This window comes from Eucalyptus grandis, chromosome 3, assembly GCF_016545825.1.
Source record: "Eucalyptus grandis isolate ANBG69807.140 chromosome 3, ASM1654582v1, whole genome shotgun sequence".
In the NCBI taxonomy this organism is placed as follows: Eukaryota; Viridiplantae; Streptophyta; class Magnoliopsida; order Myrtales; family Myrtaceae; genus Eucalyptus; species Eucalyptus grandis.
The window spans coordinates 33822763-33894851 of record NC_052614.1 but is presented as its reverse complement, the minus strand read 5'-3'; the positions used below and the strand labels follow the sequence as shown (position 1 = coordinate 33894851).

Sequence of the window (72089 nt, the reverse complement as noted above, 5' to 3'; positions counted from 1 at the left end):
TTGGGAGGAGAAGAACCTCAATAAATGGGCTTCAGATAGGATTCAGGTTAGTTTGCTGCTTGCAACTTTTGAATTCCCATTTTTTAGCTGAGATGTCAAATATTTTTCTTGGAATGAGCTTCCGGGGGATCGGAATGTTGGTGGGTTAGTACTTATTCCCATCTTTTTGGATAAGCAAATTCTTTTAAGAGCCAGCCTAAGCATTATAACAAATCTGAAAAGTTCAAGAGAGAGTGTATCTTAAGGGCAAGGACCGACTGACTGCAATGCCGATTTCTTTCCATGCAAATCCCATGTATTTGGTCACACCATTTATCGTGGTTCCATTGCAGGAGCTGCTCACATCGATCGGCTCACTGGAATTCAATGGTGGCTGTGCAGAGATATCAGAAGTGTCAAACTGCAGTGGTGATGTGAGTTTTTGATGGCTTCATTCATGGAATTAAACTTTCATTGGATGGGCTTGGAGATCTTGCAAAAGCATCTTGGTCTTTACAGTTTACTGTAGTTGGTGGATAAATTTATATCTAGAATTTGTGTGGATGATTCTATGTTTAGCTTGCTGACAGTTATGATCTCTCATTCTGTTCCCATTGTTATAAAATTTATGGAAGCTTCTTGCCAATATGTCAAGGTTCTTCCAAAAAAAAACTGTATGATGTGGTTCTTGAGGTTTGAACTGGGTAAATATGCTAGTTAGTCATCAGAGGTGAAGCCAAGCCCATGAAAATGCATTCTTTCCTGGGCTTGATATCATACATATTAGAAAGGATGTAATATTTTTTAATATAGGTAATGTGTGATGCCACCAATGAATTGGTGAACAGTGAAACGTTACATTCATTATGTGAACATGTATGGAATGCACTAAAAATGAAAGGCATCTTTACTAGAGTACATTATGGTACGCATTTTATAAGTGTATGAATCGTCTTACTACAAGAAAATAGTACTTTGTGCAAAGATGAGAAAGCGTGCAAGTTTTAGAAGCTTTAGTGAAATGTGTAGGCACATATAATTCATATAAAAGTGTGGGTATTTTAATAACAGTGTACTTAACAATTGTACTATTGTTTTTGTCTGACTGATCAGGCATTCCTGGTGACTGTGCGGAACAAGAAAAGGGTTGGTTACACTTATGAGCTGAAGTTAAGAATCAAAGGTTGGTGTGCATCTCTCTCTCTCTCTCTCTCTCACACACACACACACACACACACACCCCAACCACACACATGCACACGTGCACTGTCACCCCCCCATACCCACTCACACCTGCACATGCATGCATGTATGCACACACATTTTGTGTGCAAACAGACAAATGTCAATGACATTGACTGGGTGTTTGTGTCTATTTAAGGAGAGTGGACTATCAAGGAGGAGAAAAAGAAAGTCAAAGGTCATTTGGAGATCCCTGAGTTTTCATTTGGTGAGCTAGATGACCTGCAGGTACATTCTTTGATGATATCGAGATCTTTTACTTTGTACAGGTGAATATTAATGCTTGCATGACTAGAAATCTCTGGATATGGCTAAAACTAAAGAAATGCACATTTGCTGTGGACAATAAAATGACGATGGGTTTATATCAGAAAAATGTATTGGCAACTTCTCTAAGGATGAGTTGAGCGTGAGAGATGTGTAACATTGAGAGGTCGCGGTGCCTAGCTGGGTAGCAGTGCTTGTAAGTCATTGGCCATATTATGGTCTTTATTGACAATCCAGCAATCTGGTAGAACAAGATCTTTGATTTTACTCATCTCTTTGGCGTTCTTGTCCATTTTTGTCTATAGGTATGTCTGTTTTCAAGTCCCAGTGTTTGAATAATTTGACTAGTTGATTTCTTCTTTGGTTGAACAATTTGGTCATTTGCATGGGTAGTCTGATTTATCTATTCTTTTTTTGGGTCGGAGGAGTGATTAATCTATTTATTGGCATTACAATACTTGTAGATGGATGTCGGACTAAGTGAGGAAAAGGATCTTCTGCAACAAGATAAGCAGCAGATCTGTAAGGATTTGAAACAATTTTTGCATCCAGTTCGGGAGAAACTGCGTCAATTCGAGGAGGAATTGAAAGATAGGTAGTCTTATGCTACTCACAATAAGATAGGTAGTGTCACGGTAATTCGACATTGTCTGGAAGCCTTTATTTTGGCTGACAGTCAACTGCAAAACTGCTTCTCAGTATTTATGATAATTCGGATTTAATGTCACCAACTCAATGCCTTTGGACGCATCCAGTGTGCGGAAGGCTCTTGTAATGCTTAAATGTACTGTAATTGTTCAACAGCCGTGGGTCGGAGGACTTAATTTTAGTTGTTTTAAGCTGTTCTGTCCCCTTTCATCAACTTATCCTACTATGGTATCTTCCATAACTGTTGGTGAAATCAATTGCTCAAATACAGCTTTTGACCGAGTTGTCGCATCCTCTTGTGCATTTTACTCTGTCGTCAGCTTGAATTGGTTCGCGAAGAATCTTCCGCCTAGGCTGTGGAACTACGCGGGAGGGTTCTGTTGACTTCGTTCTCGTTTTACAACAAGAATTATGAAATGATTCCTCGAGCAGATTTTGGATGTCAGGCCTGTATGTATGACGTCATTTTCTTTGAGTTTTGATCCTTTGATGAGAACAAGCACTGTGGTCATCATTCATGGCTCTCGCCAATTGCCAGAGCAGAAATGCCCGATGAGGCGAGAGGTCTCCACGGTTTCTGGTATGACAAGAAATCATTGTTTTTGGCTTGTTCCTCGTGGTGTTGGATTTGAGGAGCCGTTCAGGCAACGGTGGCGACACCATGTCCGATTCACCAACAAACTTGAATTTACGAAGTTGTCATTGTCCTTTTCATGATACCCTTGTCAGTTTTTCTTGACCCCGTCCTTCCATTTAGAAAAACCTTAAACCCATTCCTTAGACATTACTGATGCTGATATACCCTGGTCATCGCGGCCCCCCTGTCTCCGCCGTGCGTCCCCTAGCTGTCTTGCTCTCTCTCTCTCTCTCTCTCTCTCTCTATTGTGCTGGGTGTCTTTTCAATAATTAGACCTGCGAAATGGTCGACTATGGTTCTGCTGTTCTTTGCTTTGTTTTCTATTTCCTCGTGTCCTAATAGAAAACAGGGCCTAGGTTATCTCTTCGGTGGCTTCCTTGATGCTTGTCATATGTCGCCGCATTGAGATATGAATCAATTGCAGTATTAAGAAAATGCAAAAGTGTCCAAAGGGTTTTATATTTACAGATGTCAATTTAGTCATAAATCTTTCAATTGTATGCAATGCGTTTGGGAACTTATTTGTGAATGGGCTTTGAACACTAAAGTCCTTTGGGCTAAACATGAAGTGTTTGTGAAAATTTTTACAAGTCCCATTAACCAAAAGCTAGCCTTCTCAAGGTTGAAAGCCAAGGCTAGTCTTGGGGTGCCTTGGGCTACCAGCCTTCTACACATGTAAAAATTACTGTTTATTATCTTCGACGTTCACTGCTCATCTTTTTCGTTGAGGGCGGTCGGCAGGGTTGCGCAAGGTTGCAAGGGGCCGGCAACCGGCTAGAGGGAGGCTGGTGACCCAGGCGCCCGTCACCAAGGTGTCATGGTGACCTCCACACCATCTAGGTCGTGGCGGCCTCCGTGGGGGGCCGTGCGATTTGCATCTCGGCGACCTTGCTAGGGTCGTGTTCAGGCGAGGGTCGAGTGGCCCCAGCGGGTCACGCGACCATCGGCGAGGTCGCGTGACCCAAGTGCGGCCCTCGCCAAGGTCCCCCGACCTCAGGCAAGGGTTGTGTAGCCTTGGTGACGGCCAATTAGGGTCACGCAACTGCTGGCAAGGTCGCGCAACCCAAGCACGGCCCTCGCCGAGGTCGCGTGACCTAGGCGCGGCCCTCGCCGAGGCCCCCTGACCTTAGGCGAGGGTCTCACCAGGGGTCGCACGACCCCTGCCGACGGTCGCTTGACCTTGGGCAACCCTCACCGATGGTTTTTAGGGGCCACTTGAGGTTTAGCGACCTCAGATGATGGCCGCTATTGGCGATCCCATATCGCCGGCAGCCGCTGCCCTTATCGGCCAAATATTTTTTTCTTTTTTAATAATAAAGGTGCTTTGTAAATATAAGTCTTCCAAATACTATTTTGCTCAAAAATACTTCGTAATGGACTTTCCGATTATAATTTTCCAAATGCAATTTGCATTTTGAAAAACTCCATTCACTTAAAGTCCTTTGTATTTTCCTAAAGATTTTCCCCAAAAGTCTAATAAAACGCACCTTAATTTGGTCTTAAACCTTTCGACGATTTTCTCATATTGTCCTTTTGGCCAAATATTCAAATAGTAGTTTAGGACTAAATTGGCGTAATAAAATGTATATGACTAAATTGGCAAGTTGTCAAAAGATTTAGAATTTAATTGATACAATTAAAAGACTTAAAACTTAATTAGTCATTATTTATTCGTTGGATTATATATCCTAAACTTGAAATGATGAAAGGATCACATTGGATATTTTTATATAATTAAGGAACTGGATTGAATATTCGCGAAATGTTCAGATATCACATTGAATAGATTAGAATTTTAGGGATGACATAAAATGTTAGGTTCAAGAATCACATTAAACAAGTTAAAAGTTCATGTACGAATTGCACATTTGACTAAAGTTCCGAGACCATCTATAAAATTATCCCTTTTTTATTTTTTCATGGGCGAGCTTGCAATACTTGGGTTGGTAAGGCATAAACAACTCGGTTTGGACTTGGAGCAAATTCATATGGTCCGGGCGAATCATATCATGTCAATAAAGAACTGGCAGAAAATGGCGAACCTCATCGCAAGACAGTCTATTCAAGAACATTCAATCTCACTTTTTATTTTCTTTTTCTTTCTTTCTTTCTTTATTTTTTATTTTTGGCCGTTTTTTCCCTTTTATTTGCTTAGTCTATTAAAGAATATTCAATCTTGCTCTTTCTTTTCTTTTTCTTTCCCTTTTTTTTTTGCCATTTTTTGCCATTCGTTTCCTTCCATGTTTAACTGTTTTGCCCCAATAACATCAGCACCGAGGCTCCACAACACAAGTTCCTATATCTAGTAGTATTATTTGGCAAGAAATCCACACTTAATTCAAATTAAATATTTGGTAGTATGAATAGAAAATTCATTAATTGAGTTCCCCAAATAGGTGAGATTACGAGCCCCAATATATATTTAGACACATGTAAATTAGATAAATGTCTTTTAGGATTATCCAGTTCATAACTGGCAAGTTACCTATTCGAATAACAGGCAACAAATTAATGGCACATACACTTATAAGTATACAAATCTAATTGAGTATGTATCATTTAAGTGCATTTTATTTAATACTGGTCGAGATCTCCATCAAGCTGGCTTTAATTGTAGTCCTTATCCAACATCTAATTATGTATGTATCTCCATTTATGTCACAGTATTTACCATTTCTAAACAACATCCTCATCCTCGTGAAATACAATTTGAGGGTGTCTGATAACCCAATTAAGTGTTGAAGTTGAAAATTCGACTTTCAATGATATTAAACTTGATGATAACAGGCAACAAATTAATGGCACATACACTTATAAGTATACAAATCTAATTAAGTATGTATCATTTATGTGCATTTTATTTAATACTGGTCGAGATCTCCATCAAGCTGGCTTTAATTGTAGTCCTTATCCAACATCTAATTATGTATGTATCTCCATTTATGTCACAGTATTTACCATTTCTAAACAACATCCTCATCCTCGTGAAATACAATTTGAGGGTGTCTGATAACCCAATTAAGTGTTGAAGTTGAAAATTCGACTTTTAATGATATTAAACTTGATGGATAACCTTGATTGGTATTGACTCAAAAGACTCATTTAAGTCAGTAATTCACTTAATATGATAAGTAAGAGAGTGTTACTTAATTTATTAAACTGGGAAAAATAATTGATGGGAACTTAGGTAGTATATTGCTTAACCCGGATAATAGTAATTGTCATTCTATATTTGCTAAGAAATCGATCGTATTCAGCTATCCAGTTCCAATTGTCATCGAACAACTTTTTTGGTTATCAACACTTTCAAATTCAGCAGTTCAATTTTCAGAGCTTACTTTTCAATTTTTACCAAGCAAAGAAACTATGAAAATAAAGATGAACTTCTTTTGGCGCAACACAAAGAAAAATGTCACCTTGATGCACATATACATAACATGAACTTCAATTTATCTGAAGATGTAAAGAGATCAGCAAGAGATAAACATTGTATTTTTCAAGATGACTATACCTCGCATTGGACGGTTAGGAAAAATAAAATAAAAAATCTTGCGTGGCCAAGTGAAGAAGAATTTGACAATGTAAATGAAGCCCAGGAGTACGTAATTTTGTACGGCTCATATGATATTAGATGATCAACGCATCAAGAGTAACATCTATCTAAACTTTTGGGCACTCGATTATAGAGATTTTGCAACAAAATAAAGCGGTGAAGATAAGGCTATATCGCAAAAATCACGACATAATCAAGAGGACTTGGCAAAGTATCGAATGTGAATCTATCGTAGGCCACGAAATCGAACAATTTTAGAGCCTGTCAGCAAGAGCAAAATCCAATCCATGCAGACTTCAGATGCATCAATAGTTCTTATGATGATCAAGAAGATAACATTGTTCAGCAAAGCCTTCGATACATTATCACAACAAAGGAAATTGTTACAGCATCTCCCCACCCCCCCAAATCCCAAACACATCACCATAGTTACATTTATTCTCACTAAACATAAGACTCATAGACGAAGGCTGGTCACTAATCATGGCGGTGAACCCATTGCCCGATCACGTCGGTGACCAAAACGGGAGCGATATCCAAAGGCGGTTCGTCATTCCAGTGAACCAACTCCTCAAGTCGCCTCCCTTTAGCCGCAAGAACATTTGCAGCCTCATTGGACAGGTGGTGTATGCGCCTCACCATCACCTTGCGAAATCCATCCAACAGATCGAAGCATCGGTCGAGAAGGATTGCCATTCCAGGCGTTGATGGCATAAAAGTACGTTGGATCATCCGGATCACGTCCGGATGCTCGCCCTCTACTTCGAGATAGTCGACTCCAAGCCTCATAGCAACGTCTAGGCCTTGTTCTAGCGCCATCAGATGGGCCATAGTCGGGGTGCCACACTTGTTCACCGGCCCGGCGCAAGCAGCCACAAAGACGCCGTTTTCATCTCGAAGAATGCAGCCGGTGCCGGCGACCATGTCCTCATCTATGAAATAGCCGGCGAAGTTGAGCTTCCACGCATCGGACTCTACCGGAGGTATCCACGAAACATGGCGGACCCACATGCTGGTTTCTACGCTTGCCATCGCTTTGGACGCGCTCCTAGACCGCTTCACCGCCGTACGGGAGCCGCTCAGCGATCTCGAGATGGCGAGCCCCAATTGTGCATTCAAACATACTTATAGGCCGCACACCGGGCACGATTTAACCTAGTCGCGCCCATTTGGCAAATTTGAGATGAAAAATTACTTAAATCTATAGACGGTAGTGACATTATGCCGTTAATAGTCCAAAGAAATAAAACAAGCCTAAACAAGGCAAATACAACATGTATAACGGCTAGAAAATTTACTACCCGAATAAATTTGTGATTGATGCTGGATTATATTCAACTTTTAGGGGATACTGAATTTATTGTAGCAGTATTTCATACCTACTACCCGGTATTTGCGCGAATTTGGTTCAACTTTTATTCTCAAGACTCAAACCATTTTCCCCCCTAACCCCCTTTGAAATTGAGTGATCATCAATACGACGGCATGTAATTAGTGTTTGCGGTGAAAATGTGCGACCAAAGCTTAGAATTTGGATGGAGAAAAGGGATCCGAAAGAAGTTAATGTCGCTTAACAAGCAAGTCCCACTAGTCTCTCCCAAAATAATTCGAGAGGTATAGAAAGTTTTTCCTAGCTAAACAATATAATTAGCTAGCAAGATCCTATCAATATCATTTTAAGAAACTATAAAAAAGAGAGCACTATGGATGCAAAAGCACCACTTCATTCGAGCAGAGCAAAGCAAAATCTTACCCCGATACCTGACCTTTCTCGCAGTAATCATAAACTGCCAGAGCTCTCCAGTGAATGCTTTTTTAGGCCCTTATTCGTCTATCAGCGTGTGCATATAAATGGGCCTTGAATGAGAAACAATCACCTCTTGAAAGACAACGAGCTGACTAGAAAGGGATAGCAACCAGACATTGAAAGAGGTTGAAACGCGACAGGAGACAATTTGGGTAAAGAGATTGTCGCATAATTCTCATTTGGTTTATACTCCCCTTGCAATCCCCTTTTATTTTTGTGAAGTCCAATTATTGATATACTACTCGAATCAATTACAAACTTATTGAATGAATACTCATTCAGTCCTATATTTTTCGATTTTATCAATATAATCCTTCTGGCCGATTGTCGCTAAAAATCGTTGACATGGCCAACTCTTAAAACTTTTGCACGACATTCTAATGCTGTCCTTCTAGCCAATTGCTATCATCATAGCACTGCCTGGTCTCGAATTATTGCCAATCATCCTACGTGGTATGCTAGTGTGGACAACTTCAACAATTTTGGCAACAATTGACCGAAAGGACTACATTGACAAAATTGAAAAATTTAGGACTCTATTCATACAATAAGTTTAGAACTAAATTATGTATGAAGTTTAGAACTAAATTAGTAATTTTCCCTACACAAGTATGTCCTTTGTTTAATGATGCTTTGCCTAATCCGCTGTCGATTAACACTACCTATGTGGATGCTTCAAAAGTTCAGTTTCAGATCAAACCAAATTGAGCAAAATATGTTTGGGAAGACTTATGCTCCCAAGGATACAAAGGATTCCAACTCCGGTTCAGATCCGACCAGTCCGCATCAAGATACATCAGGATTAGTGCAAAGTAATTCAACTTTCGAACATCAGACCGTGTCTTGACACGGAAGCTATAGCCAAATGAGCAGGATAAATCAATTCTCCCTACAAAAGAAAGTAAAAGTCACTTTGAGGAAAAAAATGCAGAACAAAGTACATGTCATTAGAGGCTTTTTCTTTAAGGTTCACCACAGTGGAACCATCAATCTTCGTACCGAACTGAAAGAACCATTTGACACCATGCTTCAATTCTTTGACAACTCTCCTATACGTTTAAATTGGAGAAAACAACATATGGTCTTTTACTGATGAACCAAAGTCAAGAGTACTCACAGTCAAAAAAGGATTACCAAGAGAGCCCCAACTAAAAGCGCTAAAATGAACTCATCCTTGATCTAATCCTGCTTTAAGCCTTACCTGTTTGAGGAAATCTGACAGCCTCGATACATTATAGATCACCCCAGTAGAGCAGCTTACTCGAAGCACCAAATTTGCAGATTATCTTTTTCTTTTAAGCGACTTGGCAAGAGATGCTTTACTATTCGCCCAGTCTCGTAGAGAAGCTTCACTTCTCATAAAACGGCATTCTTGATCCACTCTAATGACTGACTGATTTGGAACTGAAATTTGTCTTTCCTCAGTCAATGAAGCAGCAGCAGCTTTATTGCTGTTTTGAACAGTAAGCGAACTTGAGTTCAAAGTCCCTTCCGAACCTTCCAGTTGCGGAAGATTCTGCTCCATAACTTGGGAAGCCTTGCTCGAGTCAAAAGCAGCACTTGAAGATTCCTCCATTTCACCTCTCAAGCCATGGGAACCATCTTGTACAGATTCATCATGCTGCTTGCTCTTAGCAATATTATCAGCTGGAGGCCCATGTTCAGAATTTAGAGCTGGCTTAATCACCGATATACTGAATGACTTACTTTTATTGTCCGTGACCAGTTGTGTCCATGAAGATTTGTGGAGCCATGATTTGCCCCTTCCTGTCTTCACTGAGGATTTATTTTGTATTGCAAACTCACTTTCAGTGGTATCTTCTAATTTCGCTGATTCATTAGTCTTGTCTTCTGCATGTTCATGCTGATCATCGCCATGCTGATTTTTTTGGTCCACACTGTTGAGCACATTCGAGTAATCAGAAAGCAGTTGCTCATCCCCCGGAGTGCCAACTGTCTTTGCTGAGGATTTATTTTGTATCACAGACTCACTTTCAGTTGTATCTTCCAATTTCGCTGATTCATTGGTCTTGTCTTCTGCATGTTCAGGCTGCTCATCGCCATGCTGATTTTTGCAGTCCACACTGAGCACATTTGAGTTATCGGAAAGCAGTTGCTCATCCCCTGGAGTGCCACCACCTGACAGTACATGTGACACAGAAAAGGCAAATTCATTTCTCTCCCCGAGAAGTTTTTTCCAAGAGGACTTCTGGGACCATAAGGGATGCTTCTTCATATTTTGGGTCCTTGATTCTGAAACTACAGGTTTCAGTTTCCGACTGTTTCTTGATATTTCAGAATCAACAGGCAAACTATCATTTTGCCCGTTGGAAGACGAAAATGACTCCTTTCTCGCACCATGTCCATGAGAAAGTGATTTATCTTCCTTATTTGGCAATGTGCCGTCCCTTTTCTTTATAGGAAGCCTATTTTGTGCCGGTCCATCTCCAGAAGTTTTTTTGTGAGCTTTTGATTCCTGCAAATAAAAGATAAAAAAGACGTGCCGCATATTAACACAGACAAGCTATAGCAGTTTCAGTCAGTGGACATAAGACCCATCAAACTCACCTGATTCGTAAAGAAATTGCCAATATGGCCCCCAGTAATTCCATCTCCCACTCCTGTAACCATATTAATCACGAGGTTGTCATCATCGTCGTCATGATCTACCATGTCCTCTTCCAGTTGTGGTTCCAGAAACCCTGCTGAAGAAATCTTTTCCTCCTTGATTAGTTCATTCCCACTGCGTGCTGGGATTGATTCTGCTTCTCTTTGAAATAACTTGTTCATCACTGAATTCATCATATCAAGCTCTTCAGCATTTACGCCACCATCACCTTGAGAGTCAAGTTCATGAGTCTTTTTCACTTGTAAGGAATGAGATAGATTAGAATGCTCTTCACAGTCACAGAAAAGCTTTGGCAGGGGAGGAACCTCAACCCTCTGAAAGCTGTACTTATGCTTGCCAGTTCCTCGAAATGGCAAAGATTTCACCTGAGAAGCAACTCAAGGATGAGAGGATGACAGCTAGTCCTGTTAAATAATACTAAAACAATCTAATCGTATCGGTCAGGATGCATGCCCCGTGGTTAATTGATCTAGTGAAAATTCAAAACAGGACATTATACCCCCACCTCAAATACTGAACAAGGAGACAGAAAAGGAACAACTTTGGGTAATCAATGAGAAAGAGCAATGCAACTCTGGAAACTTTATACAGCTCACCTTCTTCAATCTAGGGAAGAAAATTTGAAGATGCTTCTCTTTATCAAGAAAGTTCTTGGCCTTCACTGGAGCTGCTGGGTCTTTCTTCGCATCAAGAGCATCAGAAGGTGTGATGTTCTGTTCAGCATCTTCCTCCCATTCTCGTTTCAGTCGAATAAGGTAATGTTCTTTTGCCTTCTCAAGCCTTAGCCTACCCCCTTTCCACACACAGCCATTATACTGCAGTTCCAATTCATGAAAACATGTAGAATAAGCAATCATCCCTGCTAAAATGTAAGCAGAACTATCCAAAACAGCCTGCATATGAGAAGAGTGGATGGGCCTATGCAAAGGCAACATGAAAAGCAATGCATATACATGTGCTGGGTTTTCCTATGCTCTCTTTTTCTCTTAGCAGCAGAATGGATATACTATACATCCGCACAAAGCAACTCACCTAGGACAAAAGAATATTGGGGGGACAGTTACAATTATGAAAAAGAATTCGGCCTTCAATTTATTTCTAGAGAAAACACAATCTGGAGCAAAATTGGATGCTTTTGGATCAGGACTGTTCCTGCAATATGTTCTTGCAGGTAAAGGAGCCTCCTGTATCACCTAGGGAAATAGGAACACGATACAAAATGCAAGAAACTAGGATGGTGCAGAATATTCGATATCAACATTCCAGTATCTACACTTGTAGTAGGACAGCGCTAGTACCTTTCAGACTGTAAAACCAGCGACAAAGTACAGCAGCATTATACACCTATTTAAAAGCAAAGACATTGTCATGTGGACAATGCACGAAAAAGGCAACCTCTCTCTCAAGGGAGGTGCCTTTTTTTCCAGGAAAGAAACGCACCGTTTAATCAGGACAAAATGTTAAATAAATAGCTTTTCCATATACAATCACATATTCTTTCAGTCTTTCATTCTTCATTACATTCTGCTATTGTTGTACACAAAGCAAATATGAAACTCAATAGATATACCAGCTCTTGTGGACTGGCTGGTTCTTGATGGGTGAAAAAACATGTTCACTTAGCCATCCTATCTGAACTCCATGTACAAAAAAAAAAATTAAAAAATTAAAAAATTAAAAAATTAAAAAATTAAAAAATTAAAAAATTAAAAAAAAAAATTAAAAGGAGCTTGATGCCAGTGGTATCATATGGGCCTATGACAGTGATTACAGAGGCAAGAAAACATTTACTGGAGAAAGCCTAACTTCAGTGAGCATTGATATACAAGGGTACTGCTAGTCAATAGAAGGAAAGGGACAAAAGAACAAATCTGAAACCTATCTAATCACGTGGTGTAAATGCAAAATTGACGTAGCTTGATAAAAGTCTCCTTCTCAGCAGATGAGAGGAAAAAATAAGAGGAAATATACATATATACTCCATAACTCAGCTTGACTTGAAGGTTAGCCTATGATCTCTACAACAATTAAATTCTTGTCAGAGCGCTAGTTTTGGCGTGAAAGAATCAAGAGTTAATTTGTGAACTGAGACATTTATCTGTGAATTGTATCAATCCAAGAGACTTTGCTTGAAATTAAAAGTCAGGCTAGACTCTAAAAAACTGCAAAGAAGGAGAAACTGGACAGCAGAGAGAAATGCTGAATCTTCTCAAAGAAAGACAATTTTATTGATTTTCCAGAAAGTGACTCTGATGGGATGTCTATGAAGATGAGAGAGGTCGCTTCAAAATATAAAAACACGCCAGTCGAATCTCCACAGTCTGCTGTACAAACAAATTTAACAAAGGATATAGAAACTTAAATACAAGATAAATTGCATCCAATTTCCTCATAACCAAATAGCAATAAGAAATGACTATGTAGAGTTAATAGGAGCAGAAAACACCATTGCCATTTATGAAGGGTTGCGCAAAATTGTTTCTTATGACAAAAGCACTTTTTCATGCTACACCTCTACAGTAGTTTCAACAAGTAATCATTGAAAAATCCGATATTTAGTACCTAAAGGTAATGGTCTCACACATGCCTCGATCAAGTGAGAACAACCAGAGAAAGCACTTCAAAAGGGTGTTGCTAGAACAATATTTGTAAGCATCGTTATAGCTTTTAAGATACAGAGTACTTTCCAAAGGCTCTTCTCTGAAACCGGTAGTGACTGAAATGTGGAGCAGGGCCTTAGAAATCCCAAATTTCACCACAAAAGGCAAGAGTTCCTTTCAGCAGGACTCTTACCATGGTCCCACCCTCTCTTCCTGCTAAAAATTCCTATCTATATCCGTATATAAACAAATTTCTCCTACTACATCTTTTTTTATGTGATTATAGATTTTCCCTTTAGCAACATTTCTCTTTACCCAACAATTCCTCCATATGTTCAATTCAAGGTTGTTGTCCACAATTCCGCTCATCAACACATGCTAACAACATCCTCTCACCCCACTTAAGAGGATCTGACACGGGATATCACACCATTAAATTGGGTCAGACAAAATCCAAAGTACCACTAGCATGACAAGCCAAGACCAGACCTTCTTGTGAGCACAACCCACTATTGAATTCCATCATTCTGCATCCCCAAAATATCAAAGCACAAGAACAATAAAATGGGTATACCACTGGCCCTCAACGTCATGCAAAAACCAATTCTTTCCACATCGAATGTAGTTCAGACATAAGCGACATCAGAAGGAGAATCATCAACTAAGGAATAAAAAAACAGCCAGGAAAAGCATTCGCAGCAAAGAGAGGGGGACCTTGCTGAAGAGCTTGTTGAGGGAATTCTGGGTCGCCGGCACGAAATCGAAGTAGGCGAAGCTGCGCCCTTTGTTCCGGACGATTTCCACGGCGCCTATCGTCCCCAGAGCCCCGAAAATCTTGCGCAAGTCGTCCTCCCCGACGCTCCCCCCCACCCCTCCGACGTACACCCTCGTCGCCGCCGCTTCCGGCGCCTCCGTCGCCGTCGCCGCCGCCGTGTTCATCTTCGCATTCCCCCGCTTTCCAGTTTTGCAGAAACTCCGGTCGTATATGACCTGCGAAGATGTTCTGCTTGCGACGGGGCGTTTGTCGACGGTCTCCATGTCTTGTCAAAGCCCAATATAGTGGGCTTGGGCTTAGGCTTGGGCTTTATATGGTGAATTTGTCTTGCCTCTATAAATAGGATTTTTCATGAATATATTTCTATTTAGCGCCAAAAAAAAAAAAAAAAAAAGGTTAGTACGACGAAAAATCTCAAACTTTACATTCGACATAAATTTATCTCAAATTAATTTTTTGATTACCTAAAATCTCAAAACTAGTATACTTGTAACAAATTTATCGCAAATGATCATAAAAAACCTTAAATTAGTGCATTTATGATAAATTAATTCCAAAATAATTTTTTGATAGCCAAAAACTCCACATTGATATATTTCTAACAAATATATCCTTTGTTAAATTGGATTAATATCACAAAATTGGTAATACTATGATAAATGGAGAGTAAAATCTCAAATTGGTAGACTAGTCAATAGTCATGTGTCAATTAACTTGATTTTTTTACAATAAAATTAAATGGAAACTAATAGAGAATAAATTTGTCATAAATGTACCATTCGAGTAAATTTGTTAAAGGCATATTGGTTTGAAGTTTTTCGTGATATTAATTCAAAAAAAGAAAGAAAGAAAGAAAGAGAGGAACAATGCCCTAGTCCAAAGCCACGAAGAATCGAAGATGATGAGATTGTATTATAATTTTCTATTGCATATCATGGCGTGACACAAACACGTGCACGCCTGTCCCCGCACTTGTGAACCACAAAGCCGCATTTGTTTGCGTAACAATTTATAAGCCTCTTAGAATAGCATATCAGAGACTAATCTCTTGTGTGTATATATATATATAATCAATTCGAAATTTTTGTCTAAAATTCCACAAATGGCACATCTCTTTTGTTAAGAATTTGAACTCACTATACTAATGAAATACAGTTGTCTTTCTTTCTTTCTTTCTTTTTTAATGGTGGAGATTGTATTCTCCTGAAAACAACAAAGAAAGCCCCATGTGGAGGTACAGACAAATCGTAAACCCTTCTTTCGCCTGAAATCCATAGATCCCGAGCCAATCTGCTGGCTTGTTGCCTTCCCAAAGCACGTGTTTGAGCTTGACTTTTTGCTCGAAGTGTACCATATCGAGAAAAATTGTCCAAACATCATAAATTTACTGTACGACAACCAATTCAATTCTAAAATTTTCAATTTAGCCAATTTAGTTTTAAAACTTCTAACAATTTGTCAATATAGTCTTTCCGGCCAATTTTAGTCGGAAATCACTACTGTGGCAATCATGTCACGTAAAACGGTCAACAACCACGTCGGAGATTTTGGAGAATTCTAGCCAAATAACTATATTGACAAATCGTTAAAATATTTAGGATTAAATTAGCTAAATTGAAAAGCTTATAACTAAATTGGCCGCCGAACAATATGAACAATCATCCCTACCAGGCGGTGAATATCCTTTTGGATGTGGGGCACCATCCCTTCTTTACAAACTGCAACCTTTTGAGTTCAGCTCAATGATAACATGCTTAACCGAAATTATGAGAAATGGTTTTCATTTCTTTGGGTTCCAAGCTACAATTTAAATCCATTTTTCGTCAAATGGTACTCACGTTGTTTATACCAGTTTGATGACTAAACTGGACGAATAAAAATCGTCCCGCACTCACCCTTTTTTCCTTTCTCGTCGGTAAAACTTCACTGTAGTTCATTAAGGAATAACATCTGGAGATAATGGCCAAACTCCACGACACAGTAAATCTCATAAGGCTTGTAGGGGATAGGAGACTTAATTATGGAGAAGAGCTTTTCGTCTGTGTTTATTTAATTTAGTCTGCTATTCTACTGTACTCTCTTGGGTAGTGGGCTATTTGGAGGTCGAAAACTTGATAAGTAAATCCTTGCATTTCTTGATAAGTGCACTCCCATCCCAAGGATTTCCAGGCATGCGAGGGTTTATGCTTGAAAGTCGGAGCTCACTCCCAGAGATCGAGCAAATCTAGCAGTAAGTTCAGAGGTAAGTTACTTGGATGAATTTGGGTTGGGGCACGAGCTTGTTAATCAGTACTTTTTCGGTATGGTGAACAGTAGACATGATGCTGATAAGTAAATTATTTATTTTGGGGAGGCATTATGATATACGGAACAAAGCAATTGGTGACTATACAATACTTGTATCCGCTACCTACATTGGAATAGAAACAAGAACAGATAACCAAACCAGAACCTGACACCCATAGGAATGACCACCGACGTTTATACTCAGAACTTTACCCCAGGAAGTCCAAGGAAAGATGTTTCACTCTTACTATTGACTCGACAGAATCAATGGGTGGCTGCGCATATGCTTCTTGAATCCATGTTTTTTAGGACACAATTTGTGGGATAGATTATGCTTTCACAAGCCATAACTTAACCAAAAAAAAGACAGAACGTGGTCAGGCCTGTCATGGAATTAGATGTGTCTCTGTGTATCTCCCCCCTCAGCGATTTTAAATGCCTAACCAACTGGTCAAACCCATCAGGCTGATGTGGTAGGCTGTTAACTCTTTTTCTCTCGTGGTTTTCTTTCTTCATTTCTGCACTTTTTCGTTTCGTGGCTAACCAGCGATCTGAAAGCAGCAATCATGATATTCCCCGCCTTAATTGACATTAAGATAGATGTGGAATAGCCCCATACTGTAGGGCACCAGATGCCCCCAACCTGAAAGATTAAAAAAGGGTTTCTCTCAGGCAAGGAGAGAGGAGCAAGAAGATGCTACTCGAACTAGGGTTCCCATCAATGGCTGTCGTGTCACGACACAAAACATAGAATCCACATGTCTCACTGCTAACAACATGGACAACAAAGAACAATAATATCGCTCTCCTCCTTAATAAAGCCCAACCCTCCTGAAATGAAAAAAAAAAAAAAAAAAAAACTAAAAATAGAACCCTGAGAAAAGAGAGAAAACCTTATTTTAAATTCACCTCCCCCATCTCCACCTTCACTTTCAGACCCTCATCAAAAAACACTCCCTTTCTTTGCTTTATCCCCGTCTCCTTAGCCTCCTCTCCTGGGCATCTTTTCTCTCTCTCTCTCTCTCTCTCTCTCTCTTCATGATCTTTATGTCCCTCATTCTCTTAACAATTTGTTTTCTTCCGAACAAGCAGAAGCAGCAACAGCAACAGCGACAGAGCCGAGAAGAAGCCAATTTTGCATGAACCCTTAAAGTATATCCCCCCCCACACCAGACGGTTTCGAAAGGAGGGTTTCGAAGGGGGCGAAAAGAGGTGGACTAAAGAAAGTGACCCAAGACGAGAGAAGGGTTGCACTCGAGAAATTCTGATTCAACCGAAAGCGGGTTGAAGCGAGCAGCTGAAAAAGACAAAAAAGAAAGCCCAGCAACAGAGAGACACAGAGAGAGAGAGAGAGAGAGAGAGAGGGGAGGGAGGGAGGGAGGGAGGTAGGGGTGTGAAAAAGCTTCAAGGCCTGGGGAGATCCAACTATCCGCACGGGTCAACGTGAGCTTAGGGAGAGAAAGAAGGCAAAGAAACGAGAAGTTGGAGAAATAAAAAGGTTTGACTGTTGAGCCATGGCACATGCCGTGATATCCTTTTTCTACTGCTGTAGTCTTCGCCTCTGGTTTTCTTCCTTCCTCGTGCACCACTTTCCCTCTTCTCTTTTCAGGAAAAAGAAAAAGGAAAGAAGAGACTGCGTGTGCCCGTGTGTTCGTGTTGACTAGTTAAGATCCCCAAGCCAAACGGGAAATAATGGAATTATTACAGATCGGTGTGATCCTCCATCCCGAGATAAAAAGTTTAAAAAAAAAGAAAAAAAATGAAAGCCGCACGGTCCAAATCACATCGAGCTGGTTTCTCCATCAATCCCTTTTCGTCAAATCATTTCCATTTGCCTCTTTTACTCGCTCATTTATCTATTTATTCTTCATGTAGTAACGCGTTTAAATGATGGTCTTGCTTTGTGCGTTCCTTTCATCGATCCCACCCTTCAACTGCGTGTGCGTAGAACTCCGGAAGGCTCGTCTTTTGGAGAAGACAGTGTGCTCGAGTCATTTTAATAAGAGCTCGGAGCAAGATCTGCTACGAAAACTCTCTCTCTCTCTCTCTCTCTCGAAAGAAGCGAGATTGCAAAAAGTGCCTTGCTTCACAAGATCCAATTTTCAAACCTCCCCACACCTCCCCCCCATCAAAAGTCCAAAACCCAATTAACATATCATTATTTTTCTCCTCTTCCCACTTCTTGTTCTTGGCTCTCACCCTTCTCTTTTCAGCAGCTTTTACGATCGAAATCTCTTGCCCAGGTACTCTATTTTGTTTTTTATTTTTTGGTTTTCAATTCTTGTTTCGTTTTCTCTCTTCATTACTGACAATTTTCCAAAGGGGGACATAGAAAGAGATGGGTGTTTGCATCATCACCGTCTCTATAAAGCCCAGACTGGTTTTTCATCTTGAGCTGCTGACAATTTATTTTTTCTTTTTTGCCCTTCTGGCGAGTATGTGGAGGTGGGCAGACGAAGCCTTTCCTTTTGCTTCTCGCTAGATCTGCCCAGCTCGAGGAAAGCGAGGAGATCCTTTTTCTCTTTTGATTGATTCCTTAAAAATTGCATTTTTGTAAGAGGATCAGAAATGAAATCCATGTAATCATTCAGCGGATCCTGATAGGTCTTTTTTTTTCTTTTCTTTCTTCTCTTTTCTGGTCGAAATATAAAGAGACTATCCCGCCGGGATATTATCACTTCATACATTTATGTTCTTCGGAAGTTTAAAATAGAAATGAAGATTTTCCCTTCTTCTTGCATGAATAATTCCTCTTATTTATCGTTTTAGTATAGCAAAAACCTAATTCATTCGAAGTCCTTCGTAGACTGGTGTACTCTGATCTCTTTGTAAAAACACCATCCTATGCATTTCTCTTGTATTACAGCACTTATCTATTTTTCCCACATAGTTACTCGCTCATAATCGATTTTACTTCTTTATTCTCCACCTCTTACAATTGAATTTTGTGTTTACAAGACGATAAACACAGGATCCGGAGTTTCGCAAGTTTGCACGCAGCCATCGTTCCAGGTAATTGGGTAGATGAACCTCTCTACATGTGTAAAGTAATGATGTAATTGTGTTTCTTAAAGTGAAAGCAAGGAAGAAGAAGAAGAAGAAGAAGATTAATGAGTAGATGCACTGATTGTCTTTGGTCTCTATTTCCCTCTCAGCATTTACCGGGAGAATTTCGGGAACGAGTTAGGATGGCGTCGTCATCCACGTCCCCGTGCGCCGCCTGCAAGTTCCTCCGCCGCAAGTGCCAGCCCGAGTGCGTGTTTGCGCCCTACTTCCCACCAGACCAGCCACAGAAGTTTGCCAATGTCCACAAGGTTTTCGGGGCAAGCAACGTGACGAAGCTTCTCAACGAGCTCCACCCCCACCAGCGTGAGGATGCGGTCAATTCACTCGCCTACGAGGCCGACATGCGCCTGCGGGATCCGGTCTATGGCTGCGTTGGGGTCATCTCCCTCCTCCAGCACCAGCTCCGCCAGCTCCAGATGGACCTCACCTGCGCCAAGTCTGAGCTCTCCAAGTACCAGAGCCTTGGCCTCGCCGCTGGCCACGGCCTCATCGCCGCTGCCGCGGCCGCGGCCACCACCCACAACCACCCCCAGAACCTCGGCATCAACCTCCTCGGCCCTGCCAGCTCGCGGGACCACCATCATTACCACCACCAGTTCTTTCCCCGTGACCACCAGCACCAGATGATCCGGGGCTTCGACGCGGGCTCCAACTACGACGCAAGCCTTCTCGCCATGAACGTCTCCGCGAGCATCGGCCAATTGGGCCAGTTCCACCAGCCCAGGGCTGCCGCCGGAGACGATCGCCGGAACATCGACCCTTCTTAGAGTACGGAGTTACATTATTCTCCTCCCTTTCTCAAGAAGCCTGTCGATGGTTCTTGATAAATCATCGGCAATAGGTTCAAAGAAAACATACCTGATTTTGTTTACTGGTGGCAAGGTTTTGTGTGCGAGATTTGCATAAGATCTTTCCTCCTCCTCCTCCTCCTCCTCCTCCTCCTCCTCTATCTCTCTCTTTCTCTCTGTGGTCTCTCTCGTTGACCTTGCTATTGATGCTGTTGACACCTCAGTCGATATATCTAGGGTTTCAAAGAATTATGTAATTTTGGTACCCTAATTACTTTCGGCGGACTTCTTGTTACATCTTAATGTTCCTAGTTTATTTTATTTGGACCATAGAGTGTAATCTATAGACGTGGCATTTTGAAGATGTTGAATTCTTTTCTTATAAGCCGGGGGTTGCCGTACGCTTTTGTTGGGAATCGGTTGACTAATGACGGTATTCATGGAGTACTAATGATAATATTTTCAACGCTTCCCGGGATTTCTTCATTAGCACCATCACGTGGGACACTAGTCTTCGTTTATTTGATGTGCATTTTACGTGATTTTTTTCCTAAATCACGTGCAATATTAAAGTAATGATCATTATGTCCGTGGTTTTTGCCAGCAGTATTATCAAAACCCTAAATTAGATTAGATAGTCTCCTAATCAAACACGTACGCCTGCAGTCGCAAGACTATATGGTATAAAAACTAGGTAATTGTAAATTTAGTAGACTAAGAATAAGAACTTAACAAAAAGAATAACAATGAGATGGACTTATTACATATATCTCTTTTAAGCTTTTTCTTCAGGTACATTTCGGGTGGACAGTAGCATATTTTGATTTATTACAGTCATCATGAACGATGAATATCTCTCGGACAAATTTAATTGAGAGTATGACCAAGAAATCAAAAAAAAAAAAAAAATGCATTCTCGTAGTGAAAATTAAATTAAATTTAAAAAAAATAAATTGGTGATTTCCAAAGATCATATACTCACAAGAAACAAGGATCTTCATTAAAATTACCAAGTTTAGGGCTTCAAGAATAATTCATGTTGTTGCTATTTTAACTTCTTTTTCCTTTCATTTGATCGAGTGGAGGTGTTGTAAGAAAACGCAAATTTATGCCCAATGCAAGTATGTTGCGAGCCCCTAAATGAGCAAATAAGCATAAAAACAAATACAAGATAACCCCAAAAAAAAAAGAGAGCCAGAGAGAGAACTTTAGATCATCGGCAAGGCTTTTGACCCAAGTTCAACGTAAATGAAGCTTAAATAGCATAATCATACGAAAATAAAAATAAAAATTGGGGGGTTAAGAATTTCCATTTTCAATTATTACTTGCCTTTAATGCGAATAGTAAAGTGGGTTCATACTCGCTTTTTGGTCTTTATCTGTTGTCCAAAAAAGTTCTTTTATGGACATGTCCAAAAAAAAGTTCTATTATGGTCAAATTTGTTATTTAAATAATGTAGTGGGGTCTACCGGCCTAGTCCTACAAAATAACGAGGTTAAATCAATATATACCGACGTAACTTATAGTATTGGTGCTTGGCAGTTCGCATATTACATTTGTTTTTTAGTTAGAAGCATACTGTCAGTTAATTACCAAGAATTATAAGGTAATTGTCACAGATCCGGAATGTTTTATTCTTGAAAGAGGATAATTGATAGATATATTTTCATGGGACAAAATCTAGGTCTATTTTATTTGAGAGGGATGGGCATTCAATTCATCCAAAAGACCAAAAAATAATAAGTAAATTATCTTGGGTAAATCTTCATGTTTTCGACGTGAATGACCTTCTTTTGATCAAACTAAAAGGACTTAGTGTGATATGACCCCCAAAAGGATCACCATTAAGTCTATTTTCAGATTTCGGACTTAGATGGACTAAAACAAAATCTTTAAATATAGTATCAAAATAGGATTCTTTCGAGTAAATTGGAATCTCAAAGATGATTAGAACAAGAACTAATATGAACCTGTCGCAATTCGGTTCAAAGATGAAGGGGAGTGATCGCGAGGATGGAGGATTAGGATGAGGACATGTCCAAGTAAGTGGCAACTGAACTATGTTGATATACTCCACATCGGTTTGGTATTGTTGTGCAATTTCCGCTATAATCCGCCAAACTAATGTAGGTTTTGGGCCAGTGATTGCTACGTTTTGAATTGATGTTGTGATCTAGATCTACTAAATGTGCTTAGGACTTAGAAGTGAATTACTATGTAAAGTGACATGATTGTTTGAAGTAATTGGATCTATTATTAAGGATTTGTTTGTTTTGCAAAAAGTAAATAATTTCTAAAGTATTTTCTTAAAAAATGATTGTTTGTATCACTTCAAATAATTAATTAAATAAAAAATACTTTTCATGTCGAAAACAATCAAAGTCTAAGCATTTTTATGGACGATAGAAATATTTTTCGTTCATTTATCTTTGTAAATGAAATAGGCGATCATCTTAAGGAATATCTTTTCCAAATAATTTATTTTAAAAAATGAATTTTAAATTAAAAATACTTTTACATTTGAAATTTAGAATAGGGGTTACTGTTTTATTTTTCTTTTAAGCATCTTGCAAAATATTGGTTAAAAATTGTTGTAAATTTCTTAGACTAGAAATGCTTCGCAAATAAGTTTTGATGGAGAAATTGTCCAATTAGTTCTAAATCCACCGTATGGAGGTTAATTCGATCTTAAATTTTTCAATTTCGCTAATTCAATTCTAAAATTTTACGTGAAATTTCAATGTAGTCCTTCTAATTTTTTGTCCAAAATCATTGATGTGGTGGTCAATAAATTTCATGTAAAAATTTAGGATTAAATTGATAAAATTCAAAAAATTAGAATTTAATTAATATTCACGTAATAGTTTACACTTAATTGGATAGTTTTTTCGCAATTCAATTATAAGTTTACAACCACCGGGATTCGCCCTAGGTGGCCACCCTTCCAACATGGAAGGGGAGGTGAAGGTTCAAATCCCCACATTCTCGGGGAGGATGGGGGGGGGGACGAGTAAGTTTCGGGAGTGGGTTTCGACTCCCACGCCCGAAGAGGAGGACAAAAGCCTCGAGAATGAGTGTAAAGTAAGCATAGAGTAGTACTGACAAAAAAAAAATTATAAGTTTGCAACCAATTAGCGTCGCGAGTTTGACAAGACATGTAATTGGACAAAAATGACCAATGGGGTCCACTCAAATTATTGTTTTTTAGATGTAGCGGATGAGTACACAACATTGGTTTGCTCAAAAAAAAAACTAAAAATCAATAAACCGAACCTGAAGGAGTCGCATGTCCTGATTAATGGGGTGGTGGATTTTGTCTCTCATTTTGAAAATATGTACACCGAGAAACATGGTTGATTGTACATCATAATGGATGAGAAGTGTCAGAGAGGATTTCCTTATAAATTTGTCTTCACATAAAATGTACACAAATATATTAATTTTGAGTGAAACAACGCAAATTGGAATTCTACCGAACTCTTTCACATGTCAACCATTTTATTAGTAGCAAAGCTAGAAATTTGATGGGGGCGATATTTTCATTATAATAAGTTTAATAATGTATTTAAATATTGCAACTAAAGGGTATGCCATAAGTCAACTTAATAAATCAGTAAAAATGCAAGAAAAGAAATCGCCAAAGTAGAATATTTAATTAACACAACTTTTTGGCGAATCTTCTAAGTCTTGGTTTGAACATCCTAATGCTTCCTTTGATCGATCTGGCCTCGCGTAAAACAACTCTTTCAGAACACAAAAAGCTATATTCGAAAGAAAAGACTGTGATGCAAAATGTCCAAACTGACGGTGTATTTGTTTCAAGAAAAATAAATGATTGGAAAAATATCTTTCTAAAAATAATTGTATGTATTGCTCAAGAAATTGAATGAATACAAATTTTTTTTGTCAATAATGAAACAATCTCATTGACTAATAACTAATCATTGTTAGAAAAATATTTTTTAAATTATTTATTTTTCATAGAATAAGTAGAGCTTAATAAAAAAATTTGCGTCCCTCAAGAAATAGGTGTAAGACAATTAAACAACCTTTTCGCAATGAAACACAGTTCTTGCATGCGTATACAAAAGTACATGATCAATGTTTGGCGTTGGCTTCATGCCTATTTTGGCCTGTTGTTTGCTATGGATTGGAGTCATCCATTTGTCTAATTTGCTTGGAATGCCTTGCATATTTGCTACGACAAACCACACATGGCATGATGGAGTCAGAGTCATCGTGCACCTCATGATGTGGCGATTTCACCTAAGGGCCGGTGCCAAATTTTTCAGTTTTCAGAATCCAGTAGACAACTATATGTATATTAGAATTAGGAAAATCCCATGATATTTCATGGCAGCACTTATCCAAGGAATGCGATATCGAAAGGGCGACATGGAGATTCTAACCCTTCCCTGCATGTAACCAAAATCCTAATCCTAGATATTTAGTTTGTCTTAAACCAATTGACCCCTAGGTAATTCGTCGACTATACCTAACGCTTCATAGTTTAGGATCGCAATCAACCTAAAAAGTTGTTGGCAGCGACTTCTTAAATGTTACAAGATTTGAATTGCAACAGCGTACCTCCACCTAAGGAAGGAAAGACTCTAGGCCATAAATCATGGGATGGATTTTTGAAATCGCATGAGTCTTTTCATCTTTCGACATTGATCTTCGACTGTAAGCAAAGTTACAAGTTTTCGAAAAATGCCCGGATCGCGAGGTGGAGAGGCAAAGGCGCTACCGACGAAAATCATATTTCATCCTTTATGGTTTTCTGGTGATCCCAAAATAGCTTACTACAGTGCACCTTTCTTTCTCTCTGCACTTTTCCATTAGGTCCCTCAAGTCTGTGAATTAGTCTCACTAATTCTTTAGGATTAATTCTTTGTTTATCAATTATAAATCACAATGGATCTTATCAGTCTTCTGATTTACGATGTCTAGGATGATTAATCAAAAGGATTAATTTGAGACTAGGGCTAACTTTTTAGGGTTTTATTTTTCAACTCGATTTTCCCTCCATTTTGCTTGGAATTTTAGTTTTATTTTCCAATTGATCATATTAATTAAGTCATATGCTCGATGTTCCGCGAAATCCACATATACTTTTATTGTAATTTTTCCAAAGATATAGAAAAGAGAGTCCATGCTTGACATACTTCTTATGGTTATAGTAGGGTTATAGCAGTTGATATCGGTTTACCAAAGCTACCTCATTTAGATTTAATGCATTTCAACTTTAAAATTTTTATGACTAAAATAGGTAATACCACAAAAATCTCAAACTAATACATTTGTGACAAATTTACTTCAAACTAATTTTTTTGCTACAAAAATCTCCAAAGGGATACACTTGTAATAATTTTACCCTCTATTAGTTTTCATTAAATTTTATCATTCAATTGCTAAGTTGGATGATACATGGTAGTTGATTTACGTGTGAGTTTCAGATTTTACCTTCTATTTGTCACAAGTGTACCAATTTATGATTTTTCGTGGTAGTAATCCAATTTAATGGAAATTAACAAAGAGTAAATTTATCACAAAAATATTGGTTTACGGTTTTCCATTGTCAAAAAATTAATTTTAGCTAAATTTATCACATGTGTACTAGTTTGAGGGTTTTTGTAGTGAAAATTTTAGTTTATGATAAATTTGTCACAAATGTATTCGTAAAATATACATGTTACGTTACTTTACCATGGAATTATGCACCATGTTTTCGCCATCGACATAGTGAGATAAAGGCCTGTAGTTTTACACGCTCAACATCAATAAAGATATATATTTGAGAAAAATTATAGGCCGTGAAGTTTCCAGATAGGGTTTTAAATTCAATCAAAACGTTAAGTTTGAAGAAAAGATTGACTAAAGAATTCGTAATTCCCCAGCTAGTAAATTGTCCGGACAAGTTAGGTGCTTGTTGGTGGCGGAAATGGTTCGTTGCTGAACTTAGTTGATGGTGAGGTGAGTAAAAGCCCCATGCTTAATAAATTGCTCCCAAAAAAACTAGTGATCTCACTACCAAGTCTATCCCTATCTTTCTATATAATTTTACAAATTCTAAAGATGATTCAACCTCAAACATTTCCTCATCAATTCATCAATTTTATACAATACCTATAATCAATTATTGATAACGGTATAATAACAAACGACGGACAAAATCGTAACGTGCGAGTAAATTGAATCTTTAATGCTTGATATCACGATTCCTTAAATCTCTAAAACTTTCCAAACTTAACTTGAAATTGTTTCATAACTTTGGTAATTTTTCTTTACTTTTTTTGCTTAAACCATACCTTTGGTAAGTTGATATCAGATATTTTTTGTTTAAAGATTTATTTTCGTTTAATTGTTTTATTGTCACACGCTACGCAGGTACGCCCTTTTGCTACTATATAGAAAGAGCAGATCCATTTTAGTTTCAACCTCAATTTTTTTTCAACAAATTCCGTTAAAACCCATATTAGTTTAATTAAGATGGATTATATTAGATATTTTTGCAATGGGCAAAGATGTAAGTTGATAAGACAGGAGACCCATGAGATCTCTCAAATACAATAAAAGATGTTATCTCATCCTTAAAATAAAAGTGAGATGTTTAGATTATCTTTCTCCAAATTTAAGCGAAAATTTTGTTTGTTTCTTGCTTTTTCCCCCCGAAGGAGGGGTGAATGATCTCTTTTCTAGTATATAAGGTTAAAATAGAATTAACAAAAATACGGATTGGTTTAGAGATAATTAGAAACTATAAGAAGGATACAAATTAAATAGTGAACTCAAATTATATTGGTCATAGCTTATTAAAGGTATCATGTAACACGAAATTTTCTTATATATCACATTATTTATATTGAAGAATCTCATTTTAGTTTCTTTATGATCTCTACCCATCATTTTCTATTGTATACAAGATTTCGTTAGTTAGTGTCTTGGAGATACTTGTTAAGCAACCAATTGAAGAAATTTGACACTTCTTAATGCATCGGCCGCCATCGTGTTATGCACAAAATTATCTCAAGGAAAGTCTACCAAGAAAATATCTCGGGAGACCTCATTAACCGACATCTTTTTATAAATCTCAAGATTGGAGCTCAAAGATTGACGGCCATAAGAAAGTCCAATGTGACCACCTCATTCGTTCTTCTCCTTTATTTTATATTTTATTTCTGGGCAACTGACATGATTTTTAATAATGCAATGCTGGGGGGCTGCCCGTATCCCGGAAAAGACCCATGCAAAAAGCGAGGCGGAACAAAGCATGAAGCATCGTCGGGTGCTACATATTCCCTTCCGGGGCCATGCATGCAGACGAAAGAGGGTTTCAGCTGTGAACAGTGCTGGAGACGACAGACAGCTTGGTTGGACTTAGGAGAGAAAGGATCCAAAACAGAAACAGAACTCGAATTGTTCTTTCTCTCTTTTGCTGATTTTCGGCCATTTTTTTCTTCCCTTTCTTTTGCTAATCGAACAGACGACAACCTAAAAAGACAAAGCGAATGGAACGTGCTAGCTAAGGTGGTGGGTGAGAATAATTAAAGTCCCTGGCCACGACCCCCAATGTTCACTCTCTCCTCTTCAGACAGAGAGAGAGAGAGAGAGAGACATTTAATGGGATCACTGTGCTGCAAATATTCTCAAAATCCGATGCATAGACGGGGGGAGAGAGCACAGAAAATGTGGGAGAGAAAAAGAGAATTATTTTGCTGGCGAATGCTACCGACCCGGACACTTCTTAACATACTTAATAAAATCTGACCAAAAAAAAAAAAAAAAAAAAAAACCATACTTAATAAAAAAAATATTTTCACTTTTAATGTGCTGATTACATATAACACGATAAAGACGGTGTATCATTGAGGTGTCTGAGAAGAGCCTTGAAAACACATGCTAACAAAATTCGAAAAAAATATCTATTACATAGCACATGGAAGTTCAATTTATTAACCCTGAAATAACATGGTTGGTTGAGGCATTAGGGTTTGTCAGGTAGGAACTGAAGGTGTTGAAACGCCATTAATTACATAAGACTATTATGAGTCAAAGCCATCTACATATGTCAAAGGAACATAAGACGTTGCTTAACTATGAGTTCATATCCTTTATATATATACATGTGATCTCCCTTTACTTATCAGTTTAAATTTTTAGGTTGGCCTCTCTAACAAGATTTATGGGGTGTTTCAAAGTCTTTTAGATTATACTCATGTTATTGAATTATTACCAAAAAAAGAAAAAAGAAAAGAAAGAAGTTCGATTTATACAAACCATCTAGGTGCAAGTTAGGCTTGTAGTTAAGTTTGAGAATCACCTTATTCCGATAACTTCGGAGAAGCATATGCTCATTTTCTCTCGCAATGGAAACGCCCATCTTAACCAAGCGGATCTTGGAATTATGAAAGTCGACTAGGTAGATCAAACAACTAAGTTGTAGGTGTACATTGAAGCATCATTGCATGTACATTGAAGTTAAACCTATAAAAACTGTCTTAGTGTGTAGGTTACAGGTAAATACTCTACAAAGTATTGACAACTTATTAAAAGATTTATATTATTGGAGTCACATTTTTGCCCGCCCGTGATTGGAGAAAACTTCCTTCAGCCACTCTAATGAATAATGGATGGCGAATGTATACACCAGCCTATATCTATATACATTCAAGATCTTTTACTCATATGCAATGTCCATCAGTTATAACCTCTTGATTACAAGTGTGGTCCGGATAAATATCTCAAATCCCTAATATAGGAAAAATATAATCCATTCTCTTTTATGATGGAAAGATTCGAATTTATGAAATCTTCCGATAATCTTTTGAATCTACGGAATATCACAACGTTTTGAGGATTGAATTACTTGATATTAAGTAAACAAATTCCTTTGAAAATGAAAATGGCATTAGTGTGCAGCTGGTGAGGAGCTGCGAGATGTCCTCTGTAAATTCAACGGCAGACAAAAAGGAATTTGCATTTCAAAGAGGGAAGAGAGAGAAAGAGAGAGAGAGAGAGAGAGAGAGAGATGGCATTTAGCATTTAGCACGACAATGATGACGTACTTGGGTAATGATGCTGGGGCCTTAAATGCGGTGGCAGAGTCCCTTACACTGTTCAGGATCAGCTCCTCTGCGCACGCGGTACCCTTCATCTACGCCATCCCCCTCCCCCATAAAACTCTCTCTCTCTCTCTCTCTCTCTCTCTACAGCTACGGAGCAACTGGCACAATCCATGTTCATTCCCTTCGGGTCATTTTACACAATACAGTCACTCCTAATCTCAAGAGAGAGAAGCTAGGTTAAGGAGGTAAGACTTAAGGACCTCAATTTTCACGCGACTGAATTTCCCGCGCCTCTCACTCATTGAAATCTAATATTTTCAGGTCATATATGTCATTTTGTGAGCAGAACCTAAGTCCTGTCCTGTGCAGGTGGAAGGGATGGCTCACGTGGATCCGTGAGGATTAGTACAGACCGATCCAAGCAAGACATGATTGCTTCACCAAATAACAAGCAAAAATAAGCTTGCCTTCAAATTATTGTTGTCCAATATTAGGGTTTGGATGATGCCTTTGCTCGTAGAGAATGTAAACACTGTACGTGTTATGGTGAAATGCATTTTAACTTTTAAAGTTTCAAGAAAATCACATATTCATGGAGATCACATGTACTTACTTAAGGTAGATTAGGGACCCCCGAATTTTCCATTTTTTCATATGGAAATAGATTAATTCTTTATTCCATGAAGAGGGAATTATTATAACTTCTTTTCATAATTAGTTGGATAAAGGTTAAATCCAAGGATTATTGTGCATCACTAGCTTGATATTAGTATTCTAGAGATGTGACTGGCGGATCACATCAAGTTACCTTATAGGGATAGATTCAATATTGGAATGTTGAATCATTCCGCTTCATACGAAAAAAGGGGCAAAATATATAAAAGAAAAAAAGAAGTGTTACTCAAATATTAAAATTATGAAAAGGCCAAATACCATAAAAAGAAATTTTAAACTATATCTAGTGTGATAAAAATGTTCTAAACTTTTTTATATCACAAATTTTTTAAATTAAACCCACAGTGATATAAATATTTCCAGCTTTTTTGGGTCATGAAAAAATCCAAGTTTATATATATATATATATATATATATATATGTGATATATATTCATTAAGTATATTTGTCAAGAAAACTTAAGTATTTACATTATAATGGATAAGTTTTAGGATTTCCAATAATATAAAATAAAATTTGGAGCATCTGTGTTATAGTAACATAATTTGAAGATTTTTGTGGTATTAAATCTTTTGAAAAATTAATTGACAAGTCATGGGAAATATTGACAAATTAGTTATCACGTGAGAATGTCTTTTCTTCTCATGGCAGGATGGATTTTCTTTTTCCCTATTCATTTTGGCCAAAACAGCGCTTTGCGATCAGCTTTGATTTTGAATAGACCGGGCAACCGGAGAACCATGATTGGTCTATGAAGAGTCACTCTTCCTAATCTAGAAAATAGCACATTGCCCCAAAGTCAATCGTGGACTTTTCGTAGCTGGTACTTTCGACCCAGAGATTTTTTTAAAAAAAATCTTTTTTGAGATATTCGACCCAAAAGGTTTTGATTATTAAATGATCTGCATCATGTCCTTGAGCCTTGGGAATCTGGCCTTGAGTTCTTGGCAAGGCATGAGGGTTTTCTTGATTAGGGGTGATTAGAATCTACTCTTTTGGAATTAGTTCCCATTTTAAACTTGAAATATACCATATTTGCCCTGTAACTCACCCTATTTATCGAGTATGATCCTGGTTCCTATCTGGAAATCGGTTTCTTTCTTTTCTTCTTTTTGTTTAATTTTTTAAAAATCAAAACAAATAGTTATTACAACAACATGATATGCGCAACAACACGACTCAAAAGTAAAATATCCATGCAAAGCAAATAGAAGTAAAAATCAATAGAAAAGTTAAGCTCATTTAAAATCAATAGAGAAGTTAAGCTCATTTACCATATGGATGAATGGGTTTAGCACTTAGATACTAAAACTTACCTGCACGATACCGATTCAAAAAATTTGAAATATTTGAACTTCTTTTCATGGCCGGTTTGTTCTAGTGCTAGGTAGAATCGAATCAATTGCACAGCCTTATTCTAGACCGGTGATTGATATAAGCTCATCTGGCACATATGAGAAAACAAATGAGTTTTGTTTCTATCGTTAGAAAGTTCACGTTGAAGTAACAAAAAATTTTGCGAGATTATAATCTCTATATTTCAAACATGACTACATTAAATGTGTTTCGAGAAGGAGCGAAAAGTTGTGTGTCAGGATGTGTGCTAAGTTAAAAATGTATTCAAAATAATAAAATAATATGAACAATTAACTATATCACTAGGATATGAAAGGCATGCACCCATCTCCAGTGCTCATTGCGTATGTCCTTATTTTGTTATATAGATGCAAGTGTCTCATGGACTCATATTATCTTTCGAAGGAGGAGTTTTCTGATTGGTGTTTACAAATATGGACATCGCTCAATATAATTTCGTGTACATGAGATATATGCAACCTGCTAATCAAAGGGTCATTATAGGATTTTATTACAAGACAGAAGAAACTACATGTTACCGCAGAAGAATCTAATTAGCCACTCCCTCTCCCTCTCTCTAAAACAATTAGAAATCCGTCTTAAGGAGGTAAACTCAGAACCCCGGAAGAATCTAATTAGCCTTGTACATGAAATCACTTATACTTGGTATAGTAGGGATTGAAGTTAATGTGCCATAAATTAGAAATCCGTCTCGCTTGATTTCCTCGAACAATGGCCAACCAGCGACAAGACGACCTCGACATGAGATCGATGCAGCCCTAAATCAAGATTAGGTTAACTGGGAGAGAGGAAGTTGAGGCTCAAATCAATGACAAGCCTCGATCTTAGCTTGTGTTCATATCACATCACTTAAGAGGGTCGTTTTTTTAGAATTAAACTTCATTTGTTTTGCAAAAAAAAAATATTTAGAAAATATTTTCCTAAAAGTGATTGTCCGTATTGCTTGAAACAGTTATTAGTAAACATAATTTTTTTTATCGACAACAAATTACATTTAAATATTTTTGTGAACAATGATGAAATTTCTCACTTTTTCATTTTTATAAGTGATACAAGTAATCATAATCATTTTTTGCGAAACAAACACATCTTAAATAACACGTGATATTCTTTAATGATCTTGTTATCGATAAGATGTGTAAAGCCAACCTAATTAAACTGCATAACTCAGTGTAGCCTAGTTCACTATTCGGGTAGACGAGTGGACCCATTAAAAAATGGTGAGGGTTTAGGCCGAGGGTCATCGCAATAAACTTAGGGTTTCAAATTTCTTCTATAATCAAATATATATAAATACAAACACGTCTTGTTGTACAGTATGCACCTATACTCGACCAATTCTATGCACTGTTCATGTTGGTTCATCCCGCTAAATAGCTCATTTTAACCGAGCGACTGTCGAATTGGATGCAATCTTGGTATTTAATTTCGAAAGTATCTAAGTGCTCTTATGCTCGCGACATTGCGATGAGGGATAGCTAAGGAGTGGAATTTTGGGGGTTTTTCTGTGACATGGGGAGGAGGGGTTCCAATCCCCGGGGGGATTGTACGGGTGGTGCGTGAAAGAGATGGTTTTAAAGATGGTGAGAACATCGAAATGCAAAAAGTCTCATGCGTCAAAATGTATTTATTGCTTCACTAATCATAATTGAGCACTCACGTGCAATTGATTTGTCGTGTTATGCCGATAAAGATTAAAACTCAAGAACGATAAGATATAGTGATTAATCCATAAAAACTGACAATGATTTGAAGAAATCATAAGTGGGTAAATTATTTACTATAAGCACTCGATTAAATATGCGTTGCAACACTTTACCATCAATTTTTTTAAAATGATTATATAATTGCTTATATCACTTGTTACACAAAGTTTGATATGGACTACTTCATGTATATATTTTCTCGTATCATTCATAATAAACATTATACTAAAGACCATTTTCTTTGTATTATTTACGATTGCGAGAGAGCATCTTATGAATTCATCATACCATATAACGGTAACACATGAAGAGATGTATATTGATCAAGACTCTCACGAATACGATATTTTCGAATTATGTGTGTGGAGTTAATTGTTATTACTTGATAAAAGCAGTAAATGACCCCTAATTGATTTTATACTGAGTGATCCTTTTTTTTTTTATAATGAATATGGGAAAATACCTTATGCTTTTATTGTACCACATAATAGTAATACACGAAGAGAAGTGAATCAATCAAGACATGTAGATATACATTTAAAAAAAAAAAAAATCCACAAAGGGAGTTAATTTGTTATTGCTATGCCAAGACCGTGCACACCATATCCCCCCTTCTTCTCCTTCTCTCTGTATAAGTATTATATATAAATGGCAAAAAGATAGGAAAGGGTTAGAGAGTGGTACAAGGGGGAGCTAGAACGTAGCAAAAGCAAAAGAAGCTAGCATTAATTTCGGGGTGTCCCTCTGACCCCACCGGCTCCTATTCGATCTTCAAAACCGTAGAACCCCCACCAATTTTAATTGTTCCATCGAAAAGAAAAGATATGCGATTTGGGATCACTGAATGCACAGCATTTATTGGACAGTGCCAACACCATGAGGGACGCCCTCTCTCTCTCTCCATATCCATCCAACACATCCCATCCATGTGAAGATGACTTGACTAATCCTCATTCCCTTCTGCATCAGTCTTCTTCTTGACTATTCCTTTCTCTCTCTCTCTTTCTGTCTTGGAGTTTGGCACTGCACTCCTCCCTATGCGATTTCTCAAACCAATACAAAATGAATGGAAAGGAGAGGGAGAGAGGAGAGGGAGAGAGGAGAGGGTGTTTTCAGGGGCGGAATGAGAAAGGAACATCTCAGGAACATCCCTTCTCTCTTCCTTAATTACGTGCCTTTTGTCCCCCTCCTTCCCCACCCCCCACTTTTCCTACCTACTCTCTCTCTTCTACCTTCTTTTCAAATCAAACTCCCTTCAAGGTGGAATATGTTCTTTTTTCTGAAACATAAAAAGCAAAGAATTTACTTGATATATAAAAGGATTAATATTATTGAAAATCTAAAATCAATATCATATTTATCAAAAAAATAATTTTTATCTCATTAAAAATTAAATTAATGCTAAATGACACATTTATGCCTAATTATTGCTGGCCCAAATCTCCATTAACGTTCCATCTAATAACCCATTAAAGTACATTCAACACACATCGCAGGGGACTACAAGGATTGATCTAATGTGGAGAATGATAGACCTAGCATGGAAAATTCACTTATATCAACACATATGCATTTTAATGCATGATAGGTTTTTGGTCAAGAGATTTTGCTTAAGATTTTTTGTAAGAGGAAAATTAGTTTGGGTAAGTGTGTCATAACATACCATTTTGAGATTTCATTTGAGATAACTATTAGTTTGGTGTAATTGTTCGAATAGAGATTATTACCCTCGTTAGAAGTTACATGATTAGGATTTTTATTTAGTGAAGTACTTTTTCTCTAATATTTATTCAGAAATTGATTTGCCCTTTGATGCGCATGCAACTTTTCTAGGGTGTACCCAATGTTATCTAGGTTCATTGTCCCGTTTCCACCGCGTCGGGTGGTATCAAAGCGGGAACACGAGCTTCAAAATCAATGATTTTGGAGACAACCATGTCGCCAGCCAAAACGTGGGTTGCAAGCTCTTTGACAATAGTTTCGAAGTATCTGAACATGCTCGGAAAAAAAAGAAGGAAAAAAAGCAATCGAATGTGCTGACCGTTTGGTGAACTGATTCCGGCAATGCTGAATAACCGGCGTCTAGCTTATCGAGAGAATTACAATTAATATCTTACTGTTGAGGAACTTATAGTTATGGATTGGTTTGCGAAGAAGGATTATATTTTTCTTTATCACATGGATATCCAGGAGACTAAGAAATTGAAATTGGTGAAGCATGAATTGAACAAGAGGGAGTACCACGGTGGAGGGAAAATTTGGAAAATAACTCCATTTGTTTCGTGAAAAGCGAATAATTTGAAGATTATTTTTTCAAAAATGATTATTTATATTGTTTACAAAAATAAATAATGAAAAATATTTTCTTCGTTCACAAAAGTTCTTAGACATAAATTATTGTTGATAATGAAAATATACTTCATTAACTAATTATTTCAAAAGATACAAATAATCATTTTTGGAAAAAACAATTTTAGAATAATTTATTTCCATGAAACAGACGGAGCCTAAATATAATTGCGAAATTTTCAGCGACAGAAATGTGCATATCATGAAAAATCATCATGGATGATGGCATGAAAGAGTATGATCATTGTCCCACCCTTCAGAGTTTGAGGGTGAGTGTTCTTTGATTGAAGTAGATTGGTGCGGTTTGAACGACTCATCGAAACCTAATTTTTTTATAGGAGGAGAATGACATGGGATTTTCGAGGTGGAATCGAGAACCAGATCGTGAGGATCGGTTCCAAAATTCCAAGATCGAGAGCCGAACCAACCAGTCTTGGAACCGGGAATCGGACCAACCAATTTGTTCGGTCCGGTTAAGTGGAATCGGTAAATTTTATATTTTGGTCCAAAAATAAAATGAAAAATGGGAGAAATTAGGAAAAATTAGGAAAAATTAGGGTTTGTTTCTTAAGAATTTATTTTTTTAAAAAAAATATAAAATTAACCGATCTAGTTCGGTAGGTTCAGTTCCCACCTTAAAATCGGGAACTGGATTGACTGGCCACCAGTTCCAAAAGTGGAAACTGGGAATTGGACCGCTCTTTTTGGGAAGCGCCCAGAACCAATTTGTCAGATTCAATTAAGGCAATTCTTGATTCGGGTGGTTCCATTGCACACCCCTAGGAATAATTCATATTCGCAATTTCATTTGCTTCCTTCCTTATCTATAGAATCTTAGTTATTGTTACGAGCTGCCTCATTTGGTTTTCTAATTTAGTGAATTAGGTATTTTCTAGCCTGTAAAAAAAAAGAATTAGGTCTGCTCTACAACCTACTTAAATGTATTTATTTGTCAGACTTGCCTCTTCGATGGATTGATGAATTGAGAGAATTTTTTACTGTGCTTTGCACATTGATGCATGTGAAACTTCGATTGTGTGAATCTTATGTGACTAAGTCCGTTTGTCCACATCAATTTCCATACCAAATTGACATACAGTGATAATAAGGCAGACCTTAACTGGCTCAAACCAGGTCCATCCGACCTGACCCAGCCCGAACTTTCAAGCCCAATTAAGCCCTTATTCCTCTTATAAATGTGCTTCAATGTTGAAATTTAAAGCTAAAATAAATAAAAGGACAAATAACCTTATACACACACACACACACACACACACACACACACACGAAGGGTTTGGATGTTTCACTTTTTAAAAGTTTAATTATTTCCTGATAAATATGATGGGCATGACTGGCCCCAAATAAATTAGCTAACCCGACACACTATGAACAAAATTAGGGCCCGACAGGATTATTTGGAGGCGGCCGTAGTAGAGTCCCCTCAATCGGTCCAACTCGTGATTAGATATAACTAAAACGTGTCATATATTTTCCAAAAAAGTATAGTCCTATTGGGGTGGAGAAAATTTTCTTATTGTGTATTTTCTTTTTGTTGCAATTTTTAAAGCAAAACTAGTTTCTTTACTATTGTTGTCTGCAGGAGACTTTATAATATATTGACAATATATTTATATATTCTCTTGTTAAAGATATACTCTGTGCATTTTCAAGTGAACCTGGTAAAAGAATAAGCAAGGGCTGACCAGAGGCCTACAAGACAAGCCTAAGTTGCTATTGGACCAGGCTATTACATTTAGAGTATTTTCCTAGGCCTATCCAGTTATTCTTTGGGCTTGTTAGGAAGCCTAGTTGGACCACCAGGCCCAAAACAAATCTAATTTGAAGATGTGCATGTGTGTATCAGAATAAACAGGTCTATATAAATTAATACGAAATTATGTCGTTCACGGTTAGAAATCTACGGGACGGAAATTGAAAGGTACGCAACATAGACGAGTCTCTACCGTCATTTTTGTTAAAATTACGTGACGAGACAAACACCTGGTATTAGTATGCTAAAATAAATTTTTTATCGTTATCATGAGATCTTACAAAATATCGTATTTGGCAAGTGAGTTTTCTCATTCACAAGCTATCTAATGATTTATGTCAATATCACATAATATAATCATATCCGGTACATGTATGATAATTGACATGTTGTATGATTAAGCGGCTAATGAAATGATATGGGCTGAGTAAAAAAATGGAATTGTGTTTACCTAAGTATAATAAGGAATGCTCTTGTACATGTATAATACATTTCACTTTAAAAGGAGTATTTTTTACTTAATGTGAGCAAAATACGGGACACAGAAGTTTTATTGAAATTCAAGTACGTACCGTTGGCGAGAAGAAAATTACCTTTTCCTCTTAATAACTCTAGAGAGAATATAACAATGCGTCAAGTCAACTTTCTTTTGCTACTCCCATTGACGAGGATCCTCATAAAAAGTACGAAAGAACATTATATATTGAACATTAAAGGGGAAAATTACCAAAATATTCCTAAGTCAATTGAAATTTTTCTAATTCAGTCATAAATCTTTTTTTTTTTGTTTGCAATGGTCATAAATCTTTTGTATTTGTGCCAATTTAGTCAATCCAATCAATTTTGGTCGGTCGGTGCTGATGTGTCAATTATATATATATATATATATTATGATTTTTTATTAATTATGATTTTTTTAAATTTTTATCTTTTAATTCCTTTTTCTTTTGACCGGTTCTTCGAACTAGCGAGAGGCTAGGGCCGGTAAGGTTGACCCCGTTGACTACTAGGGAGGCTCACCCTCACTGACACTGGTGAGGGCGAGCTTGGATCACTGCTAGTGAGGCCTCACCGTCACTAGTGAGGTTGAGCCTCGCCCTCGCCATTGCTAAGCGAGGCCTTGCTTGTCACATCCATGGACACCATCGCCATAGGGATGCGACCGGCGGTGGTATTGTTGCGACGTCCCAAGAACGTCATTAACCCGTTTCTTTTCGATTTTATCTTATTCTTATGAGCATGCGAAAGTGTGTACAACAACTATCTCTAGATAACACAACAATCAAACATGCAAGAAAACATAGCACGAAACACACTACTTCTATTCAATGTCGGTATATTTACAAGCCCTTTTCTATTGGCACTTTCTTATTTATATTAATCTTCTATCGGCTGAAGGCCAAGTAATTCTTTTTTCCTCTATTGTGGCCTCTGCTCAAAAGGGATCTCTAAAGGGATGAGACTTCCATACCTACAAATTTGAGGAAAAACAACGGAGTGAGTTGAAGATTCAGTAAGTAAAACCTTTAATCCTTAGACAAGAGAACGTCTCATTGTTGAACTTAGCATGCGAACATCACTCTAAAGCATCAATGGCAGATCAATAGCAATACTATTGTTAATGCATGTGAATCATTTCAACTTGCCATCAATGTATGATCCACCTTCAACTTATCAACAAGCATATCAAACAAAATATCGTACATGCACAAGAGGTTCATCAACTTTCTCAAATAGTTCTCCCTAATTCAACCGCGACATCCAGCTTCAAGTCAGGCATCTTATGCATGTGAACCATTTCAGCTTACTGTCAAAACACGATCTACCTTCACTTACTAACAAACTTATCAAACAACACATATCAACATGCATACAAGATTCATTAATCGCCATCAAACGATTCTTCTCATAGTTTCAGGAGCTTCCTAGCTTAACCAAGGCATTCGATCATCAAACCAGGCATCCCATTCTCAGGAACGAGGCAACGTCACGCATCGTTTTGAGTAGACGCATGTTCTTTGACCATCCCTCATCCCAAATTGATATTGTCCTCTTTGGGGTGTGCTTCTAGACCATCCCCCTCAAGGATTTGTCCTTGGCATAGGGGAAATTGCTACCAAGATGCATTGACAACTTTTATCTTTCATTTATGTGACCACACATCATGCATCACACAAGCCGGTTAATTATTTTTCATCTTAGCCGATGCAAACAAGGCCCAAGAACGTGCTCATGCAAGTGTGTGTATGCCATGACCTATAATATCATAACTATACTAATAAGTTGAGCGCAGCATAGAACTTTTGGCTTGAATTGACACACCTAGATGTCGATCTGAAGCTAAGCGAGACTCAAATCAACACACCTAAATATAGATCCAAGACCAAGCAAGGCTCGGATCATCATGCCTTAACGCTGATCCAAACTAAGCAAGATTCGTCTGTGACCCAAGGTGTGAACATACTTATGTAGACAAAGACATGGGCAAATCATACAAAAATAATCATTAACATGTACACAACTAAGCACGGCTCGAACGGACATGCCACAATACCGATCCAAGGCCGTGCGAGACCCGTTCGTGACTTTGGCCATGTACATACTTTTGCATGCAAGACATGAGCAAACTATACAAAAACACTTCTCATCATGCACATGACAAGCATGGGTGAGCACGCATCCAAATCCAACAAGGTAGCACATCACCCTACTTAAGGGTTAGAGATTTCACTTACAGGGGACGGAGCAGGGGTGGTTGACCAAGAATGGTTGAGCGGTGAGGGTGAATGGCAAGTAAGGCTGCAAGAAAGAGAGAAAGCGTAAGAGGAAAGGAAGAGGAGATGAGCCAAGAGTGGTGAGAATGGAGGGGTGGTGCTCTATATATAGGCCCTTCTTCATTTAATGGCCTTAATAAGTGGCCCAATAAATTCTTTTTTGGTGGTACGGCTAGCTTGATGAAGTGGCCCCTTAAATCCCTAGAGAAATGACTAAGGACCTTTGTGCACTCTTCTTATTGGTCCACTTAAGTTCATGAATTACCTCTTAATCATGACTTGGCGTATCTTGTTCTCCAAGCCAAATTTTCTAGTAATCATCGCTAATTTCCCCCTTGCCACCTACGTTCCTTGTCACCTAAGTTCTTTACCACATAAGTTGATGTTTCATTCCCTCATTAAATCCCTAAGATTTGATAATTGCGGCCTTTGGATTTTGGTCACATGTTCCTTGCTACTCAAGTAGCTTGTAATCATGGCCAACTTCTCCTCTTGCCACCTAAGTAGGTGATTCATCCTCTTCATTTAATGACTAACATCCAAATAACACTTTGCAAACATGAAAAGGAAGTCGATTGAAGTACCAACATTATTGGGCGAGAGCTTTTTATATTCATCCACAGTTGACTGCACCATTGTGGTTGAGGTTTATGGCTAATTCATGATTGAGCGAGGCTGGAAGTAGCCAAGCCTAATCGGCATGGCTACATGGCTACGTCGATGGCTTATCTTGGCCGGCGCATGACTAGGACTAGATAAATGCTGACTAGGTCTAGGGCTAGCTCATGGCCTAGCATAGGGTCGGGCTCATGGCCTAGCATAGGGTCGGGCTCATGGCCTAGCTAATGGTTGAGACTGACCCGCACATGGCCAGGAATGACCTGCGCATGACCGGGCTCATGGCTTGTTGCATGGCTAGGCAATAGGGTCACTAAGCCAATCCATGACTGATCTGTGACTGGTTCGTGATCCATCGCAAGTGATCCATTACTGATTCATGACTGATTCGTGATCGAGCATAATCAATCTGTGGTCAACCTTAGTTGTCATGTAATTGTGTGAAATCGATCAATCCGTGATCAACACACGGTTGCACAGGATTAATTCATGGTTGCCCGCAATTGGTACATGACTAAGCGAAATCACCCGCGACTAGTGATGACTACGTGGGATCGATTTATGATCATCCATCCATCCATCCATCCATCCATCCGTGTTGATGCATGAACATCCTACAACCAATCCTTATGGTTGATCGATTGATCCATGGCCGAATAGCGTCGGTCGACTTGCGTGATTAGTGGATCGATTCACTACCGATCCCTTAATTAGCCCATGGCTGATCCCTAGGTCGTACTTCTGATTGAGTTGATTGGTCCATGATTGATCCTTAGATTGGTTCATGGCCATTTCTCATTGGCCAAAACTGTGGATGTCACATCATTAGCAGTGGCCGAGGCTCATCTTTGCCATACCTTGCTAGCGCTTCTGGCATGATTGGCTAGAGGAAGAAGGAAAAATATATATATATATATATATATATATATATATATATATATAAAATTTAAAAAATTGACACGTTAGTGTCGGCTGACCAAAATTGGCACAAATCGAAAAAGTTTAGGATTGAATTGGAAAAAAGGTTTATAACTGAATTGGAATAATTATAATAGGTTTATGACTATTTTGGTAATTTTCCTAATGTTAAAGAGTGCCCATAAGAGAATTGTCTAGCCTTATTACATATGTTTTATAAATATAGATTTTTTCACACTATGTAAATAACTTATTGAAAGTATATATATCTTTCATTTTTAAAGGATCTTAAAAATTATAGTTTTTTTTTTAAATTTTGCTGAACTTAATTAGTTTTCTACATGTTAACAAAAATGTTATATATACAGAAATCAGTTTTTGATGATGGTAGGCAATTCAAAGATGTTCTCATAAAGTATTAAGTGGTTGAGCGTAAAGAGATAAAATTATCAAGAATGAAAAGAAGTATATCAGGGCAAAATGCATGGATCAAAATTGTCTTTTGAAGATCTTTGCATTTTTTGATATTAAAACCGGATTATTCCACGTGAAGATGTACCACAAAGAACATACATGTACCATTAGTTTAAAAAATAAGAGGGTGACAAGTTCTTAATTTGCAAATCACTATCTTGCTACAATTGGAGCAATGCCAACATCAAAACTCTCGCTTTGAAAGATCTTATCAAGGAGCAATTGAGCTTAAATGTAAGTATGGATCAATATACAAATGCTACGTTGATTGCCTATAGAGTTATGATGGGAAATTATAGGAAAGAATATGCAAAGTTGTTGGATTATGCGAAAAAACTTAAGGCGACAAATCCTAAGAGTGTTATTATAGTTAAGGTTGGAAAGCCTGATGTGTAATCTAATATGTTATTTGAAAGAATGTATATCTGTTTTGTTGCATGTAAGAAAGGCTTCCTAACAAATGTTAAAAAGTTGTGGGCCTAGATAGTTGCTTCTTAAAGGGAATTTATAAATGGGAGATCTTGTATGCTATTGGAAGGAATGCCAATGATCAAATTGCTTGGGTAGTTGTTAGAGTTGAGAGTACAGAAACCTAGACTTGAAAAATTTGATGTTGGATCTCAAAATTACGAACACATATAGACAATGATGGGTCATAATTAGTGACAAGCAAGGTAAGTTTCTTATTTCTTTGATCATAGTGCCAATGGTCAAGTTGGTTGGGCAGTTGTTGAGTTGAGAGTACATAAACCTGGACTTGATGAATTTGATGTTGGATCTTAAAGTTACAAACACATATGGACAATGATGGGTCATAATTAGTGACAAGCAATGTAAGTTTCTTATTTCTTTTTTATTGTTATTGAGTTGTTGCCAACAGCTGAGTATAGGATATATGTTGGACACTTTTGCAAGAAGTATAAAGGGATACAAATGTAAAGATTGTTTTGGAAGTGTGCTAAAAGCAATACTATATCTGACTATGACAAACATTCTCAGGCATTGAAGAAAATCAGTTCTACTACATGTCATGACTTGGTTTAAATAGAGTCAAAGCAATGATACAGGGGTTTCTTCACTACTAATGTTAAATGTGACATAATTGACAACAACTTATGTGAGGCATTCAATGAAAGAATAATAGATACTTGGTGTAAGTCCATTTATAGGACATTAGAAGAAATGAGGATAATGATGATGACACGGATGAATACACAGAGGGATGCATGTGTTATATGAAAAAGGGTTGTGGTTTAAAGGATCGTAAGGAAGTTGGAAGAAAATAAACTTGGTGCAACTTACTATAAGGTGATATGAAATGGTGATGCTAGATGTGAGGTGATGGAGAATGGTGTGAAGTATGTGGTAAATGTGTTCAGGAGAGAATGTACTTGTAAAAGGTGGCAACTAACCGGCATCCCTTGTCCCCATGCCATTTTTGCTAGCAAAAATACAACGCAAGTGTCAAAAGTTAGTATGGAGGAACATTTAAATCCTAAAAGTTCCGAAAGGTATACTTTAGTGTCACTTTCCTTGAAAAATATGACATTTAAGTGCCAACTGCTACAAAGGGTACCGAAAATCTAATGTGGCTTATTTTTAGTAATATAAGTTGCTTACACTACTCACCGGAAAGTTGAGTCAGCAAAGAAAAGCCAAAACGACATCATTTTGCATTTTATTTGAATTTTAATATAATATTAATTAAATTAAATTTAAACATAAATTATTTTAAAAAAAATATTGCAATTTAGGCAAGGATCACGACCCTCGCCAACCCTCCCCTCATTATTGCTGGCCCGGTAATGATGGGGAGGTGGCGGCGAGAGCTTGCACAGCACTCGTCAAACTGCAATCTTCTTCTTCTTTTTTTAAAAAAAAAAAAAAAAAAAATTTAGTTTTAAATTAAATTTAATAAATATTTATATTGAAATTCAAATTTGAGACAAAATGACATTTTTTTTTGCTTATCTAGCCATGCTAGCACGCAAAACGATGTATTTTCAGCTTATTTAATCACGTCAGTGTACAAAACGACGTTATTTCCCACTTGTCTGGTCTGAAAAACACCACACCGGCATTTTAACTGGATTTTCTCGCTGTTGGCACTTAATTGATTGATTTTGCTTCGATTTTGGCACCTAAGTGTACCTTTCCGAACTTTTGACACTTAAGTGTTTTCTCGTGCTAAGTTTTGGCAACTCTAAGTGTTCGTGCCTCCGTTTCTACTATATACAGTAGGTAGGAGGATGAATATGACTATATAGATGAGTGTTATAAGAAGACAAAGTTCTTAGTTGCACTTGTTTGAAGAATTTTTCTTTGGAAAAAGACTAATAAGGAGGCACTTGAACCACTTCTAGTAAAGGTGAAGCTTAGTAGACAAATAAAAAAAAAAGAAGAGAGGAAGGGGAGGTCACAAGAGGTATTAGAATGTCAAGGATAGGAAAGAAGATAAGATGTTGAAGTTGCAAGAAGACGGGACACGATAATTTAACATGCCCCGCTAAGAAGGCTGGGTCAACGACATCACAAACACTTCCAATAAGTACTTCCATTTTGTTAGATTTGCTGCATTTTTATGAACAAAATTGTAAACTAATGAATTTTAATAATACTAGGTTAAGAGTAAAAGTGCCAAATAGGACAAGAGACAAAGACGACTTCTTTCTTCTTTTTTTTTTTTTTTTTTTCTTTCACCTCCCCTGTCTCTCACGTCACTTCTGCGCCATTGCCTTCTCTTTTCTGACTTTGACTTCATACAGACGAATTTCCTCTCTTTTTACTCTTTCTCTCTTGCACGAATTTCTTCTCAATTTTTTTTTATCGAAAATTCCTCTCCTTTCTTGAAAAATGCAGCACTCTTTTATAGTGGTTCCAAACGGCTGCATTTTTATGGCATTTTCCAAGTTTCCATCTCTTGCCACATTAAATCAAATCTGTAAATTAGAGCATGATTTCACAATCAGCTCGATCTTGCTCAGATTTCTTCCATTTTTCAAAATCCTTACCCTTATTCACTTGATTTTTAAATTTTTTATGCATTTAACAAAATCCGAATATCCATAAGAATTCCAATTTTCCATGCATAATCAATCAAATCATTTTTCTCCAATTTTTCATTTTTTTCTTTTATTTATTCAAATGCAATTTTTATTTTCCTTATTTCCCTAGATTTGCTAAAATTAGGTGTTAACATGTATGTGGCTTCAAAAGGGACTTTGGGTCTTCAATGTCTTTTGAGTAATTTGGAAAAAAATTTACCTTTTCTAGCAGTCCAGCCTTATTTGCATATAAAAAATCATCTTGAGTGTGATATAATGAGTAAGACAATGTTTGTTAGTCTAGATAAAAGTCATGGTAAAATACAATTTACCTTATTAGATGTTGGAGTCCTGTCTGATACAAGATAAAGTTAGATAATATGAAAGATATGACTGGATAAAAATATCCAATGACCATCGAAGATCACATACCGGGGTACATATTGACAAGGATCCAGCTAGTGACCATCAAAGATCACATATCAAAGTACATAGTGGTGAGGAACCGATTTGGCAAGTCCTACATTGACCCATACCATAGTAGTCACTTAGTATATGTAAAAATAGTATTAGGCAATACAACCTCCTCATTCATACTCAATGTATGCCAGGGCTCCAAAAAGCGATGGTGGGGGAATAGTCATTCTACATATTTGAAAAATAAAGGAATGAGCCGAAGCCTAGCAAGTGAAATCTCTAAGTTTAAACTAGGAGTTCACCTCCGCACCTGCCCTAGCATAACAATCACAAACATTCGGAAGCATACGCCTTACCTTTTTTTGCAACTACCTCACATGAATGCATTGTTATTACCTATTCAATACACAAGTATGAAATATAATTAATTAATGCATCGGTATCATTTAGTTTTTTTATCAACATGCATATATGTATATTGATGAGCATGCATCATCTTATTTACTCAAGCTCCCCGTCTAAGGCATTTCGACACGCGGGACATCTCAACATGGTTTAACCCTATAGTTATGTTTTGTTGTCGCAAATTTAGGAACTTTATTGTGTGGATAAGTCTTGTAGATGATAGGGGTTAGTGAATAACACAACTTATTGTAACCGTCATTATTTATTTTATTTATTTCCAAAATTGTAACCGTTGATTGTATTCTTGCAAAAATTATCCAAAAAATCCTAAACTTGTTGCGCAATGACTTTAGTCCTAAACTTTTCAATTGTATTAAATTTAGTCCAAAAACCACTTAACAATAGGCCAATTCAATCTTAAAATTTTCAATTGTGCCAATTTAGGCCTAAACCTTTTGACAATTTATCAATTTAGTCTTAAACCTTTTAACACATTGCCAATGTAGTTTTTCCAACTAATTTTGGCTGAAAATTGGCTGATGTAATGGTTTGGTCGGCGTTGACGTCCTATGTGGCATGGCCTAAGCTAACATGGACAATTTTCTAATTTTTTTAAAGGAAAAGCAAGAAAAGAAATGAAAAAATCAATAAAAATTAATAAAAAAAATTGACCTTTTTAAGAAAAAAAATAAAAATCATTCACACAGGCAACAATTGCACCATGTAAGAAGACTAGCACTGTCTACACTGCCACATCAGTGATTTCTTATCAAAATTAGCCAAAAGAACTGTATTTAGGATTGAATTGGTAAATTGTCAAAATGTTAGAACTAAATTAATACAATTAAAAGGTTTTAGACTAAATTCACCGTCATACAATTAGTTTAACACTAAATTAACATAATTGAAATATTTAAAACTAAATTCACCATTGTACAATAGGTTTAAGACTTTTTGGATAATTTTCCCTGCATTTTTGTGCCCTTATCAATCAATTAAAGAACTCAATTTTCTTGCAAATTCATCTTTATTTTTACTTTTCTGCAACTCATCCTTTATGCTATATAGATATCCTTCAATTTTCATACTTTAATTGTAGTTTATAGATCTTCGTCGTTGGTGAAATTCCAATATAATATTTTCATCATCGCACTTTATTGTCAATTAAATTCCAAGAAATTTTTTTACATCATCATGTTGTTGATTAAATTATGTTGAAATATATATGTTTCTTGTGTTCCATTGATACAACATTTGTCTGGAATCACCACAAAACTAGTCTCCTCTTAATAAAAATCGAAGAAGAATTTCGATGAAAGATATTTTGTCGACGATCCGATTTCGGTGAAAAAAAGGGGCAATGAGATTTAAAAAAAAAATACGCTTTCCATCTCCTTCTCTTCTATATCTCTGAATTTTGTTGAAACTTCACGATTACTTTGTAGTTTTTTGGATCACATCAAAACTCCATGAAGACAACGAGATAGTTGAAGCTCATTTTCCTCAATAACTCTCCGGTTCATCAAAAGATAACGAAAGCAGTAAGAGAATCGAAACTCATCATTCTGCTCCATAACTTTATGGTTCAAGTTGAAGGTGCATGAAATTGGCGAGAGAGTTAAAGCACTTTACTTTTCAGAGTCGCAAAGTTGAATGATCATGTTTCCTTTCTTACTATATTTGGCATTTGCTGGTAAACCTACCGCATCGATGTTACTAGAGCTTGTTTATTTCTTATTATAGTTGAATATGTGGATCTAGAATGCTGCAATGAGCTCTTTTGCTATTTAATGTTTAGATAGTACAATAATCATGATGATTGATAGAAATTATCTTCTTCCATATATTTGTGTTTTTTTAGCCGTGAATGGTGAAAGATTTTTATAATTTTCATCTATGAAGCACGAACATGTTTCTGGAGCTTCTATGTCGTGCCTAACACGCTCGGACACACGGTCAACAAATGTTGAATTTTCCAACACGTGGTCAACTCTTCTCGACATGTTCCGACATGCATGTCCAGGAGTGAGAATCGTTGAAGAAGACAACGGAGGGTAGAGGCGAGGACAAGGGAGCAGAGGTGAGGCCGCAAGCGACAACAAGGCCACGACGGCGAGAGAGGGCTAAAGGAAGAGCAAAGATCGAGGCGACTAGAGAGCTGTGACTATGATGGAAGGTTGGCAGCAAGGCTGCAGCTATGAAGGAGGAAGGGCCAAAGACGAGGCGGCAAATGATTATGATGAGGCGACTGAAAGAGAGTTAGAGATCGAGAGGAAGAGAGTCGTGCAACGAGGAGGAAGGGGAGGAAGAAAAGGCAACGGCTAGGATTTTTAATGGAGAAAACTCAAAGAAAAAATAAAAAATGGGATTTTGATGGGACGTTTTTCTTTTCCGAAGGGTGGGGGGACGAGAGGATGACTTCAAATTTTGATAAAGAAAGTGTCCGCAAGGGGGCGAGGATGAAACGAGGGGTGACATAAATGTGGAGGGTGGGGTTGAGCGAGGACCCCGGGGGACTTTTTTTTATTAGAAAAATAAATAAGGGAGATTACACGGTGATTTTGGAAAATAAAAATACTAAATATTGAATAATAATAAATTTTAGTCATCGTGGACCTTGCACCGTGATCACTCCGTTCACGCGTGCAGCTTGTGCTTCAGCAAGCTTACCCGTAAGCTCTGCTATCTCCGCGCGCATGGCCGTCATCGTGGCCTCTAAGGGTTCATACCGTTGTGCGAGTTCCTCCTGTAGGGTCCCCAACAACTCGTGGCAGAGTTCTCCCATGCCGGTCTTGAGCTCTTGCACTTCTGTAACCAGCTGCTCCCTTCCGACGTCAACTCCATCCACGGTCTGGGTCAAGTCATCGACCGATCCTTGGACATCGGAGACGAACAACTCTAGCTTCGCCATCCGTTGTGCAAGATCCCCTGTTGGATCCCTCGAACCACCACGGGTCTTCTTCCCCTTGGCACCAGCCTTCTCAGCATTCCACCCACGATCAGCACCATCACCACCCATGGCGAGCGCCTCATCAGATCGTGGATTAGCCATTACACTTGTGCTTGGATCACAAATCAGCTCTGATACCACTTGTCACGGGCCGATCGATTCACTCTCGATCACACGTAGGCTGACCCGTGCGGCCTTAAGGTTTTACCCCTAAGCAACCTTTCAACACTCAACTCACAAGACTCGTATATAAATAGAGAAACTCTTAGAGAGAGAAGCTCTGGTTTTTGTATTTCTTGTGAATGAATTACAATGAGGGAGGAGACCCCTTTATATACAAGTATAAGGCAAACCGTATCCGTAGATCTCCCTTAGATCTAACGGTGGAGATTGCACTTCCCCATTTACCAACTACCGGCATTTATTGCCAACTACCAGCTACTCGCATTTATAACGTATGCGTACAAATACAGTATCGTCCACCCCTAGGAGAATACTCTAAGTCTCGGGGTATAATTCAAGGGTCTTTAATGTGTCATGCCCGTGCTAGAGAAACCTCTTGGACATGCTTTCTTTCGGGTCGTGACACAAGGACAGTAGGTCCTTGCCACCACTACCCCCCAAATAAGAAAAAGGAAAAAAAAAAAAAAGTTGTTGGCAAGGGCGGTAGGCCCTTGTTGCAACTACCCTCGCTCATCCTTTCTAGCGATGGGGCGACCGATAGCGAGGGCCTCTGCCCTTGCCTTGGCTCTTTTTTGTGTTTTTTTTATAAATATTTTTTATTTAATTAATTTTATGACTAAAAAATTAATATTCTATCCAAAATGACATTGTTTAGCCTAGTGTTCTATGTTTTAGCCATGTCATTGCCACGTAAAGAGAAAAAATATTAAAAAAAGCCATGTCAGTATTTTTCATTAGTCTAAATGGACGAAGTTAATGGAAAGATTCGATTATACTAATGTGACGAGTTTTATGACTTGATTGCACTTTTTGTAAGTTTTAAGACTCAATTGTACTTTCGCAACAAGTTTTATGACTTCTAGTAAACATATTCTCTTTTCTAATATGTTCAATTTTTACTTTATGCACAATCTTTCTTTTCAATGTGATCCCTATTAATATTTTTGTTCAAATTAAAATTTTCATCAAAAAAAAAGTATGACAGCTGATAAATCGTAGTTAAATGATGATGTAGTGGAGACATGGCATGTTTATAATTTTTTTAGTAACACAAAATACTCATATTTAAAAGGGTTAATATTACGAAGAACTCCAAAAAAATACAATTGCGACAAATTTACCAAAAGCCAATTTTTTGGCCAAAAAAAAACCCCAAACTATGATAAATTTATCCAAACTAATTTTTCAGCTACTAAAAATTTTAAACCGGTATATTTGTGACAAATATACCCTATCTTAGTTTATGTTAAATTAGATTAACACCACGACTACAAATGCATTTTGATGTACTCAGCTTCCAGATGATGAATCTCATTCATTGCCGCATATTTTGATGTACGCAACTTCCAGATGATGAATCTCATTCATTGCTGCTAATGCAGACCATTAACGATGTTCTCTTCGGGATCATATCAGCCGGCTTCTTCAAATACTTGGACCACCAATCTCCCAATGGTTAAAAAAGAATAGCATTTCCAATGATTCACTCCGTTTTTGTCAATTCAAAGGCGATGAATCTCGAGTGACTAAAATGCTCATTTGCCTTTGTCAGCTGTGCGGGAAGGGACTCAACTAACGGGAGTGGCAGCTGTTAACTTGCGAGAACAACCGGGATTGCAGGCGAGTCTCAATTTTTTTTTTTTTTTTTTTTTGGCCTTTTAATTGAAGTTGATTGAATTGAAGTGTGGTGTTGGTATTAACCAGGAATTATCCAATTTGATGAAAGGTGACCCAGGACTGCGGTGGGGCAACAAGTTCGAGATACTCCTCCTCCCCGTTCACTACTGCAGAAGCTATGGCGACCCTCTCGAATACCTGAGAAAAGCTAAGTCGATGATCGACCGGAAGAAGAAGTCCCTGGAGGCTCACTTCTCCTACAGAATCGGGGATATCGTCATGACTTATCTAGGAGCACGTGTAAGGATCAGTTCAGGCTTCTGCAATTCGGGAAACAGAAAAACAGAATGAGAATAAGCTGACAAACTCGCAATCTGTCTAGTTTTTTGCTGATGCAGATCGCGAACCTGCTCAACTACAGGATCGTCTGCAACACCACCTTCACTATCTCAAACGTGCTCGGCCTGCAAGAGGAGATCGCGGTCATGGGCAACCCCATCACGTACATACGGGTGAACTCCTCGAGTTTACCTCACGTAAGGCTCCAAATCCTGATCGTTTTTCCTTTTTCCTTCTTGTCTGCGGTATCTAGAATCAGATCTTTATCAGGAATGATGTGGGGTGATTGAGATGCGATGTATGCAGGCACTCACGATGCACATGGTGAGCTATGCGGGGAGGACGGACATGCAGATTCTGGTGGCCAAGGACATCATCACCGACCCTGATTTTCTGGCCAAGTGCTTTGAGGATACTTTGCTCGAAATGAAAGCAGCAGCTTCTACTGCCTTGAAGAAATAAACAGGGAAACATTAGTGCAGGGAAAATCTGTATTGTACTCCTATGCATGTGTGGTTTAGGGGTGTGCATGGTCCGGGCGGGCGGTTCTCGACCTAGAACCGGGAACTGCCCGCTAAGGACCGGTTTCGAAAAATTGGAACCGGGATCCACCCGTTTGTTGCATGGATCCACCCGGGAACCGAACTGCCGGTCCGGTCCGGTTCCTGGGTGGATCCATGGAACCGATCTTGACGCGAAACAATTTTGATTTTCAACATAAAATGACTACGTGACATCAAAGCAAGCCAAAAAAAGAAAAACCAATAGCTCAGAAACCACACAAAGACAAACACATGGAGGCCCAGTCCAACTCATAAATCATAGACTAACCAAAGAAAGCACATGGGGATATGGGAGGCGTGTCTAGTTCTCATTGGAAAGGAATCGGCTGAATATTCTTTCTGTCCCCCGCTTGACACAGTTTGACAGGCCGTGATACCTGATTGGCTCAAAATCAATAGTTGTCGAAATAATATCAAGAGAACAAGCACGCGGGAAAAAGCAAGCGTCTAAGTACGTGGAACAAAAATTCATTTGTTGCAACTATAAATGCAACCAATGAAGGAATGGATGTACGTAAGTTGATATAGAGGTAGAGAGAGTAGTAAGTGTTTAGGAAAAATGGGTCTTTCTTAAAGCTATGAACTGGACATATCCCTCATTAGGTTCGGCAAAATATCACAAGTCGCACAAACAAATCAAAGGAGGTGAAATGAGGCACCATCCAAACACAGGAAAACAAAGGAAGTGCAACTAAACAAGACTTTATTGAATACATCACCTTCATCATTATATTAATAAATAAACTAAACAACGAAAAAGCATAAGAATTCCCCAATATTTAGCTTTGTATTCATCCTGCAGCAAAAACAATTGCCACAAAACAATTGCTTTGTATTCAATTTTAGTATTTTTTTAATATTAAAAGGGAACCGGTCCGGTCCGGGTGGGTGGATCCGCCCATGGAACCGGGAACCGGACCGGTTCCCTCAAGAACCGCCGGTTCCGGGCGGTTCCGGTCCGGTTCCGGGCGGTCCGGACGGTTCCCGGGTATTTTGCACACCCCTAGTGTGGTTATACACGGGGACAAAAGAAAAATTGATCCCACTTATATGATGTTCTCTTGGGACAAATAGAGCATTTTAGGCCATCGATCAGAATTTCATCTTATGTCTTACTTGATCGATGAAATAAGTTAGGTATTCCTCGAGTTCGGGATCTACCCACTCGATATTGGGCTCCACGCGATTGAATAAGGCCATGAAGAGAACTGACTCAATTGTCTAGCAAATAAAGCTAGGTTCATTAATATTAATTTGATGGGACAGGCTTTTGTTATTTGAATATCCACTTATGTCTATATTTGATCACATCACATTAACATACATTTATATATTGATCTTGCATACCTAACATAAAAAATTATTACCTATTGTTTTTTTTTTTTTTTTTTTGGTTACAATAGTCGTGCATTGACGATAGATGCCTCAATCGCTCCACGAATATTTTAATTTTTTGTCCATATTTTTAACAAAACAAGGTTCGACGGCGTGTGGCTTCGGAAGGGACTTTAGGTCTTCAATGTCTTTCCAGCGAAAATTGTAGTGTTTTGGTAACAAATTTATGGATCACTTTGACTCAAAGCTAGCATTGGCTAAGCTTAGAGTCCAAGGCAACTCGTCCTTTCTTTGGCTTCTCAGTGTTCTCGATAATTTTCTTTCGACCAACAAAAAAGTGTTCTCGAAAATTTCTCTTAGGATCAGTAGATAATATTTTCGAATTCCAATATTTCCCTCAATTCTAGTGTTCTTCGTCTCTCTAAATACTAGTGACTCCGGATTCCAGTCGATGTGAGCCCAAAGTCAAAGGCTATCGGGAGATGGTCGACGATTGCCTAGATTCAAGTTTGTGGGATATAGGTTCATCATCTTCCTATCTAGGGCTCCGTTTGTTTTGCGAAAAGTGTGGTATTTTTGAAAAATATTTTCCATGAAGCCATTTTCTAGGAAAATATAATTATTTTTTGGTGTTAACTCGAAACCTAAAAATAAACTGAAAATATTTTCCATTGTTCGATAAGGAAATTTTTTTCTTTCATGCACTATTTTTCAAATTTTTATTTTATTTTTTAAAATATAATTTTAAATTGTTTTTATATTTAAAAATTGATTTTTAAATTATTTTCTATTTTCTATTTTTTTTTCTATTTCTATTTCTTTTCTTTGTTTTTGTCTCCGTCTTCTTTGGCCGCTTGTCGACCACGGCGACGGTCGGCGACCAATCGAAGGCAAGCTTGAGCTTGCCCAACATCGATAAGCAAGCTTGAGCTCGTTGCTCGCCACTCACCAAATCTACAAGCCAAAGGCTCACACTCGGTGATTCGGCAAGGCTCCGAGCTCGCCACTAGCTTGGCTCATCGATTTGGGAGCCGAGAGCGGGCTGGCCAAGGCCTCAAGCTGCCACTCACCAAATTGGCAAGCCTAGAGCCGTAGCTCGCCATCAATCAAGCAAGCGGTGAGCTAGGGCTCGAGCTCGTCGCTGATTAGGCAAGCAGCGAGCAAGGGCTTGTGTGGCATCCCAAAAATTCAAGACAAGCTCTAAGGTGTATTAAAGCCCATAATTAGGTAATGAAATTACCTATGATTTATGCTTTAGCCATTAGTTTTCTCTTAGGACTAAGTAATACATGCTTGTGTTCATGATTCTTTTTATTTATTTGTTAATGAGAATAATCTATTCTTGGCTATGCACCTCATAGATTAAATTCCTATAAATAAAATGTTACAAGATTTTGGCCATGTGGAATTTAAAACTTAAAATCTATAAAAGAAAGAATAAAAGGTGAAATTTGATTTTTTATTTAGGTTTGGGCCTTAGGCCCAAGAGTGGATTTTGATGGACCAAGATGGCCGGCCCATTGAAGCCCACGAAGGGGTTGTCGTCGGCCACAAGGGAGGCCGGCCCAATTGAGGCCCAAGAGGAGTGGCTGGCCCAAATACCCCAAGCCCATTGCATGTGGCATGCCAAGTGGCAAGAGGGGGGCCTTCATGCATTGGCTATCAAGGGTGGCAAGTAATCATTGCCAATGATGAAGATTTGGGGGAATAAAAGGGAAAGAGAGAGAGAGTGGCCGGTTGGAATTTGGCCAAAGAGAGAGAGAGAATCGCGAGAGAGAGGGAGTGGCGAGAGAGAAGAGGAACCGAGGAGGAGGAGGAGTCGCCTGTCGCCGCCCGCACGCTGTCTATCCGTCGCCGGTGTGCCGTCCCTTTTGCTGTCATCCGTTCGGTCTTAGAGGCAAGTTGGGACTGATTTCCACTCTTGCATGTGTGCCTTGCATGTGTGATTTGTTGGTGGTAAGTTTCGGATGTTAGGGTAGACAAAACCGAAGCTAGAATGTGACTTGTTCTTGAGTATGCTTGCTATTTTCGTATGAACTGCCTGAACCAGAATCTTGTGGAGGCTTGCATGCATGTTTCGAGTTCGATTTTGACTTTGATTACTTCATGAAAGTTGTAGCCAACATCTTAACTACAACATACTAAAATTTGGTACAAAATGGTGGAGATTTAAGGAGTTAAACCCTCATCCTACGAAGATACTAGATCTGGAACGATTTTGCTGACCTTTTGGTAGATCTGTGGTTGCTGACCTTTTGATTCATTTATGGTGCAAATTGGCCATTATAAGAGTAAATATCATAGCTGTGTATATTTGCGTAAACTTCCAAGTGACTCTTTTATTTATTTGTTATTATATGTTGATTGTGGCAAAATATATGAAAGCACAATTGACCGCTAGGTTTGAGATGGAGGATTTAGGTGCAACAAAGAAAATCCTAGGCATGGAAATTCGGCAAGATCAAAAAAAGGGAAAATTATATCTCTTCTAGAAAAACTACATCAAAAAGGTGTTAAATCGTTTTTGCATGAAAGATGCCAAACAAGTAAGTACTCCTCTTATTGCTCATTTTAGATTTTCAGCTAATTTATATCCACAAACAGATGAGGGCAAAAAATATATGTTACAGGTTTCATTTTCTAGTGCAGTTGATAGCCTTAAGTATGTTTTTGTTTGTATTTGACCCAATATTTCACATGCTATTAGCCTGGTAGGTAGATATTTATCATGCCTAAGAAAGTTCATTAGTAAGCTGTGAAGTGGATTTTGAGATGTTTGAAAGGTATTTCTAATTTTGGTTTAGAGTTTGGGAGAACTGGTGACATTCTAACAGGAAATGTTGATTGTGATTATGCTAGTGACCTTGATAAGCTAAGGTCTTTGACTGGATACATCTTTACTATCGGAGGTTGTGTAGTCAATTGGAAAGCTACTTTACAATATACAGTAGCTTTGTCTACTACAGAAGCAGAGTATATGGCTATTGCAAAAGTGGTTAAAGAGGCCATATTGTTAAAAAGCTTATTTAGAGAGCTCAGTGTGGATCATGGAGTGACTATTGTCCATCACAGTAGTCAGAGTGCTATACATCTTACTAAATATCAAATGTATCATGAGAAGACAAAGCACATTGATGTGCCATATCATTTTATTTGAGACATTCTTGTTGATGGTTATATTAAGGTATTGAAGATTGGTATAGATTGCCAAATCCAAGCATGGTTAATATTTGCTACAATTGAGTTTTACTCTAATGTGAGGAGAAGATTATTAATTGCTTATGTAGCATTCAAGCCAAGACAAGGTGGAGATTGTTTGATATGTCTCAAGTTTGAGCTCGAAAAGAAAAGTTTCCGAATTCAAGTAGGTTTCATATTTTGAATGGGTATCCTAATTGAATGGTTTTCCTAGTTGGAGAAGATTTCCTAAAAAGAGGTTTCCTACGTTGGATTTGATTCTTGCATATATATAAGAAGTTGAGATAGAAAGAATAAAAACTTTTTAGAGCCACCTTTTGTAATCCTTGATTTCCATAATAGATTTTGCTTCACATTTTCCAATGGTTTTTCCTGCAAGGATTTCCACGTAAAATTTGGTGTTCTTTTGTTCTTTTCAATTTCAATTTCATTATAGTTTCTGCATTATATATATATATATATATATATATATATATATATATTATACATGGCGTGGTTGATGCAAGAAAAAGACTAGAAGCACCGAAACAAGTGCTTGGGCAATCCGGGTAAACTTTGTTGGTTTTGTTTATGCAATTACACTAAGAAGTTATTAGTGTTGAAGTCGATTAAATTCTTGTTGTAAAAATTTGTGTATAATTATTTCGTGGGGAATTATAGAATTAAACACTACCCGAGTTATTTGGTGTAATTAAGGTTTGGAAAACACTTACAGTATTTAAGTGACTCGAGTGTAATTATAATCTCCGTGTATCGTTTGATCTATAATGATATTCATCACTGCTTGCTTCGTAGACATTATCACTACGATTGATCCATATAAATCTGGTGTCCGATTTTTTTATTTATTTTGTCTATTTTATTGTTCAATCGTTCGCTTTCCACAACATGATCAATGAAGTTGGTAGGGTGTTCCTCAAACTCGAGATCTATCCACTTGTTGTTAAGCTCAATGCTATTGAAAAGAGAAATGAAGAGAACAAAGTCGATTGTATGATGAATAAAGCTAGGTACAATAAATTTCTAAATGATGGGACCAATTTCTATTATTTGAATGTCCACTTATGTCTACATTTGATCACATCACTTTAACAAACAATTTATTTATCAATCTTGCACACCTAACATTGAAAATTATTGCTCATCAGTTGGTTTAAAATAGTCGTGCATTGATGATGGATGTCTTAACCGCTATGAGCATATTTTAATTTTTTTTTGATGTGATCAAATGTAGACAAATGTGGACATTCAAACAGAAGAGACCCATCCATTATTTTAAAATTTAATATACCTAGCTTTATTTGCCGTACAATAGTCGAAAATTATATATCAATCTCGCACACCTAACATCGGAAATATTGCTCGTCATATTAAATTGGTTTACAACAATCGTGCATTGATGATGGATGTCTTAGCCACTCTACGCATATTTTAATTTTATTTCCATAATTTTGTCAAAACAAGCTTAGGTTGTACTGTTGCGACCTAATATTTCGGTGCACCACCTAAAACTAGGTTAATGGACTGCTAAGTTTTTACACTTAGCTCGGGCTCTCCCAAGCCCATACCAAATCGCGACTTAAGTCCAAAATTTTAAACATGCAAAAGCCACTAATCAGTTTACGATAGGTCGATTAGACACTTAAATAAAATAATGGGAAAATTATTTTACTCTTACGAACCAGAGACTAAGGGTACAGGGACTTGGTTACACTAGATTGCTCTAATGCCCTTTTGGTACAATTTCTTTTTAATTTTCAGAAATATTTTTTGCAGACAGCTGATTTATTTTAACCTAAATTACTATCATGCAAATATAGTGACCACATGGGTACTCAACAATTATTAAACATTCAATAAGTAAATTGCATCACACAAAACAAATCACACAAAGCAAAGGATTTTTTTGGATTTTTTTAAAAATAAAATAGAATTCTTTTATAAAAATGCATTTTTTTTAACTAAATGACTTAATCTTATTAACATGCAAATTCTAATTAAATGAGTGTATTATGCAAAGTAGTTATTATGCACCTCATGACCTAACTTCACTAATGAACAAATTCTGATTAAATGATCCTATTAGCAAACTAGTTAACATGCACCTAGTATTTTTGTATTTCTTTTATTGAAATTCGGAATTAATAAAAGCCCTAATTAAACTATCTAAAAGGGATAATTTTCTAATTTATTCTAGGGATTAATTTGACTTAAACCCTATCCTATCTTGGAAAACTATTTTTGGAAAAATGAGACTTAAAATGTGAGAATATTATCTAAAACCCTAAAAAAATTATTTAGGTCCAACCATAACTTATTTCTAAAAATGCAATCCTAAAAATGTAATCCTAAGAAAATTATAATTTACTAAACCTACATGTCTGATTTACTAAACCTATATGCTCATGCAAGATTTTGATTTTTTTGATTTTTTGATTTTTTGATTTTTTTAAAAGATGAGTAATTATTAAATATTAAATCTAAACAATCAATATAATCAAAAAATAAAGGATTAAAATAATTGAAAAAATAACCTGTTGTCTCATGGGTTAAATTAACAATTACTTTAACCCTAAACATCACAACATAAAGCTCGAAATAATTAAAAATCTGATCCAAAATCTTATGGATCAAACTAATAATTATAATGATTTAACAATTAAAATACTATTTAAAATCCCCAAAAATTAATATAATTAAAAAATGATCCGACATCTTACGATCAAATTAGTAATTACAATAATTTCGGGAAAACCCCGGGATAATGCCTACAAGATTTATGAAATAAATATTGACATCTAATATTACAATTTAAATAACTAAACTAAAATAAATAAATAAAATATAATAAGTGAAAAATGAGAATAAAAAATAAAAACTGCCTAAGGGATTTGGAAAGGGGAACAAATGACAATGGGCAGCGTCAATGAAGGATTGCCGGCGTTGGAGCTCCTGGCGAGGGGTGGCGGCGGCAGAATGGAGGCGCGGCGTCGGTGACCGGCGAGCGAGGGTCGCGGGTTGCAGCAATGGTAGTGAGCAGTGGCGTCGGGGCAAGCTCACGAGTGCGGAGGCGGAGTCGCGATGGCTAAGGCGCGATGGCGTCGGGCTCCAACTCCAGTGAAGTGGGGAAACCGGCGTTGCATCGGGTTCGGTTTCTGGCTCGCGGGTGGAGGCAAACGATGGTGCGGCATTGGGTGGTCGTCGTGGACAGAGACGGAGGCGCTGCAGGCACGTTGGGCATTGGGCGATCACGGAGGCTACTGGTGTGGGTTGCAGAAGCTAAGGTGTAACAGCAGTGGGGGACGGTTGGACTTCGAAGGCAAGCGGGATGCCGGAGTAGTAGAGGTGCTGCAACTAGAGAAACAGAGCCGCAGTGTTCGGTTGCTAAAGTGCAGTTGTCGGGCGGAGGCGCAAGGGGCTGACGTCGGTGACATTGAGGGAGGACGGCTGAGTGGCGAGGCAGCAGACGTCGGGCGCTAGGTCGGCTGAGGCATGACGAGCTGCGATAGCCGGCAGCTCGGCTGCCGACGCTGGACTTGGGAAGGGAGAATAACCCGTTTGGTTCAGCATTCCCAAGGGGCTTTTAGGGCTAAAAGCCTATTGGGAAAAAATTTAGGTGTTTGGTTCATGCCGATGGTGCAGTAGATTACCTGGTTCATCTCCTTCAGGAGGAACAGGCGCCTTGCTGGTGTCAAGGGCTCGTTGGAGCTGTTCTCTGGGACCCCATGCCTGCGTGAAGATCGAAAAGGAGGGAATCTTCTGTACGGTTGGGATGGCGAGGAAATAACAACAGTGCTGGCGGCTCATATGAAGCTAGTACTTCTTGAATGGATAAAAACACGAATCCGAATCTAAAGGAGTAGTCTATAAATCGAAACTTTTGCCCATGAGGTGGGGAAGGGGGAAGGAGTGCGAGAGTGTTGGATTTGGAATTTTCAGGCGAGATTGCGCGAGGCTCTCTGGCATTCACTTGAGAATATGTTGGCTGCACCTATTGAGGGACCTTAGCTGGAAGAAGAGATGGGGAGAAAAGATATCCGCGTGTGGCTTGTCTTCACGCAGCGAAAGGCGCTGATGTGAGCATCATTTCGCCAAGCATTTATTAATTCGATGGTGTCTTTCTAAAAAACGACAGCTAAAAGGGGCTCTAACACTTGCATGAAAAGGTCGATTACAGCGTCGGCATGCGAACAAGTCTGCTTTGTGAACCTTTAAGCGGTGTAATCAAAGATCAAACCATTTGATAAGATTCCAGCTTTCCAGTTGTTTTGTATATGAATTTCATTAAGTCAAAACTTGTCGGTATCTCCTATGTCATTCTCTTTGTATCTAGAATTTTGTATCCATTGGACCATCTGGATATCGGTAATCTTTCGTGGTCTTGCTTTAGTTAGGCATATTTATACGCTATAAGATGAATGGTGCCGTATGCTCGATTGTAGATAGTCAAAATGAAGATCTAACCACCTCGTCCTTTCGTCCCTGGATTTTCTTTTGTTTTCAAGACTCAGATTTGTATTGAATGCATAGGACGGTAAGAGACAACTAACTTTTCAAATCAAAACGAGCCAACCCAAACTCAATAGTAACCATCATTAAAGCCGCATTTTGCCGTTGGAAGTTGTAGTCAAAGTAGGACTAGAAGACGACTTCTTTCTTCTTTTTTTTTTGTTTTTTTTCTTTCACCTCCCCTGTCTCTCACGTCACTTCTGCGCCCTTGCCTTCTCTTTTCTGACTTTGACTTCATACAGACGAATTTCCTCTTTTTACTCTTTCTCTCTTGCACGAATTTCTTCTCAATTTTTTTTTTATCGAAAATTCCTCTCCTTTCTTGAAAAATGCAGCACTCTTTTATAGTGGTTCCAAACGGCTGCATTTTTATGGCATTTTCCAAGTTTCCATCTCTTGCCACATTAAATCAAATCTGTAAATTAGAGCATGATTTCGCAATTAGCTCGATCTTGCTCAGATTTCTTCCATTTTTCAAAATCCTTACCCTTATTCACTTGATTTTTAAATTGCTTATGCATTTAACAAAATCCGAATATCCATCAGAATTCCAATTTTCCATGCATAATCAATCAAATCAATTTCCTCCAATTTTTCATTTTTTTTCTTTTATTTATTCAAATGCAATTTTTATTTTCCTTATTTCCCTAGATTTGCTAAAATTAGGTGTCAACATGTACGTGGCTTCAAAAGGGACTTTGGGTCTTCAATGTCTTTTGAGTGTTTTGGAAATTTTTTTACCTTTTCTAGCAGTCCGGCCTTATTTGCATATAAAAAATCATCTCGAGTGTGATATAACGAGTAAGACAATGCTTGTTAGTCTAGATAAAGTGATGGTAAAATACAATTTACCTTATTAGATGTTGGAGTCCTGTCTGATACAAGATAAAGTTAGATAATATGAAAGATATGACTGGATAAAAATATCCAATGACCATTGAAGATCACATACCGGGGTACATATTGACAAGGATCCAGCTAGTGACCATCAAAGATCACATATCAAAGTACATAGTGGTGAGGAACCGATTTGGCAAGTCCTACATTGACCCATACCATAGTAGTCACTTAGTATATGTAAAAATAGTATTAGGCAATACAACCTCCTCATTCATACTCAATGTATGCCAGGGGCTCCAAAAAGCGATGGTGGGGGAATAGTCATTCTACATATTTGAAAAATAAAGGAATGAGCCGAAGCCTAGCAAGTGAAATCTCTAAGTCTAAACTAGGAGTTCACCTCTACACCTGCCCTAGCATAACAATCACAAACATTCGGAAGCATACGCCTTACCTTTTTGCAACTACCTGACATGAATGCATGGTTATTACCTATTCAATACACAAGTATGCAATATAATTAATTAATGCATCGGTATCATTTAGTTTTTTTATCAACATGCATATATGTATATTGATGAGCATGCATCATCTTATTTACTCAAGCTCCCCGTCTAAGGCATTTTGACATGCGGGACATCTCAACATGGTTTAACCCTATAGTTATGTTTTGTTGTCGCAAATTTAGGAACTTTATTGTGTGGATAAGTCTTGTAGATGATAGGGGTTAGTGAATAACACAACTTATTGTAACCGTCAATATTTATTTTATTTATTTCCAAAATTGTAACCGTTGATGGTATTCTTGCAAAAATTATCCAAAAAATCCTAAACTTGTTGCGCAATGACTTTAGTCCTAAACTTTTCAATTGTATTAAATTTAGTCCAAAAACCACTTAACAATAGGCCAATTCAATCTTAAAATTTTCATTGTGCCAATTTAGGCCTAAACCTTTTGACAATTTATCTATTTAGTCTTAAATCTTTTAACACATTGCCAATGTAGTTTTTCCAACTAATTTTGGTCGAAAATTGCTGATGTAATGGTTTGGTCGGCGTTGACGTCCTATGTGGCATGGCCTAAGCAAACATGGACAATTTTCTTATTGGCGAGAGAGTCGAAGCACTTTACTTTTCAGAGTCGCAAAGTTGAATGATCATGTTTCCTTTCTTACTAGATTTGGCATTTGTTGGTAAACCTACCGCATCGATGTTACTAGAGCTTGTTTATTTCTTATTATAGTTGAATATGTGGATCTAGAATGCTGCAATGAGCTCTTTTGCTATTTAATGTTTAGATAGTACAATAATCATGATGATTGATAGAAATTATCTTCATCCATATATTTGTGTTTTTTCAGTCGTGAATGGTGAAAGATTCTTACAATTTTCATCTATGAAGCATGAACACGTTTCTGGAGCTTCTATGTCGTGCCTAACACGCTCGGACACCGGTCAACAAATGTTGAATTTTCCAACACGTGGTCAACTCTTCTCGACATGTTTCGACATGCATGTCCAGGAGTGAGAATCGTTGAAGAAGACAATGGAGGGTGGAGGCGAGGACAAGGGAGTAGAGGTGAGGCCGCAAGCGACAACGAGGCCGCGACGGCGAGAGAGGGCTAAAGGAAGAGCAAAGATTGAGGCGACTAGAGAGCTGTGACTGTGATGGAAGGCTGGCAGCAAGGCTGCGGCTATGAAGGAGGAAGGGCCAAAGACGAGGTGGCAAATGATTGTGATGAGGCGACTGAAAGAGAGTAGAGATCGAGAGGAAGAGGGTCGTGCAATGAGGAAGAAGGGGAGGAAGAAAAGGCAACGGCTAGGATTTTTAATGGAGAAAACTCAAAGAAAAAAATTAAAAATGGGATTTTGATGGGACGTTTTTCTTTTCTGAAGGGCGGGCGGACGAGAGGATGACTTCAAATTTTGATAAAGAAAGTGTTGGCAAGGGGGCGCGGATGAAACGAGGGGTGACATAAATGTGGAGGGTGGGGTTGAGCGAGGACCTCGGGGGACTTTTTTTTATCAGAAAAATAAATAAGGGAGGTTACACAGTGATTTTGGAAAATAAAATACTAAATATTGAATAATAATAAATTTTAGTCATTGTGGAAGATCATAGATTTATTTAAATAAGTTAATTTTAATTTCATTAGTTTCATCAATAATTTTTATTAGAGTTAGAAACATGTCCCCAAATGTGGATACGCATTAATTATGAATATTTCTTTTGAATTTTCTATGAACAGATTTATTAATATTATTAGTATAAATTCATTATAGGCTCTTTTTATTATTTATTTAATTGTGAATTTGAATCAAATTAATTAAAATAAAAATATTCATTTAATACATAATATGTCACAACGTATTTAAATTCTCTATTTTTGATAAATAATGTATTGGCGTATCATATCATATCGTGTTACGTGTCCATATTGTGTGTCTGTATTACTTAGATTTTCGTTTGCGTATGACACAGACTGCTTCACAAGCTGACTACGAACACGACTTTTTTCATGCGAGTGTTAGGGCCTCTTTTAGCTGTCGTTTTTCAGAAAGGGACCGTCGAATTAATAAATGCTTGGCGAAACGATGCTCGCACCAGCGGCTCTCGCTGCGTGAAGACAAATCACACGTGGATATCGCCTCTCTCTCTCTATCTCTCTCTCTCTCTCTCTCACTCCTCTTCCAGCTAAAGTCTCTCAGCATGTGCAGCCAATATATTCTCAAGCGTATGCCAGAGAGCCTCACGCAATCTCGCCTGAAAATTCCAGATCCAACACTCTCGCACTCCTTCCCCCTTCTCCACCTCACGCACAAGAGTTTCGATTTTTGGACTACTCCTTTGGATTCCGATTCGTGTTTTTATCCATTCAAGAAGTAATAGCTTCGTACGAGCCGCCGGCACTGATGTTATTTTCTCGCCATCCCAACAGTGCTGAAAATTTCCCTCCTTTTCGATCTTCCCGCAGGTATGGGATCCCCAGAGAACGGCTCCGACGAGCCCCTGACACCAACGGGGCGCCTGGTCCTCCAGAAGGAGATGAACCTGGTGATCTACAGCGCCATCGGCATGAAGCAACCCCTCGATGTCGACGCCCTCAAGTCGATGATCCAGAGCTCCCCCATGTTTACGCACCCCAGGTTCTGTAGCCTCTTGGTGCAGGATTCTGCAGGCCGAGAGCACTGGAGGAGGACCTGCTTGGACATTGATCGCCATGTCATCCCAGTCTATGGGCCCATCGCTGAAGGCCTCTCTGACGAGGCAGCTGTCAACGAGTACCTCGTCGACCTGTCCACCGACTTGCCGGGGTTCTTGGGCGACGACAAGCCCCTGTGGGACGTCCACCTCCTGATGGCCCAACGGTGTATGGTGTTCCGGATCCACCACGCACTTGGCGATGGGATCTCGCTAATGTCGATGTTCCTGGTGTTATGCCGGCGGGTGGACGACCCCGAGGCGCTGCCGACGATCCGTCCTCCATCATCGGCTAAGAGGAGGAGGGGCAGCGGCGGCGAGTGGTGGAAGGCGGTAATGAGGGTTTTGGGGGTGGTGTGGTTCACGTTGGTCTTCGTGGTGGAGTTCATGCTGCGGAGCATGTGGGTGAGCGACCGGAAGACACCGGTGAGCAGCGGCGCAGGGGTGGAACTCTGGCCGAGGAAGCTGGCCACGGCAAGGTTTTGGCTGGAGGACATGAAAGCGGTCAAGTCAGCAGTCGCTAATGCGGTGAGTTCTAAAGTTTTATGTGTTTATCGCCAGAAATAATTATAGCACCGCGGATTCAATACTTTTCTCATTTGTTCAATCATGACTTTATACACAATCTTTTTCAATGTTATCCCTATTATGTTTTTGTTCAAATTAATATTTTCGCTAAAAAATGTATGATAGCCATTAAATCGCCATTAATTGATGATGCAATGGAGATGGGACATGTTTTTGTAATTTTTGCAGTAACACGAAACAATCATATTTAAAAATTGCAGAAAGATTAAAAAGTTGAAGCTTAAAAAGAAAGAGAAAGAGATACTGCGGATTATCAGCAAGCAAGCGTTAATGCCAATTCTGGGGGTTGGCCGAGATTGCTCGAATGACCCCTGGGGTCGACTGACCTTAGTGAGTAGAAGTGTACAAAAGAACCGAGTATCGCCTGGAACTGGACTAGAACTAGCATTTTCCATGGGGACCGGTCCAATTCCAATTTAGTGGAATCGATGAATACTAGTACAGTTCCCGGTTCTAAAGGTAGAACCGCCCGCCCGCCTACCCACTGGGACTAGACCAATTTATATATATTTAAAGAAAGAAATTCCATCTCAATTAATTATTTTGTAGTTTTTCGATCAAATATATATATGTACATATACGTATATTTGTAGTTATTGGACATTATTGACTAATTTTGTCTCTTGGGTGTGTATTAACCCCTACTTTCTTTCTTTTTGCATTCTAATAATCTATTACTTATTTTCTCAACTAAAACAAAATAAACAAACATAGAGGAAGGAGAGCACCAATTTGAGATGTTAAATGTTGCAGTGCTTTGTCATCATGATACGAAATTAAGAGCTAATGGTCGTCTTAAGAGTATAATTAAGTCTCTCTTTAGTTATTCCATGATTAAATTAGGTTAACATTAAGGCTATGTTCGTTTCACGGAAAATATTTTCCGGGAAAATGTTTTTCACTTTTGAAAAGGGGAAAACATTTTCCTCATTTGATCTCTCTTATTTCACACATCTACAAATCCTCACTTTCTCCTCTCATTTCTTCTTCTCATTTTCTTTTTTTATTCGAATCATTTTTTAAATTTTCTATTTCTTTTTTTCTTTTTTTTCTTTTCTTTGTTTCTCATCTTCTTCTTTCTTGACTAGTTGTCGGCCGTTGCTAGGCGAACCTCAAGCTCGTCGATCTCAAGCTCACGCTCTGCACTCTTGCTTATCATTTTCTTTATTTACTCTACCCTGCAGTTGTTCATTGCTCGAGCAAATGGCTCTACATGCTTTGCTTCTTTTTTCTTTTGTTTATTAGAACATAAAAGATGCATGGGGAGAATAGGCCACTCAACTGGAAGATTCTCATAAAAGCTGTACATGCTTTGCTTCTTTTCTCTTTTGCTTCTTTTTAAAATCCATACGAACATTTTTTAGAGTAAATGAGCGTTTGGCGACAATGAGGGAACAAAGATATGAAGCAAGTTTGCATGGCTTTAAAGGCTAGTTTATATTTGATGGATTTATAGGTCAGTAAGTAATGCATGCTTAAGTGGTGAAGTCTTAGAAAATATTTTCCTTACCGAACACCATAAAATATTTTCTGAAACATTTTCAGGTTTTAGCCGAACACCAGAAAATATTGTCATTTTCTTGGAAAATGACTTCTAGGAAAATATTTTCCGAAAATGGCCCATTTTCCACAAAACGAACGGAGCCTAAAAAAAAAGGATCAAGTGGTTAATGTTTTAACTTTATGGAAGTTAGGACTTTTAACATGGAGTCTAATTCTCCCCATGTTTCTAGCATCGAGAAACCCTAAAAGGACGACCACACCATGACCTTCGAAAAAATTAAGTTTTTAGCTAACGTTGTCTATTCCTTCTACCATATAGTTTTCAATCCTTAATCAAAATCAATGGCTTGTAATTCAACCCGAATATAAGGTAGAACAAGCTTTGATGCTCTAAATAGAAACTAGATTCACCATGACATTAATCAATTAATGCAATTTTATAGGGATTGGAAACTAATTCCATGGACCCACTCAAGAATCAGACTGAACTAGTAGTCTAGTTCTCAGATAGATCCATAGAACTAATAGGCGGATCATTTGGAACCTATACTTAGTGGGCAGTTCTCAAATCCAAGATGAGAGCCGCCCACCCGAACTATATTCACCTCTACTGGTGAGGACTACCGGGGTTTGTACAATTCTCAAGAGCACAACTAATACTACATTTATCAGTCATTTATCTTGAAAAGAAGAATTCTACATGCTTTTCTTGTATTTCATGACTATCAGTGCATTTTGATTCCATGCTAATACCAAATGATGATGAATATCTTTAATTGCTTCAAATGCAGACCATTAATGATGTTCTCTTCGGGATCATATCGGCCGGCTTGGTCAAATACTTGGACCACCGATCTCCCAATGGTAAAAAGGGAATAGCATTTCCGACAATTCACACGATTTTTGTCAATTCAAATTCGACGAATCTTGACTGACTAAAATGCTCATTTTCCTTTGTCAGCCGTGCGGGAAGGGACTCAAATAACCGGAATGGCAATGGTTAATCTGCGAGAACAACCCGGATTGCAGGTGAGTCTCTCCTTTTTTTGGCCATCTAACTGAAGTTGATTGAATTGAAGTGTGGTGCTGGTATTATTCAGGAACTATCCACTTTGATGAAAGACAACCCGGGTCTGCAGTGGGGCAACAAGGTCGGGATTCTCCTCCTCCCTGTTCACTACCACAGAAGCTGCGGCGACCCTCTCGAATACCTGAGAAAAGCCAAGTCGATGATTGACCGAAAGAAGAAATCCCTGGAGGCTCACTTCTCGTACAAAATCCGCGAAATGGTCATGTCTTATCCAGGAGCACGTGTAAGGATCACTTCGCGCTTATGCAATTTGGGAAACAGAACGACAGTAAGCCGACAAACGCACAACCTGTCTTTGTTTTTGCTGATGCAGGCTGCGACCCTGCTCAACTACAGGATCTTCTGCAACACCACGTTCACCATCTCGAACATGTTCAGCCCGCACGAGGAGATCGCGGCTGTCGGCAACCCTATCACGTACATAAGGGTGAACGTTTCGGGTTTACCCCACGTAAGGCTCCAAAATACTCGCGCCTCATCGTTTCTCTCTCTTCCTTCTTTTTCAGAGGTATCTAGAATGAAATCTTTATCAGGACTGATGTGGGGCGTTTGAGAGGCGATGTATGCAGGCACTCACATTGCACATGGTGAGCTATGCGGGGAGGGCAGACATGCAGATTCAGGTGGCCAAGGACATCATCCCGGACCCTGAATTTCTGGCCGAGTGCTTTGAGGATGCTCTACTCGAAATGAAAGCAGCAGCTTCTACAGCCTTGAATTCAAAGAAGTAAACAGGGAAACATTCCTGTGATGTTAGGAGGAGAAATCTGTATGTTATCCTTATGTGTGGGATTAGACACGGGGATAAAAGGAATTGATCCCACTTATATGATGTTCTGTTGGGACAAGAAGAACCATTTTAGGCCATTAATCCGAATTTCGTCTTATGTCTTACTTGATCCATGAAGTTAGTATGGCGTTCCTTGAGCTCAAGATCTATCCACTCGATGTTGAGCTCCATGCAATTGAAAGAGAAATGAAGAGAATAAAGTTGATTGTACGACGAATAAAGCTAGGTACATTAAATTTTAAAATGATGGGACTGGTCTCCATTAATTGAATGTCCACTTATGTCTACGTTTAATCGCATCACTTTAACACAATTTATATATCAATCTTGTACAACTAACATCGAAAATTATTCCTTGCCGTATTTAGTTGGTTTACAACGGTCGTGCATTGGTGATGGATGTCTCAATCGCTGCACACAAATTTTATTTCTTTTCGATGCGATCAAATGTAGACAAAATTGGACATTCAAATAAAAGAAACCTGTCCCATTGTTTTATAATTTAATGTACCCAGCTTTATCCGCCGTGCAACAGTAAAATTTTTTATATCGATCTTGCACATCAAACATCGAAAATTTTACATGTCTGAAAAGTAAATGAATGAGTCAAAGTCAAACAAGTGAAATCTCTAAGTCTAAAATAGAAGTTCACTTTCACACCCGCTCTACCATAACAATCATAAACATTCGGAGCAACATAATCAAGGCATGAACATACACCCTACCTTCTTTGCAGCACCTCACACAAATGCATGGTTATTACCTATTCAATGCACACGTATGGCATATAATTTCTTGATACATCAATATCATATGGTTTTTTTTTATTAACATGTACATATGTATATTCATGAGCATGCATCATCTTATTTACTCCAACTCCCAAACACTTCCGGGGCATCTTGACACACGGGACATCTCAACATGGTTTATCCTTGTAGATATGTTTTGTTATCGCAAATTTAGGGATTTTATAACTTCACGTGGATAAGTGTTCTAGATGATAGGGATTAGTGAATAACACAACTTATTAAATCTGTCGTTATTTATTTTATTTAATTCAAAAATTGTAATCGTTGACTATGGGTTATAAATAGACACACCGTATTCTTGCAAAATTTTTTCCAAAAAATCATAAACTTATTGTACAATGGCTTTAGTCTTAAACCTTTTAATTGTGCTAATTTAGTCCAAAAACCACTTGACATTTTGTCAATTCAGTCCTAAACTTTACAATTGCACCAATTTAGTCCTAATTCTTTAATTGTAGTTTACAGATCTTCGTTGTTGATTAAATTTTGATGTTGTATATTTATCATCACGTTGTGTTGTCAATTAAATTATGGCAAAACTTTTTATATCATCATATCGTTGATTAAGTTCCATTGAAGTATATGTGTTTTTTTTGTTCCATTGATACAACATTTGTCTGGAATCACCACAAACTCGTCTCCTCTAAATAAAAATCGAAGATGAATTTCGGTGAAAGATATTTCATCACGATCCAATTTCGGCGAAAAAAGGGGCAATAAGAGTTTAAAAAAAAAAAATATGCTCTCCATCTCCTTCTCTTCTGTATCTCTCAGTTTTGTTGAAACTTCACAATTCTTTCGTAGTTTTTGGATCACATCAAAGCTCCATGAAGATGACGAGAGAGTTGAAGCTCATTTTCCTCCATAGCTCTTTAGTTCACGTTAAAAGTCAATGAAAGCAGCAAGGGAGTCGAAACTCATTCAGCTCCTTAACTTTATGGTTCAAGTTGAAGGTGCACAAAAGTGGCAAAAGAGTCAAAGCACTATACTTTTGGAGTTGCAAAGTTAAATGATTGTGTTTCCTTTCTTACTAGATTTGGCATTTGCTAGTAGATGTACCGCGTCGATGTTACTGGAGCTTATTTATTTCTTATTATAGTTGAATTTGTGGATCTAGAATGCTACAATGAGCTCTTTCGCTATTTCATATTTAGATAGTACAATAATCATGGATTGATTGAAAAGCTCATTTACTGTTTAAGATTAGATAGTAAAATAATCATGATGATTGATGGAAGTTATCTTTGTCTGTACATTTGTGTTTTTCAAACTATGAATTGAGAAAAATTCTTAAAATTTCCATTTATATATTTTTAAGTTTGTACCAAATAATGGACATAATATGGTCTGAAACTATCCGGTTTTATTATTACTATTAACTAAATAGTGGATAAGAGAACAAAATATTTTATATCTCAGTAGTCTATCTAGTCCTACTTTGACTACAACTTCCAACGGCAAAATGCGGCTTTAATGATGGTTACTATTGAGTTTGGGTTGGCTTGTTTTGATTTGAAAAGTTAGTTGTTACTTACCGTCCTATGCATTCAATACAAATCTGAGTCTTGAAAACAAAAGAAAATCCAGGGACGAAAGGATGAGGTGGTTAGATCTTCATTTTGACTATCTACAATCGAGCATACGGCACCATTCATCTTATAGCGTATAAATATACCTAACTAAAGCAAGACCACGAAAGATTACCGATATCCAGATTGTCCAATGGATACAAAATTCTAGATACAAAGAGAATGACATAGGAGATACCGACAAGTTTTGACTTAATGAAATTCATATACAAAACAATTGGAAAGCTGGAATCTTATCAAATGGTTTGATCTTTGATTACACCGCTTAAAGGTTCACAAAGCAGACTTGTTCGCATGCCGACGCTGTAATCGACCTTTTCATGCAAGTGTTAGAGCCCCTTTTAGCTGTCGTTTTTTAGAAAGAGACCATCGAATTAATAAATGCTTGGCGAAATGATGCTCACACCAGCGCCTTTCGCTGCGTGAAGACATGCCGCACGCGGATATCTTTTCTCCCCATCTCTTCTTCCAGCTAAGGTCCCTCAACAGGTGCAGCCAACATATTCTCAAGCGAATGCCAGAGAGCCTCCCGCAATCTCGCCTGAAAATTCCAAATCCAATACTCTCGCACTCCTTCCCCCTTCCCCACCTCATGGGCAAAAGTTTCGATTTATAGACTACTCCTTTAGATTCGGATTCGTGTTTTTATCCATTCAAGAAGTACTAGCTTCATATGAGCCGCCGGCACTGTTGTTATTTCCTCGCCATCCCAACCGTACTGAAGATTCCCTCCTTTTCGATCTTCACGCAGGCATGGGGTCCGGAGAATTGCTCCGACGAGCCCCTGACACCAGCAAGGCGCCTGTTTCTCCTGAAGGAGATGAACCAGGTAATCTACTACACCATCGGCATGAAGCAACCCCTCGACGTTGGCGCCTTAAAGTCGGCGATCCAGAGCTCCCCCATGTTTACGCACCCTAGGTTCTGCAGCCTCATGGTGCGAGACTCCGCAGGTCGAGAGCACTGGAGGAGAACCCACGTGGATGATGGGAGAACAGTAATAATTCGAACAATATCGAATCAACGCAGCGGAATAAAATAATCTCCCCTCTTGTGTAAACCTAATAGGAATCGATATAGTAGAGTAAAATAAATACCAAGCACACGAAC

General features: G+C 38.1%; 5 protein-coding genes across 7 annotated transcripts in view; 4 read left to right on the top strand and 1 right to left on the bottom strand.

Moving 5' to 3' along the window:
• LOC104437285 overlaps window positions 1–2377 on the top strand; it is a 3031-nt gene extending 654 nt beyond the window's left edge. The window contains exons 3-7 of the mRNA XM_010050205.3: window positions 1–46; window positions 333–413; window positions 1093–1162; window positions 1361–1449; window positions 1953–2377. The exon at window positions 1–46 is cut by the window's left edge and continues 8 nt beyond it. Of these exons, the coding sequence (XP_010048507.2) occupies window positions 1–46; window positions 333–413; window positions 1093–1162; window positions 1361–1449; window positions 1953–2087 (421 nt within the window). The 3' untranslated portion in view covers window positions 2088–2377. The remainder of the gene's footprint in view (window positions 47–332; window positions 414–1092; window positions 1163–1360; window positions 1450–1952) is intronic.
• A 6423-nt stretch (window positions 2378–8800) lies between these two features.
• On the bottom strand, window positions 8801–14340 carry LOC104437284. 2 transcript variants are annotated; one of them, XR_724357.3, is made up of 5 exons: window positions 14077–14340; window positions 11359–11577; window positions 10702–11127; window positions 9335–10609; window positions 8801–9022 (listed from the first exon to the last, which is right to left on the bottom strand). XR_724357.3 is itself a non-coding variant. In XM_010050204.3 (4 exons), exons 1-4 carry the CDS (start codon window positions 14299–14301, stop codon window positions 9416–9418), a joined length of 2064 nt encoding a protein of 687 aa, XP_010048506.2. In that variant the 5' UTR covers window positions 14302–14340; the 3' UTR covers window positions 9046–9415. The 2 variants fall into 2 exon arrangements, 1 of the variants encoding a protein (XP_010048506.2); XM_010050204.3 differs by lacking the exon at window positions 8801–9022 and having other exon boundaries at window positions 9046–10609.
• Window positions 14341–17831: 3491 nt separating this feature from the next.
• LOC104437283 (protein ASYMMETRIC LEAVES 2) lies at window positions 17832–20620 on the top strand. Its single transcript, XM_018870926.2, has 3 exons — window positions 17832–17921; window positions 19382–19435; window positions 19579–20620. Exon 3 carries the CDS (start codon window positions 19612–19614, stop codon window positions 20254–20256), a length of 645 nt encoding a protein of 214 aa, XP_018726471.1. The 5' UTR covers window positions 17832–17921; window positions 19382–19435; window positions 19579–19611; the 3' UTR covers window positions 20257–20620.
• A 29760-nt stretch (window positions 20621–50380) lies between these two features.
• Window positions 50381–51422, top strand: LOC120291823 (O-acyltransferase WSD1-like). The gene is made up of 5 exons (XM_039309571.1): window positions 50381–50459; window positions 50557–50624; window positions 50709–50921; window positions 51020–51157; window positions 51267–51422. The coding sequence occupies exons 1-5, from the start codon at window positions 50381–50383 to the stop codon at window positions 51420–51422; spliced, it is 654 nt and encodes a 217-aa protein (XP_039165505.1).
• A 12681-nt stretch (window positions 51423–64103) lies between these two features.
• LOC104437282 (O-acyltransferase WSD1-like) lies at window positions 64104–68689 on the top strand. Of its 2 annotated transcripts, none has more exons than XM_018870925.2 (7): window positions 64104–64299; window positions 64381–65135; window positions 67490–67562; window positions 67660–67727; window positions 67799–68011; window positions 68102–68239; window positions 68358–68689. In XM_018870925.2, exons 2-7 carry the CDS (start codon window positions 64383–64385, stop codon window positions 68517–68519), a joined length of 1407 nt encoding a protein of 468 aa, XP_018726470.2. In that variant the 5' UTR covers window positions 64104–64299; window positions 64381–64382; the 3' UTR covers window positions 68520–68689. The 2 variants fall into 2 exon arrangements, with proteins under 2 accessions (XP_018726470.2, XP_010048502.2); XM_010050200.3 differs by having other exon boundaries at window positions 64105–64288.
• The last annotated feature ends 3400 nt before the right edge of the window (window positions 68690–72089 follow it).

Coding starts and splice junctions, on each gene's coding strand:
- LOC104437283 (XM_018870926.2), top strand. CDS start 19,612: ATGGCGTCGTCATCCACGTCCCCGTGCGCCGCCTGCAAGTTCCTCCGC.
- LOC120291823 (XM_039309571.1), top strand. CDS start 50,381: ATGCAGACCATTAACGATGTTCTCTTCGGGATCATATCAGCCGGCTTC. Junction 50,460..50,556: donor GGACCACCAATCTCCCAATG/GTTAAAAAAGAA, acceptor TGCCTTTGTCAG/CTGTGCGGGAAGGGACTCAA. Junction 51,158..51,266: donor ACTCCTCGAGTTTACCTCAC/GTAAGGCTCCAA, acceptor CGATGTATGCAG/GCACTCACGATGCACATGGT.
- LOC104437282 (XM_018870925.2), top strand. CDS start 64,383: ATGGGATCCCCAGAGAACGGCTCCGACGAGCCCCTGACACCAACGGGG. Junction 65,136..67,489: donor AGTCAGCAGTCGCTAATGCG/GTGAGTTCTAAA, acceptor CTTCAAATGCAG/ACCATTAATGATGTTCTCTT. Junction 68,012..68,101: donor TGTCTTATCCAGGAGCACGT/GTAAGGATCACT, acceptor TTGCTGATGCAG/GCTGCGACCCTGCTCAACTA.
- LOC104437284 (XM_010050204.3), bottom strand. CDS start 14,301: ATGAACACGGCGGCGGCGACGGCGACGGAGGCGCCGGAAGCGGCGGCG. Junction 11,578..14,076: donor TCAACAAGCTCTTCAGCAAG/GTCCCCCTCTCT, acceptor TTGGAACTGCAG/TATAATGGCTGTGTGTGGAA. Junction 11,128..11,358: donor TCTTCCCTAGATTGAAGAAG/GTGAGCTGTATA, acceptor GTTGCTTCTCAG/GTGAAATCTTTGCCATTTCG.